General features: G+C 42.7%; 1 long non-coding RNA gene and 1 pseudogene across 1 annotated transcript; both read left to right on the top strand.

Annotated features, from left to right (window-relative positions):
- The first annotated feature begins 25,666 nt into the window (after positions 1–25,666).
- On the top strand, positions 25,667–46,938 carry LOC130681098 (uncharacterized). The gene is made up of 3 exons (XR_008994158.1): positions 25,667–25,761; positions 40,597–40,670; positions 46,325–46,938. It is a non-coding gene; the product is annotated as an uncharacterized LOC130681098 (long non-coding RNA).
- Positions 46,939–64,489: 17,551 nt separating this feature from the next.
- Positions 64,490–65,157, top strand: LOC118934417 (60S ribosomal protein L13a-like; annotated as a pseudogene).
- Positions 65,158–72,089: the final 6,932 nt, after the last annotated feature.

The raw sequence follows: 72,089 nt of genomic DNA on the forward strand, positions 1-72,089 counted from the left end.
TTCTCAACCCCCAACAAAGAATTATCCAGCTCAAAATAGCAATAGTGCCAAGTCTGAGAAATCCTGGTTTACATGAAAAAGATTATCTGAAAAATGACAGCTTGTACCATACTCAAAATGGAAAATTTTCTTATTATAATAACAAAACAAAGTCTAAAGCAATTACACAATGACCATTATAGTCAAAATAATAAAAGGAATTGGGGAATAAACATTGGAATTAGACATCAAAATTATTGTTATCTTAGGATAATTTGAAAAAAACCCAAGCACATCATTTGAAGGGCTCCTATATCACATAAAGGAGTTCAAGTAATATGTCCAGGTATAAAACATACATAGAAATCAATAAAATGTCCTATATAACAAACTAATAAGAACAGAGATGAGAGGGAAAGAAAAATACTCTATTTATAGAGAGGATACAAAATATTAATCAAAAAAACTTAAGAAGTGGGTCAGATACATGTGAAAGAAATAAGATTTTCATGAGGCTCATGTGAAAGACTTAAGTACATAAAGATATTCCCAAATTGCTTTATAAATACTTCTATTTTAGAAAATATTTAAATTGGATTTTCTTGGGAATTTGACAAATCTAAAGTTAATATGGATGAATGAACATGCTAGAGCAACCTGTAGCTATTTTATATTAATATAAAATTAATATAAAAACCTTTGAAAAAGTAGATGAAGTGTATGATTTTATTTTAAAAAATTACCAAAATTAGCTCTAGAAGTCATAGAAAATTTCTATCTAGCAACAAATTAACTTATAAAGCCACAATGGACAAAAGTATGATACTGGCTCCAAAATAATAACTTAAATCAATGGAGAGAAACAGAGTCAAGAAATAAGACTAAATGCATTAAAATTTGTAATGTGATTTTGGCACCTTTTTAAGTCAGAGGGGACACATTAAAGAGTATTCAAAGAATTCATATTGTTAACAAAATCCACCAAGATGGTGTAGTAATTGTCACCTAGTGACGTAAAAAATGTAGCTTTAGTAAACATTAAACAAAAACAAATAGAAATACAAAGATGAACTGAAAAACCTGTAATCATAGCAAGAAAAATTTCACACCTTTTAAAGAAGTAACTCAGATAGACAAATGTAATGACATGTGGAATTTAAATGACATCATGAGAAACCCGGTACTAGCAAACTTATAATACAGAGTATTTTCAAACATATGTAAACTATTCACACACATCGATAATGTATTAGGACAAAGCAAGTCTGAGCAAATTCTGTGAAATTGAGATCATATAGGCTTCATTCACTGACCATGAGAAAATAACAACTAAAGGAGAGAGAAAATAAATCTCTCTACTCATAAATATAAAAGCACTTATAGAAAGCTTGTGTTAATAAGGAAATCAAAAGTGGAAATTACAATCTATTTAGAAATAATCAATGGGGCATTAAATATTAAAACCTGTGAGATGTGGCTAAAGCAGAAATCAGAGGAAAATTTATGGACTTAAATGCATACATTAGAAAATGAGGGAAATTGAAATCAAATGGACCAAGCATAATACTCGGGATACTAGAAAAAGAACAACAACAACAACAACAAAAAAACAAATCTCCAGAAAGTAGAAGAAAGTAATAAAGACAAAAACTGACATTAATACAACAAGAACAACAAAGCCATTAGAATTGATCAATAAAAACCTTCAAGTTTTATTAAGAAAAGAGTATAAACAGCATCATGAATGAGATACAGAGGGAATGAAATTTTATAAGATATTTTATATTAATATAAAATTAATATAAAAACCTTTGAAAAAGTAGATGAAATGTATGATTTTATTTAAAAAATTACCAAAATTAGCTCTAGAAGTCATAGAAAATTTCTATGTATATATATATATATATTGTCATATACCAATTTCTATTAAAGAGATTAGAAAGTTTGTCAAATATAATACTTTTGTAAAGAACATCAAGCCAGAGGGGTTTACTGTTTAGTTCTATCATATACTTGAGAAATAAGACAATTCTTATGTTATAAATTGAGAAGATACTCAACTTCAATTGTGGTATATCTTCGATATTAAAATCATAACAAGTCAATGTAGTTTTTAAAAAATTAGTCTTTTATGACAGTCACTCCCCCAATTATTCTTGTGCATGAGAAATAGAAGAAAACTTCTACTATCAAGGTAAGATATCTACCACAAATCTATAGCAATGGTAAAATTATCAGAAATACTTCCATTCAAAACATAAGGAACACAAGGATTCTTAACACTTCCGTTTTCAATATTGTATAGAATTCATTATTGTATCCTAGCTAATGCTGTACAAGAAAAAATTCAGAAGGCATGTGAATCTTGAAAAGGAAGAGATGATAGTGTTATTTTGGATTTTTGCATTCAAGCTCCCTAGAAAGTGCAAGGTAATTGTTGAGAAATCATTAGAGCTCATAATAAAGTACTACATGTGGTCTAATACAAAATAAACATAAAAAAACCAATCACTTTGACAATATCAGTATTAACTCATTAGAAAATATAGTAGAAAACAATTTACCCAATTCACACAATAATGAAAACTATAAAACTATAAAATATCTAGGAATAAAATCAGATTATTGAGGGTATAATAGACCTGAATAAATAGATATGTACACTTGACCCTTGAACAACATGGGTGCATAGGTCCACTTATATGTGGATATTTTCAATAAACATATTGGAAAAAATTTTAGAGATTTGTGACAATTTGAAGAAACTTGCAGATGAACCACATAGTCTGGAAATAGTGAAAAAAAATAAGATAAAGGTATGTCATGAATGCATAAAATATATGGAGATACTAGTTTCTTTTTTATCATGTACTATGATAAATTCAACAGTAGGCTAATAGTAGTTAAGTTTTTGAGGAGTCAAAAATTATACATTATGCACAGATTTTCAACTGTGTTGGGGCTCGCATGCCTAACCCCTGCATTGTTTAAAGGTTAACTGTGTGTCTTATTTTTGGATAAGAAAGCTTAACATTGTAAAGTTATATGTTCTCCATAAATTAATCTATAAATTCAATATCCAACAACATTTTTATGGAACTTGTCAAGGTGATTATAAAATTTGTGTGGAAGAGGAAAAGGGTGAGAAGAACCAAGACAATGTAGGAAAAAAACCCCAAGTGCACTTGCCTTACTAAATATCAAAACACATTGTAAATCCGTATTAACCAAAATTGAATGGCACTGGTGCTAAAGGTTTAACTAGAACAATGGAACAAGAGTACAGAAACAGATCCCTTTGTGTCTGTGAAAAAATTGGCATCTCATATTAGTGGGAGAAAGAATAGACTGTTTGATAAATCAGGTGAAAAAATTAGTCATTATTTGGAAAAAAGTAATATCATACCTTGCATTATTCAAGTAGATTCCAGAGGGACTAAAGGGCTAGATGTTAAACAAAAACAAAACCTAGAAATGTAGTGAAAGAAAAAATAGTACATAATCTGCCAAGGAAAATATTATAAGCTTGTGCAGATAAAACAAGGCTTCTATATGATAAAGGACACTGTAAACAAATGAAAAGAGCACATAAGAGCACCTGATGGTAGAAAATATTTGCAACATTTATAATAGACAAAGGATTAATATCCAAAATAAATGTTAGCAATTTACAAATCAGTAAGAAAAGACTATTAAATCAAAAGGAAAATAATAAAAAATAAAAAAAGGCAATTCATAGATGAGGAACTGTAAAAGAAAGTAAAAAGTTGCTCAATTTCACTAGCAGTGAAGGACATCCAAAATAATTACTCAAGGACAAATAATCTTTCACCCACATTGAAAAAGAAAACCTGATAGTATCAGCTATGGAGATGATACAAAGAACCAAGCACTCTCATACTTTGCTTCAGTATAAATTAGCCCAGATATTTTGAAGGATAATTTAGAATTGGAAGTACCTGTTGAAATTAAAAATGCACTGGCCATATGATCAAGAAAAAACAGGAGAAACTCACAAAAATGTGTAGGGAATTGTGTTAAAGATGTTCTTTGTATCCTTATAGATAGTGAAAGGCTGGAAGCAACCAAAATATACACATAAATAAAAAGTTAAATTACAATAAATTATATTATATAACAGTTAAAAAATTGAAGTTGATTTATATGAGTTGATATGGAAGGACCTGTGGAATTAAACCAAGATATATTGACATTTGAAAAATAAGTAGGTTGCAACATAAGATATCTGTGTATTTTTCACTGATGTGCATATAGGTGTGTTGTGAGACAGCAGGTTATTGATTCATGTTCTGGATGATTTTGAAGTGGATTCCCTGGGTTCAGACCTGTATTCTGCCACCTGGGTATCCCTGAGCAGGTTTCTCAGCAGCTCCCTGCTCTCTCTATTCCACTCTTTCCCATCATCCCACCTCCCCAGGCTCAGTCTCTTCTTTTTTTTAATGGCAAAAAGGAGATAGAAGTTGTATCTACTTTACAGGCTATTGAGAAGATTATACAAATTAGTACATGTGAAGCACTTAGAGCACTGCCTGGCATGTGCTAAGCAGTCTTAAGTGTTAGTTATTTTTATTATGGAGAAAACTCTGGGTCTCCACACGTCAAACTGATTAAGTTACTTTTGATGAGAGAATGCAGTTGGAGACTGACTGAGCATTGGTCAGGTAGAATTTTTGCTTTGTCTGGATTGTTTGATTTTTACAATAAGAGTATATTCTAATATTTCCTGTGGAATTAAAATAAATGGAATTTAGTAAAAAATTGGTTGGGAAATTAGAAATGGTATTGGGACAATCATTTACTCATTTGGAAAAAATAAAGGTAGAGCCTTCCCATAAAACAAGATGATCCCAAATGTATTAAATATTTAATTACAAAAATGAAACCACAAAAGAATAGGAACAAAGTTGAATGTGATACAATAGTGAGGGCAGTCTTAACATGATATTAAAGGCAGAGAACACTAGGGAAAAAACTGATGTATTAGATGGCATAAAAATATAAACTTTTCCAAATAACATCACAGATGAAATTAAAGGATAAATAACATTTGAAAATTATTAAAAATATACATATTAAATGGATAATGCCAGTCTTTATTAAGAGCTGTTATAGAGTAATAAGAAATAGAAAAGGGATCAAAGAGAATAGACAGGCAATTATGAAAATTAGAAATTTAAATAGATAATAAATACATGCAAAAATTGCTTAACCTTAGTAGTAATCAAAGATTAGCAAATCTGAACAATATTTATTGATTGGCAAAAATTTAGAAAAAACATCAGTGCTGAAGGATATTTGGTGAAAATGATTTTACTCAGTATAAAATGAGATATATTATTGTAAGACAGCTTTGCAATAAGTATTAAATGTCTTAAAAATGAGTATATTCTTTGGACCAGTGATTCATTTTCTAGAAATTAGTGAAGTGAAATAATCATAGATATGCACACATAGATATATTTACAATGTGTGGTGTAATTAAATTAGTAAAAAATTGAAAACTACTTAAATATCCAATAATACATAATTAAATAAGTCATGATGTGTGCAAAGTATGGAATATTATCCAGCCATTAAAAATAATGATATTGAAGACTATATACTGTTATGGAACTATGTTATGAGTGTGTAGGAGAACTACAAAACATCAATAATTCTAATTTCAGTTTCATAAAAAAACAGCAACCTCTCTGTATGTGAAAAAATATAAAGGTAGCCCTATGTCTATGTCTACCTTTACCTTTATTTCTATACACATAAATTTAAAAAACTAGATAGAAATACACTACAGTGTTAAAATTATCTCTGGGCAATGATGACATTTATCATTCCTTCTGTGTTTTATATTTATTTACTTTAGTTAGTTAAATATCACACCACTATATGAATACACTCTTGTGAAAATGAACATGTTACAGATAAAGTGGGAACCTCTTAGATTGCCCCCTTCCTTCTCCCATACACTCCTCCCAGAGGGATTCATTGTTTTCAGCGTGGTGTGTGTCCCTCTAGATCTTCTCTACACAATTTATGTACATATTTTTCCTCCAATGGTTTGGCAGTTAAAACATCTATTTGAAGTCTATTTGTATTTACTCTGAAAATATTAATTATATTTTCTTTTGGTGCTTAGAATTAATTGAGATTTTCTCTACTATTTACTTCCCTACTCCTCCCCCTGTTCTTTGACACCTCTCGTATTGTTATCAATTGAGACTTTATTCCCAGTTTGTTGCTTGATTTTCTTTCACACAGTTATCTAGACTCAACTATAAATTTTACTGATTTCTTTGTGTACTATTGTTGTCTCCTAATAGTCTTGGATCCTTATTTTATTTTTTTCTGCGATTCTTCCAGGAAGGATTTATGGATGGGAAACTTTAAGTCCTTGAATGATATAAACAATTTTTATTTTGCCCTAATGCTTGATTGATATTTTGGCTGGATATAGAAATGTAAATTCAATATAATTTTCTCTTAGAAACTTGATGATACTACCCTTTGCTGAAAAGAAGTCATGTGCCAGTGTGGTCCTTGTTTTTTTGCACGTAACATTTTTTATTTCCTGAAAGTTTTTAGTTCTGTATTTTCCTTAGTTCTCTGAATTTCACAGATGTAAAATTTGATTCCATTTTTCCCTTTTTGTCCTGCTTAGTATTTATGGATCTTTTCAATCTAAAGACTTGATTTTTCTCTTCAGGTTTTGGAAATTTTCATGTAGTATTTCTGACTTTTTCCCCCCACATTCAAATCTCTTTGCTTCTTCTCTGGTATTAGATTTTAGGACTTCTAGATCTACCTTCCAAGTCTATTTCTTTCATCCCTTGCTCTTCCCTTCCCTCCCTCCTTCATTTTTTCCTGTCCTTTTACTATCATTTTCTCTTGTGTTTTATTCTTGGGGAATCAGTATTCTAGTACATTAATTTTGCTCCTCTTTACTTAATGTAGTGTTATGTTTTTTTTCTATTAAATTCTCACTGTCATGTTTTTCTCTGTAAGATACCAAATTTGTTTGAAATGGCCAATTCCATAGTTATTCTGAATATATTGTACTTTGTTAATACTTCTTTTGAAGTTGACCTCTAACTTGTTGTATTGATCCAATTCATACCCTTGTTATTTTTCTGTTTATTTCATTTGTTGCCCCTCATTGATTGGGATGGTTTTCCTCAAATGTTTGATTGTTTTGGCATCCTTAGTATCTTTCCAGTTAGGATCCTCAGTTAATTTTTTCATGCTTTTTAGATGTACAGCTAGATGAATTGTGACAAATGTAATTAGCTGTGTGAACACCACCACAATCAACTTCACCTGTGCTCCTTTGGGGTCATTCTGCTACCGTGGATTGATTCTCTTTCCCTATAGTTTTGCCTTTCCAGAATGTGATACAGTGGGCATCATACAATATGTATCCTTTTGAATCTGGCTTCATTCACTTAGCACAAGGTTTTTGTTGAATATGTCAACAATTTCTACCTTTGTATTGCTAAGTAAAATTCCACTGTATGGATATGCCACAATTTGTTGATCAGTTCACCAGTTGATGAACATTTGGGTTGTTTCTAAGTGTTGATGATGGTGCATAATTGCATGTAGGTTTTTATGTGGACATATATCTTCATTTCTCTCAGGTAAATACCTAGGAGTAGGATTGCTAGGTCACATGGTAAGTATATATTTAATTTTAGAAGAAACTGTCAAAATGTTTTATAAGTGGCAATGACTTTCAAAAAACTTTTTACTTTGAGATACATTGTAGATTCACATGCAGTTATACGAAATGACACAGAGAGACTGCATGTACTCCACTTAGTTTTCCCATTTGTAACAGCTGGTAAAACTATAGCATAATATAACAACTGAGATATTGATACTGAACAGGTAAAAGATAGGTAACAGTTCTACACTGCAAGGATCCTTCATGCTGTTCTTACCCTCAGGGCCCTAGTCTTGATGATCACTAATCTGTTCTCCATTTATATAATTTTGCCATTTAAAGAATTATATAAATTTTACCAAACAGTATGTAACCTTTCAGGATTGACATTTTTCACTCAGTTTAATTCCTTGGAGACTTATCAAAGATATTGTATGTAATCAATAGTTCATTCCTTTTTATTGATGAGTAGTATTCTAGGGTATGCCACAGTTTGCCTAACCATTTATTGGTTTAAGCACACCTGGGCTATTTCCAGTTTTGGCTATTACAAACCTGCTATATCGCCTTTATTATGTTTAAGTATGTTTCCTCTATATCCATTTTGTGGAGTTTTTATCATGAATGGATGTTGAATTTTGTCCATGACAAGCCCACAGCTAACATCAATCCATCGCAACAAGCTGGAAGCTTTTCCTCTAAGATCAGGAATAAGACAAGGATACCACTCTCATCATTTTTATTCAACATAGTACTGGAAGTCCTAGCCATGGCAATTAGACAAGAAAAAGAGATAAAAGGCATCCAAACTGGTAAGAAAGAAGTAAAAATGTCTCTGTTTGCAGATGACATGATACTCTATATAGAAAAGCCTAAAGAGTCCATTAAAAAACGATTAGAGCTAATAAATGGATTTAGGAAAATTGTGGGATACAAAATTAATACACAGAAATCTGTCCCATATACTAATAACAAAGTAGCAGAAAGAAATCAGGAAAACAATTCCATTTAAAATTGCATCAAAAAGAATAAAATACCAGGAATAAACCTAACCAAGGAGATGAAAGACTTTTGTACCCTGAAAACTATAAGACATTGATGAGAGAAGTTAAAGAAGACACCACCAAATGGAAATCTATCCCATGCTTATGAATAGGAAGAATTAATATCGTCAAATTGGCCATTCTGCCCAAAGCAATTTATAGATTCAATGCAATCCCTATCAAAAGACCAATAGCATTTTTCAACAAACTAGAGCAAATAATCCTGAAGTTCATAGGGAACCACAAAAGACCCTGAATTGCCAAAACAATCTTGAGAAAGAAGAACAAAGCTGGGGTATTATGCTCCCTGACTTCAAACTATGCTATGAAGCTCTAATAATCAAAAAAGTATGATACTGTCACAAGAACAGACCTATAGATTAATGGAACAGAATAGAGTCCAGAAATACATCCATGTACATATATGGTCAATAAATATATGATAAAGAAGCCATGAATATACAATAGGGAACAGGCAGTCTTTTCAATAAATGTTGTTGGGAAAACTGGACAGCTACATGCAAGAGAATGAAACTGGATTACTGTCTAACTCTATACACAAAAGTAAACTTGAAATGGAATAAAGACCTAAATATAAGACATAAGAAACTCTTAGAAGAAAACAGGCAAAAATCTGTTGAACATAGGCATGAGCAATTTTTTTTCTGGACACATTTCCCTGGACAAGGGAAACAATAAAAAACGAACAAGTGGGACTACGTGAAACTAAAAAGCTTCTGTACAGCAAAGGACACCATCAACAGAACCTAAAAAGGCCAACCTTTAGGATGGCCACTATCCAAAAGACAAGAAATAACAAGTGTTGGTGAGGATGTGAAGAAAAGGGAACCCTCCTACACTGTTGGTGGGAATGTAATTGGTGTAGCCACTATGGAAAGCAGTATGAAGTTTCCTCAAAAAACTAAAAGTATAAATGCCATATGAGCCAGTAACTGCACTGCGAGGAATTTACCTGAAGGAAACTAAATCTTTAATTCAAAAAGATATACTCACTCCTCTGTTTATTGCCACATTATTTACAATATTCAAGATATGGAGGCAACCAAAGTGTCCATTAACAGATGAATGGATAAAGAAGACATGGTACATATACACAATGGAATATTATTTAGCCATAAAAAGACTGAAATCCTGCCATTTGTGACAACATGGCTGGATCTAGAGGGTATTATGCTAAGTGAAATAAGCTAGGTGGGGAAAGACAAATACTATGTGATTTCACTTCTATGTATAATATAGAAACAAAACAAAACAAAATGAAAAAACAGCAGTAGACTCAGGGACACTGAGAAGGGATTGGTTGTTACCTTGGGGAGGGGTTGGAGTGGGTGGGTGAGGTAGATGGGGGAGATAAAGAGGCACAAAAGCCTCAATCATAATGTAAGTTGGTCATGGGGATGAAAGTGTAGCATGCAGAGTATAGTCAATGGTTTTGCAACATCTTTGTATGTTGACAGAGAGAGTAACTGCACTAGTTGGGGTGAGGATTTAATAATGTAACTGTTGAATCACTGTGTTGTGTACTTGAAACCAATATAATATTGCGTATCAGCTATACTTCAAAAGAAAAATAGCTATAAACATTTGTGTAAAGGTTTTTATGTGAACATAAGTCTTCTTTCTGAGATAAATTCCTAATAGCACAATTGTGTTGTATTGTAGTTGGTGTCTTCAGTTTTTTAACTAAACTACCAAATTGTTTTCCAGAGTGGCTTACCATTTTGTCTTTCCACCACCAATGTATGAGTGATCCAGTTTCTCTCCATCCTCACCTGCATTTGAAATAGTCACTAATAATAATAATAATAATAAAATAAAAAATCTTGTCATCATGATTGGTGTGTAGTGACATCTCATTGTGATTTTAGTTTTAACTTACATGTCCCTAGTAGCTAATGATGTTGACTGCATTTTCATGTGCTATGTGACATCTGTATATACTTCTCGGTGAAATGTCTGCTTTTGCCCATTTTCTAATTGAATTATTTATATTTTTATTGTTGAGTTTTGAGAGCTTTTTCTATATGCCAAATACTAGTACTCTGTAGGATATGTGGATTGAAAATATTTTCTCCCAGTCTGTAGCTTATCTATTCATCTTCTTCACATGGACTTTTGCAGAACAGAAGTTTAAAATTTTTCTGAAGTCTAATATATCAATTTTTCCTTTTATGATCATGCTTTTGGTGTGATGTCTAAGAATGCTTTGTCTAGCTCTAGATCCTCAAAATTTGCTACTGGTTTTTTCTCTAGAAGTTTTATATTTTACCTTTTAAATTTAAATCTATGATTCATGTTGAAGTTTTTCTTTTCAAGTATGAGGCTTAGACCAGGGCTCAGTTTGTTGCTTATGTTTATCTATTTGCTCCAGCACCAGACAGGCAATTATGGTGTCAAAAATCATTTGTGTATATTTGTGTGGGTCTATTTTTTGATTCTCTATTATGTTCTGATCTGTGTGTCTATCCCTCCACCACAACCACACTATCTTGATTGCTGTAGCTATACAGTAAATTTTGCTATCAGGCAAAGTAGTACCTTATTTATTCTTCTTTTTCTTATTTTTTCTTCATTCTTTTTTCATGGTTGTTTTAGCCATTCTAAAGTTTGTGACTTTCCATATACATTTAGAATAACTGTATCTATGTCTACAGAATTCCTTGCTGATAGCTTGGTAGAAATTGCTTTAAACCTATAAATCAGTTTAGAGAGAATTCAGGAATTATTATCTCAAATCTTATAGTCCATGAATGTAGTTGTGTCTTTCCATGCATTTAAGGTGTTCTTTGATTTCACTCATTGACATTTTGTAATTTTTCAGTATACACAGGATGGACATGTTTGAAGTATATAGTTTTCCTTGGAGGGATTGTATGTGATATTGTGTTTTAAATTTTGGTTTCTACAAGTTCATTGTTGTTGCATGGAAGTGCAATTGATTTTTATGTTGATCTTTTATCCTGTGATCTTGCTAAACTTATTTATTTGTTACAGGAATGTTTTTGTAAAGCCCTTGGCATTTTCTATGTAGATAATCATGTTTTCAAAGAGATGTGATTCTATTTCTTCCTTTCTCATCTGTATATCTTTTGTTTCTTTTCATTTTCTCTTGCAGTGGCTAGAACTTCCAGTAATATGTTGAATAAAGGTGGTGAGAATGACATCATCCTTGCCTTGTTCCTGTCTTAGAGAGAAAGCCTTCAGTCTTTTGCCATTAAATTTGAAGCTAGGTGTAGTGTTTTTGTAGGTGCTCTTTATCAAGTTGAGATAGTTCTCCTCTTTCTAACTTGCTGACAGTTTTTATCCTGATTGGGTATTATATTTTGTCAAATGTTTTTTCCTTATCAATTGATGCAATCATATACTTTTTTTCCCTTTATCTTGTTGATTGATGTTTGAATGGTGTACCAGCTTTGCACATCTGGAACAAATCTCATTTTGTCATGGTGTATAATTATTTTAATGTATTATTAGATTTGATTTGCTAATATATTGTTAAGGGTGTTGTGTCTAAGCTCATGAGATATTAGTCTGTAATTTTCTTTTTCTTCTTTCTTTTTCCCTTTCTCTCTTTCTTTCTTTCTCTCTCTTTCTATCCTTTTATTTTCAACCTACTTAATGTCATTGAATTTGAAGTGAGTTACTTTTAAACAGCATATAGGTGGGTCATTATTTTGTTATCTACTTTTCAGATCTTTGACTTTTTTGTATAATAGGTACATTTAAACCATTTACATTTAAGGTACTTAATGACATTGTTAGGACTTAAGTCTGCAATTTTATTTTATATTCTATGTTTCCTTTGCTTTTCCATTCTTGCCTGTCTATTGCTTACTTGAACATTTTTAAAGGTTTAATCTTGATTTATTTATAGGCTTTTGAACAGATTATTTTGAAGAGTTTTCTTAGTTGTTACTGTGGAAATCACAATATTAATATTTGACTTATCATGGTCTACCAATTTCAACATTTTAGAAAAGTATGGAAAATTTTCTTTTTAAAGATGATTCCTTTAAAATACACCCCCATTTAAAAATATTATCTTGGATAATAGATGATATAATATTTGTTTAAATCACCACATGTGATTTCAAAAACTTACAAGGAGGATAATCTATTGTATTTATCCACATTTCTATTCTTTCCATTGCTCTTTTTTCCTTCTCAATATTTCAAGGTTTATTCTTTTATTGTTTCCCTTCTACTTGAAGAACTCCATTTAGTCATTCATAAGTGTAGGTCTGCTGGTGATGAACTCTTTCAGTTTTCCTTTGTATGAGAATCTCTTAATTTCCCCTTCATTCCCACAGGATAGTTTTGCTGGATATAGAATTTTCAGTTGCTATTACTTTTCTTTCACTCACTTCCTTTTTACCTCCATGGGTTTAGGTGAGAAATGTAATGTCATTTGATTTGGCATTCTCCTCAGGTAAGGTGTTTTCTTTTTTAAGGTTTTCCTTTACCTTTTGTTTTCATAAATTTAGTTATGATGTATCTTAGTATGGATTTTTTTGAGGCAGGCATTTATCCTATTTGTTCACTTTTTGAAATCTGTGGACTTATATCTTTTGCCAAATCTGGGAAGTTTTCAGCCATATTTCTTTGTATACTCTTACAGCCCCATTCTTTTTCTCCTATTCTGAGATTAAAATGATACAAATATTGCATAGGTCCCTGAATCTCTGTTAATTTGTTTTGATCTATTTTCTGCCTGTTGTTCAGATAGGGTAAGTTCTATTTGTCTGTCCTCAAGTTCATTGATTTTATTCTCTATCATCTCCATTAAATATTGAGCCTATCCAGCAAGTTTTTTATTTCTATTATTGACTTTTTCAGTTCTATAATTTCCATTTGGTTCTTTTTAATAAGTTATGTTTCTGTACTGAGATTTTTCTAATTTTTCATTTGTTTCAAGAGAATGTATAATAGCTTATTGAACCACTTTTATGATAGTTCCTTTAAAATCCTTGTCAGTTAATTCCAATATCTTGATTCATTGCAGTGTTGGCATCTATGGATTGTCTTTTTTCATTCAAGTTATAATTTTTCTTGTTGTTGGTATGATGGGTACTTTTGATTATATCTAAGCATTTTGGCTATTTTGTTTGGAGACTCTGGGTCTTATTTAAAATTTTCATGTTAGCAGGTAGTCACCTTGTTCAGGTTTGGCATGCAGGATCTGGCCTACCTTTCTATGCTATGGTTCCAATGACAGTCTAATTTTCAGAGCCTGTGTAGTGTCACTTTGGTCTGCTTGACTTATCTCCTCCTACTGGTCCCTGCTGGTGCTGTTTGAATGAGAAGAGGCTTCCCTAGGCTGAACCATCTGGTAAATGTTGCTGGGAAAGGATTCTCCCTGGAGACAAAGAGCACTTCTCAGGATGGGTGCTTGTGTGGTGGTTTGCCCCTGACTGTGGGGGATGGCGAATGTTTCATAGACCATATGATTGCTGTGACAGGATCCCCTTTGCCTGTGGCCATCTGATTTAATGATGTCTCTGAGTGAGGGAGGGGAATCTCAGGCCCTGTGGGGAAGGACACTGCTTGTTGGCCTGAGGCTGTGTATTATACTGTGATGCCCCTTGCTAGTGCTCCTGGTTGTAAGATGTCACTGGGTGGGGAGCAGAAATCTCAGGCCTTGTGCCTCAGTTAATTTTTAATCCTTTTCTGCAGGTTGCATCCATGTATTGTGTAATGGGGTAGGGGCTGGACCATGCTATTGAGTGAGGGCTCTGGTTGTCCAGGCACTGTCTTGCCTTTCTGGAGAATGTACTCATGAACATTACCTCTACTGCAGGCCAATGGCTGTCCAGAATGCTGCTTGACACGTCAGTCATGATTAGGAAATGATTAGGGATGACCCATTTGGCTTCTCTCAGTGTAGTTCTCAACTAGTGCTTTGCAAATACTCCAGGGCACTCCCTTAACCCCGATCCTGGCCCCAAGCATGTAATATCCTTTGTGCCCTTGCATTATTTGCTGTGGTTCTTTTCTGAGTGTTTATTTTCCTCTATCAGATCCCATTTTCCTTTTATATTTCAGAGATTTCTCATGCCTTCTGATCTACCAGAGAATATCACCTCTTGTATCCAGTGAGTTTAGAAGGATATATTATATATACATAATTTTTTCCAAGTATTTTAAGAGTAGTTTAACTCATCTTCATCTAATCTCTCTGTGATCTGTATTTTCTTAAATTTTCTAAAATAAATGTGTATTACTTTTATAATCAGTAAAGCCATTAATATGATTAAAACTTTTCCCCCTTTGACTGTGTGTTGAACATTGTGCTAGGGATAAGTCCTCAGAGGTCTTTTCTTGGGGAGATTACAGGGAAGTGAAAATGTGTGCTTTTTGGAGAAGGTCTTCTGGATAGCAGAAGGCATATCCACCCTTCGGGGGTGAGGGTGGGGTTGCTAAGCTGGGGCCCTCAGCTGCAGAGCTGGGTTTAGCTGCCACCAGGGTGCATTCAACTGTGGCAGGTTGCTCCAAGTTCTTGGAGGAGGATAAACCGTTCCCCTTCTTCAAATTGCCAGTGTGTGCAAAATGCTAACACTACACATTTAAGTGACGTATAGATCAGAATAGAATCATAGCTTGATGACACAAATTAAAGTAATTATATTCATTAGCATGATAAAAAATATGCAAACAAATGTTTATTAAATACAACCATATATCAACTCCAAAGGCTTTGGCATTGTTTATGTCTTTTTTGCTCCAGCATTTCCTCAAAGGTGGCTTGTCAGGCTGAACTTAATTGACACTAACAGAAGTGGAGGGAGGAGGAGCCAGTCCAGAATGTCACTTGGCTCTGCAAGCCCTGGAAGTTTGGGGATTTGCTCCCAGGCCTCACTGAGCCTTGCCAACGCTGGCCCCAGGAACGGTCCTGGGAAGGGAAGTACAGGTCTTCTTGCATTTTGGGGGAGGGCTGCCCACCTCATCGAGAAATTTGTCACCCAGTGAGAGAAAGTTAAGATGCTCCCAGAAGGCTCTAGAAGCACTTTCTCTTAGTATCTGAGACAATACCTGCACTAAAAGGGAACTCTTTTCTGCAAGTTTGGGTGTGTCTTTCCATCTGGTGGTAACTCTCTGGCAAGTGAAAGCACTTTCCTGTTCTGGAGCCCCTGGAGATGGTAACTATGCTCCTAAGAGGGAGACTGTTGCACATTTATGTTGGGCTTTTGCTGGGGAACCTGGCAGGCTTCTCTGGACAGGCATCTCATTCTTGCCAGAAAGCGTGTGAATCATACCCACAATCACAGCCTCAGAATAGAGCCAAGTTCCTTAGCTGTGATGCTCAGGCATGTTGGGACACTAGTGCTGACCCTGAGGGCTGATGTGTCACAGGTGTGCTTATGTGCAAGGACCCTGTCTTTGTGTATCACAGCTAGCAATTATTGGTACTATTTATTATGCCCAGAGGGGTTGTTTAGAAAGAGCCGGGCTGGGTACAATTGACTAGTGTGATTGTCCGTCCATCCATCCAACGTATGTTGAATGTAATGTAAGGCAGAGAGTGAGAAATGTAAGGAATGGTGGAGAAGGGGATGTGGAGGTGAGGGAGCAAGAGAGGTGGCCTTGGCCTTAGATCAGAGTCAGCTGCTGCCTTCTATCACACTGTGTTTTACCTCTGACTTATGATTCGAGTTCTAGGAAAACCACAGCCCTAGTCAGAGGATTTGGTGTAGCTCTAATGCTTGACAGGTCGGGCTATCATTCCATCTCATCCACTCTTTGTAATCCCAGTTTATCTCCTGGACAAAAGTGAGCTTTTCTTGTCCCTAAGCGCCTGTTGGGTTTCACAGACCGGCTTTGTAGTAATGTGGACTTCACAGGTGTCACCAATGCATGTCCATCTGCCTTTTAAAGGAAACAAGATGCTGCAGAGCGTGAAACTCCTCTCAGGATCCACACCGATTCTTCCCTCTCGTGCGGGAAGGGGAAAGAGGAGATGCTCGAGTTTCCGTGGCCAGGCATCAGTGCAGAGCAAGGGGAGACGGTCTGGCACGCCCAAGGCTGTTGTGCAGGGGGCGCCCTGGGCATTTGGTGGCCACCCAGGGTCCCTCGGGTCTAGCCACTGCAGGAACTCTCATTTCTCCTTCCCTAAAAAAGGGAGCCAGCATAATTCATTTTTGTGGGGTGGTTTATGCTGGGAGGGAAAGAACAGATGTTAAGAAAACAAAGGAAGGCATACCACTTTTGTTTCTGAGCCAATGGTGATCAATTCTGTATACTTTACTGCCTCGTCCATGTTTTGGGGATGGATATTTCAAGCCATTTCAATCAAAAGTGGTGCCACTCTAGGCTCTAAACAAAGGCCTAGATTTATTTTTTTTCTGGCAGCACAATCCTCAAAGATTACACTTGCTGCAACATTTTTAGCCACGTCAACATTCCTTAGGAAATACAAATATGGGCATTATTTCATGGAGATGGCACTGGGTAATATAATAAAATGGATTTATTTCATCTTAATTTATTTAAAATGTGCATAGACAGAACTGGGATAAAATCCATGAGATGAAATATCTCGTTTGCATGAATATATTGAAAAATTCAGCCACCTTCTAAGCCAAAAAAAGAGGCAACTTTTTTTCATCTTCAGAATAATAAGAAGAATAGGTGCTCTTTTTAAAACAAGAAAATATAACCTTGACAGAGAGAAGTGATTCATGTTCTGCGGTCCCTGTGAAGGTGTGAGGGATGAGTGTAGACGGCAGCAGCGAGAGCTCTGGGTTGAGGAATTGGGAGAGAGACGAGATTGTGGTTTTGCATGAAGGTGCTGGATGGGCAGAGTGGGTGTTCAGGATTTCCTGGGTGATCAGAATTTCCTGGTGTGCCGTGGCAGTCCTGGCACAGCCTCAGTTCTACCTGCTCCTTTCTCTGGACTCTAAGGCTCCGAGGTGCCTGGCGGTAGAGAACGCCGCAGGGTAGAGACTGCTTGACCTCCATCCCACCTTTGAGCTGTAGCACAGCACACTCATCACCACGCACCATCTCAGGGTTTCTGTATCCAGGATGCACTGTGGATGCTTTGCTGGTCCATGAGGTTAAGTCAGGTCCAAGGTCCTGGGGCTCAGTCTGGTCTCCAGTGTAGCAGCTATATGACACAGAAACTGTTCATACTCTCTGACCTTTATGTGGGGCAGCAGAAGGTAGAGGCTGAGTCAGACAGCTTGTGGTCAAGTCTGACCCTATCACCTATGGACTGTGTGATCTTGAGCAAATTGTCTTAACCTCTCTGGGCTCTAGTCTCCTCATTTGCTAAATGAACTTGGTAGTGGAACCTACCACAAACAAAGCTCTGAGGTTTGCTTGAGATGATCATGACAAGTACTTAGAACATGCCTGACTTAAAACTAACATTCAGTGAATGTCAGTTATAAAATTTTCTTATCAAAAGAATGGAAATCTTTTAATCTCAAATGGTAGATTACTAATTACTATTATTGTTTGGCATTGATCATATTATTGTTTGGTGTTAGTAACTGCTTTCAATTTATTTCTTCTGTGTCTAAAAACTTCTTGAGGAAAGAAATGACAAATGCTTGCCTAAAGCATTGCTAAAGCCTGTAGGACTGAGATTTTAGTTTTCCGTCTGGGGAAGGTTTGTGTCTGGGCATGCTCCAGGAGAGGCCGAGTGTACCCCGAGGACCAGCTCTTCTGCCGGCCAGGACTGGCCAGGAGCTGGTTGCTCCTGCCTCTATCCTCCACCCTGAAGTGGCCACTAGTCCTTGGACTGAACTGCTGGGTGGTGGGGAGGGCTATCTTCTGATATATTCATAGTGAATCACAAGTCTCATCTTCTCTTCCAAGACCCCTGCCCATGCTTTCCATTCCTTTTATTTTCTTCCCCAGGCTGGGAGGAAATCCAGAAACAACATTTTCAGCTTTTGAAAATTAAGTAAAGAACATGGATATTGGGGCCCCTTTGGAATCACATGTTAGCCAAAGCATTTGGGAAAAAAAGTCAGTGGAGGGAACCCCCACAGCTTTGTGCTGGGATTGGGAGGCTGGGAGATGGGCTCAGGGTGGGTTGATTCAGGCCTCCAAGGAACCCACTGTCCAGGGGGTCAGAGAGCCTGTGTCCTGAGCTCTCTGTGGGTGGGCAGAACCCACCATGCCTGTGAGCTGCTCCACATCTTGCCTCCTAGGGCAGGTTCAGCACAGGTACCCAAGCTCTGTCTTTCAGATGCCTGGGCTGGACACTGCTGGCACAGGGTCCCTTCGTCTCCAGTCCCTTGTTTGGGGCTAGGGTGAAGCCAGTGGGTTTCCTGGGGAGTGTACCTTACCCACCACACTCTGTTCACTTAATGCTGCTCAGTGGGATGCAGCAGCTGTCCTCGTAGACCCTCACTGGTGAGCAGGAGGCCAGGACCCAGCAGATAAACTGGGCATCTAAGCCCCGCCTGACATTCTCCTCTAATACCGTCTAGCCCAGTTCTATCATGTCTTGATCCTTGAATCCGTGGGGACTTCCCAGCAGTGAGTTTCTGAACAGAGGAACAGTTCCAGGGCATGGTCTACACCTCTAAGGAGCCATAGAGAAGCAGCTATCATGCTTGCTCTCCCCAGAGCCCCAAAACAGATCCAGGTGGAATCTGATGGGCTGTCCCCTGATGGGAATCTGGGGTCACTCTTCCCTGGGCAGGCCCTGTTAGGCTCACAGAGTCACCCGTGCCAGTAGTCTGAGTGTGCACGGGGAGAAACCGAGGATGCAGCCTTGCCCACAGCCTTCTGGCTGACGCGTGGTGGAAACTTCCAGTTGGCTGGGAGTAGAAACCAGCGAAACAAAGAACAAAGACTGGGGTTTTGTTTGTTTGTTTTTAACAATATAAATGTTTTCTTAGATTTTAAGAATGATTATGCCATACAATATTTGACCTTAGATCATTCTGTTTTCCCTGGGTCAGGACTTGGGCTTTGAGGAGGAGAGTAGCTCCTACTAGGGTACAGTTGCGCCTCTCTGCACCTTCTCCCACAAGGTCAAACCCAGAAAGGGACAGGAAGCCCTTTATTTGCCCTCCTGTTCTACCAAACTTGCTCTGCCTCCACGGCCTCAGGAAGGAAACCACAGCCAAGAGGCAGAGAAACTAAGAAAGCTTGAATCTTGACCTGGGCACTTCTCAGGCCCCAGTAATGTGCGGAAACTTTAGGGGATGTTGCTGACAGTGAGTGATGTTCAGTTTTGGCTGGTTGAAGCCCAGCCTCCAGGGAGGTGTGCCTCAGCTGCGGAGCGTGTGCTGGCTGACCTGCTTGGGTAGGGTTCTGAGCCCCTCTCCTCCCCCAGGGGCGTGAGGCTCAAACCCTCTTCCCAGGGGCATCTCTTGAAGGCTGGGCTCTGTGGCAAAGGCATGGTGACAGGGAGGGGCAGACAACAGGAGCTGACCTGAGCCCCCTGACAATGTCAGGGCAGCTCCCCATGCCTGGAGGTGCTTGTTGCAGGGGCCCCAGCTGAGCCGTCTCCCTCTTCGCCTTTCCCAGGTGTTCTTTCGATGACGGGGCTCCAAAGCTGGTGTCTGGCTGCCTGCTTCTGTTTGCCAAGTGCATCTGACTAGTGTGGAGAGGCCCTGGTCGCCTGTGCTGGTGCCTCCAGCAAACCTCCTGTCAGTGTTCGTGATGATGTCTTCCTATTTAGGTGACACCTGAGTGGAGCTGAGGGCCAGGCTGGGCCGCTGGTGTGGCTGGATGAATGGAATGGGAGGTCCAGCCGGCCCAGAGTGTCTGTCTGTGGTTCCAGATGTGAATTCCATGCAGGTGCGCCTCAGTTGCCCAGGATGAGCCTGTGCTAACGAGAAGCCTGCTGCTTTGACCTTGGGGGACAAGGAGAGGTTGGTACTCCCCAGATAGGAGAGATCACAGCATTTTTATGTTCTGATCAGCACAGCTCTCAGTCTCAGTCTCATGTGTGCTGAGCTGGGGTGTAGACTTGGTGACCATTTGATTTATTGTCGAAACCAGAGCACTTTTGAGAGAGACAGTGGAGGTGGTGAAATTCTGAGAGTGGAAGGGGGTGTGCTGATAATTACACTATTAAACTGGGAGGCAGTGTCGCCTTAGCAATCGATGCTTGGCGCCCAGCTCAATCATTAACTTAATCACTTCTGGAGCTCATGTCTTGGGAGTTTTGGGATTCTGGGGTCAGCATGGGCGCAGAGGACCAGCACACCTGGGTTGGCAGGGTATTTTATGGTGTCTGACCGGCCCTGCCAATGGCTTGTTCTGGGATGTGGAGCTGGGCTTCCATGTGCACAGTTGGGACTGTGTGCTGGGTTACTCTTGATTTGCTTCCCTTTAACTAACTGCCTCAAGGGTGGGATCTCTTTGTGTGGGTTGTGGGGTCAGGCACCCCTAGGTTTTGATCCTAGCTCTGCCATTACTGTGATGCAGATCAAGTTACTTAACTGAGCCTCCGTTTTCTCAGCCAGTAAATGGGGATACTAACAGATTTAACAGGGATGTGGGGTGGGGGTAGGGGGTTATTGCAATGACTGTAACATGTGCATGTGCTTGGCATGCAATACATACTCAATTGTTATTTAGGGTAGTGTCTTATGTCTAGAAGATGCTGCTGCATTTTGGTACTTGAAGAAAATATACTTGTTTTGCTTCATATTTAATTTTAACAAAATTTTAGGTAGTGGAAATATGCATGGTGTATTACGCTTATAGTAATGCATATATAATTAACTAAATATGAACAAATTATTCCTGTACTGAAGTACATGGTCATATTTTTCACTGATAAGTTCTGTATGATTTGAAAAAGTTTGGGGACCCCCTTCGTGATTAGGACAGGACCAGCCATCTTCATAAAAGTCCCCAAAGTAACAGAAGCAGAGATACTCATGGAATATGAGGAAGCTATTTTACTTCACTCATTCATTCACTCAACAGACATTTACGAGTACCCACCATGTTCCAAGCACTGGGGTACACCAGTGAACAAAATAATAAATTATACAGTACATTGGAAGGTTTAAGTGCTATTTAAAAGAAGCAAGGTCGGGGGGCTGGGAGCTGGGGTGTGGTGAGGTGGTGTGCAATTTCAAATTGGCTGGTCAACATAAGTCTCATTGAAAAAATGACATTTGAGCAAAGACTGAAGGAGGTGAACGGCTTGCATCCCTCCCACCCCAGAGCTGTTTCTTTTTTCGAGTCTTCTTTTAGTTCCCAGATTCAAATCTACATTTCCCTCTGAAATCTCTTGAACTTTCGTAAGTCAGAGCAGACTTTCATCAGCATGTCAGTATTACTAGACTACCAACATGTGCTAGTAGCACAAAAACAACTTTAATTAGCATGGAATCTTTTTTTAGTTAAAAAAAAAAATAACACAAACCAACAAAACCCGAGGTCTGGATTTTTGAGCATTGGATTTGGACAGGGAGCAGAATGGTGAGTGTTGCTGACAGATGCCGGGTCCTGAGTTGGGAACCTGGCAGCAAGCAGAGTGACATCCAGTCTCCTGAAGAGGTGGTTTGGTGGCAGAAGGTGGGGAGGTTGACCTGGGTTGGCAGAAGCATTTTTGAGGAGTTCTTTTCCCACACATTGTCCTGGAGGTGATGAGCTGTCTGGCCAAGCCTATTGTCTGGAGGGAATGGTGTTTTTGTTCCTGTTCTCGCCCCTTCTGAGTTCCTTAGGCTGTGAAATGGGCTTTCAGTACCTGCTCTATCTGCCTTCTGAGGTTGTTGTGAGATCCAATATGGTGGAGGCTTTTTCACATGGAAGTCGTCATGTGAAAAATTTAGTTGTGGCCATGTTTGCCTGGGCTTCTTGCTTACCATCTTCTGTCTTGTCCATCCTCCTCAAACCACCTTTGCTAAAAGGGGCTGCACAAGCCTAGCTTTGTCCTTCACTGAGAAGATCGAAGCCACAGGTGACCAATGTCCTCTTCTTTCCAATCCTCTACAGAACCACCTGTTAAGTAACCCCTTCCCCCAACCCCTCTGTCTCTTTTCTCTCTTCTCTAAACTTCCCAAGGATTCTGCTTGTCCCCATTCAAGGAGCTCCTCTCCTGCATTCCCCACCTCTTCCTCTTGACTGGATTTTCCAGGTTAGTTTTTTAATTGGCTATAATATCGCCCATGTTTTTAAAAGGGTCATACCCTCACGGTTTATGCCCTTAACAGAGGGAGAAGCTTATGAAAGGTTACAAGGAGTTGTCTACATATGCTATCTGCAGATCTTTACTTCCCGCTCTCATTTTTTTTTAACTCCTCAGGGCTGGCTTCTGTTCCTGCCCCTCCCAGTGACTACCAGGCTGCCACACTGAACCGGCCGGTTGTTCTAGGCTCATCTCTATCTCATCTCTTTCTCTGGCTGCATGGCAGCTCTGCCTCCCTCTCTGCGAAGCTTCCTCTCCATCGCTCTCTTTGCCCCCCTCCCTTGCTGCTGCATCTGATTTTGCCCCACCTGCTAAATGGCGGACTTTCTCAGGGGCTGGATATTGTATCCTCTTCTCATCTGCACTGTTGTCCTAGCTGATCTCATTTGTAGGCTTGGTTTTAAAACCTGTTTATATCTAAACAGCTGTGAATTTTTAATCTTCATCTGAGCTCTGGACTCTCATCTCCAACTGATTCTACTTAAACTCTTAATGTTTCTTCCAAAATACTTCCCTCCCACCCCCGTTAACCCCATCTCAGAAGGTGGTGCCTGTATTTACCCCATGGCTCAGTCCCCAAACCTGGCTGTTAATCTTTATTGTTTTCTAATTGATTTATTAAGGTGTAAGTAAAATTAACCCTTTAAAGTGAACAATTCAGTGGCACTCAGAGCATTGCCGATGTTGTGCAACTACCACCCTGTCTAGCTCCAAAATGCTTCCATTCTCCAAAACGAAACCCCTACCCATTAAGCAGTCACTCACATTCTTCCGTTCCCAGTCCTTAGCAACTACCAATCTGTGTTCTGTCTCTAGCTATTCTGGATACTTCATAAAAAAAAAGAATCATAATATGTGAACTTTTGTGTCTAGCTTCTTTCACTGAGCATGATTTTTAAAGGTTTTTCCACATTGTGGTGTGTATCAGCACTTCATACTTTTTTTATGTCTCAGTAATATTCCATTTGGTGTATGTATCACAATTTGTTTATCCATTATTGATGGATATTTGGGGTTGTTTTCAACTTTTGACTATTGTGAATAGTGCTTCCTCTTATGACCATGCATGTACATGAATTTACTTGAGCATTATTTTCAGTTCCTTTGAGTATATACCTAGGAGTGAAATTGTTTTTCCTTAATTTATGATAACTCTGTGTTTCACATTTTATACAGAGGGTGCATCATTTTACATTCCCACCAGCAATGTACAGGATGCACACCCTCCCCAACACTTATTCTTTTTAATTAATTTTTTTTGTTATAGCCATCCTAGTGGGTACTAAGTGGTACCTCATTATGATTTTGATTTGCATTTTCTTAATGACTAACAATGTTGCACATATTTTCATGTGTTTGTTGGCTATTCGAATACCTTCTTTGGAGAAATATCTACTCGGCTTTTTTGTCCATTTTAAAATTGGGTTGCTTGTCTTTTTGTTGTTGAGTTGTAAGTGTTCTTTATATATTCTGGATACTAGCCCTTACCAGATATATTATTTGCAAATCATACCACTGAAACTATCACTGATTATTTTTCTTAACCCCTGACTTCCTCAGAAGTCACACTTGCTCAGCCTACAGGACCTCCCTTGAGCTGTATTCTAATCCATCCAATTCTCTCCATCTTTACCCTGCATCTCATCATCCTGCCCCCACCCTTTAGTTCTCACCTGGATAATGCTAATTTGTCTCTTCACCTCTACTATTGCCCCCTTATAATCTATTCTTTGCCTTGTAGTTATAATGATTTTTTTAGACTCTACTTTTTAGAGCTATGTTAGTTTACGACAAAATTGAGAGGGAGGTACAGAGATTTCCTGTATCCTTTTTACCCCAACACATGCATACCCTCTGATCTTGACATTACTCACCAGAATGGATGAACCTATGCTGATATACCATAATCACCTAAAGTCTATATTTTCTCTTAAGGTTCACTCTTTATGTTGTGTATCCTATGGATTTGGACAAATGTATAATGAATGACATATACCCATCATTACAGGATCATACAAAGTATTGACACTGCCCTTGAAGTCCTCTGTGCCTCCCCCAGCCCTGGCAAACACTGATCTTCTTATTGTCTCTATAGTTCTGTTTTCTCCAGAATGTCATATAGTTGAAATCACACAGTATGTAGTCTTTTCAGATTGGCTTGTTTTCACTTAGTAGCATGTATTTAAGGTTCCTTCATATCATGGCTTGATAGCTCATTTCTTTTTAGTGGTGAATTATAGTCCAATGTCTGAATGTTAGCAGTTTATTTATCCATTCACCTACTGTAGAACATCCTTTTGCTTCCAAGTTTTAGCAATTATGAATAAAGCTGCTATAAACATCAGTGTGCAGGTTTCTGTGTGGACATAATTTTTCCAAACCTTTGGATGTATACCAAACAGCACAATTGCTGGATGGTATAGTAAGAGCATTTTAATTTTGGTAAGAAATCACCAAACTGTCTTCCAAGGTGGCTGCACGATTTTGTATCCCCACCAGCAATGAATGAGAGTTCCTGTAGCTCCACATCCTCACCAGCATTTGGTGGTGTTAGTATTCTGGATTTGGGCCATTCTGATAGGTGTGGAGAGGTATCTCACTGTTGTTTTAATTTACAAATCCCCGATAATGTGGAACATCTTTTCATATGCTTATTTGCCATCTGTATATCTTCTTTGGTGAAGGGTCTGTTAAGGTCTTTAGCAACCCCCTCCTTTTTTTTTTTGGCACAGTCATTTAATTAGTGGCATTCCTTTCTTCCAGACACAATGGACCAGAAATAGACCGCTATGAAAAGGGAATAAAATTTTATTTTTTCTCAGGTTATATGTTTGCCTACGAAGAAATCCTTTGCTGCTAATTTTGCTGAAATGGAGAGAAGCATAGGAGAAGAGACACCATTTCTTCACGCTGACTTTGGAATGACTCAGGTACTGCTCTAGCATACTCAGCTGGGGCATGCTTACTCTTTGCAGATTAAATCCTGAAGAACTGTCATCATCCCTTGAACATTGAATGACATTTTCTGGGTGGTGGATAGAATGAGGTAAACTGTGAGCAAATGGGGCTTTATATCCCTGAACCAGGCTGGGTAAATTCCTATGATGTCAGAACACTAGGAAGAGTTTCCAGTAGTGAAAACTTCTGGCTTCACCCACCAGAAGTACAAAAAATGTAGCCCCTTTTTAAATCAGGTTGTTTGTTTACTTATTGTTGAGTTTTAAGCATTTTTTGTATGTTTTTGGTAACAGTCTTTTGTCAGATGATTGTTTTGCAAATAATTTCTTCCAGCTTATGGCTTGTTTCCTCATTCTCTTGACAGTGTCTTTCACAGAGCAGAGGATTTTAATTTTATGGAAGCCCAGTTCATTCATTATTTTTTTCATGGATCATGGTATCTAAAAAGTCATTGTCACACCCAAGGTTTTTCTCCTAATAATGATCTTTTAAAAATATAAATATGACTATGTCCGTATCTTCTTCAAACCTTCCAAGCTTTCCTTCTGCATCTAGAATAAAGTCAGGCCTCCTTAACATGTCCCTGCCTTCCTTTCTGTCCATTGTCTCTGTGCTAGCCCTTCCTTCTATTCCTTTCCCTGCTTGGAGACTTTATGCTTTCTCCAGTGCCCCAGAGCTTTTTCTTCACATGTACCTGGTGAGCCCCACCATCCTTCTGGTCTTGGCTTACACATCACCCTCAGAGTGTTCCCACCCACTGTTTAGGTTAGGTTCCCCTACCTCATAGGTCTCTCAGAAACCGTTTCTTTCATAGTTAAAGAAAATCTTCATGTCTACCATGTGCCAGGCACTCTGTGCTCACTGGGTTTTTAATGATGTATGAGACAGATAAGTTTCCTGTCCCCATCTTGCTGGCAGTCTAGCTCAAGAGACAGTAGAAATAAGTGTGCAACCCCTTAATATATTATTCGAAGAAAATAAACAAGATAATGTCAACTCATGGAAGAAGGCGGAGCTCCCACAGTGGGGGGCGGGCCCCTGCGGAGGTGATATTTGAGCAAAGAATGGAAGTGCGAACAGCCTGCTGAATAGGGGCGGGGAGAAAGTCCTTCCAGAGAGAGGGAGGGGTAGTAAGGAGAAAGGCCCTGGGCTGTGTTCCAAAGGCAACTGAACCTGGACTATCGCCTAACAAGGGTGGTAGAGAGTGAGGCAGGAGAGGCAGGCAGGAGCCAGCCTCCAGTCTGGAGTCAGTCCTGGGATTTCTTGAGTGTCATGTCTGGTTTTTGCAGTGTACACAGCATGGGAAACTCACCCACTTTATCCATGACTGTGCACCCAGCAATCCCTAGGGAGTGCCTTCCCAGAGAGGGTGCTGTATAAATATTTATAAATGCTGAGAGAATATTACTGCCATTAATGAGGTTAACTAGGTCTCCATCCCCCTTCCTTGTTCACATTATCCATGTCCTTACTGAGCCCTTTGTTTTTGGGTCATGCCAAAGGGCAACTCCAATTCAGCACAGCGCTGGCTGAGCTCCTGCAAAGTGTGACTTGGAGCAGTCTGCATTTCATCAGACACATTGAGGTGCCTCCGCTGCTTGCAGGGGATTGCTGGCTCTACAATGAAACCTTCCCCTTTAAGTTTTCAATAAGAGTCCCTAGAATCTCTAGAAGCTCAATAACCAATTTCTGCAAAAAGCCTGAATTCTACTTCTGAGTCACAACAGCAAAGGCCCTTTTTTGTCCAGGAAGTGGACCCCTCCCCAGATTTGCTGGCTGCTGGTGGTTGGGGTTGGAGGGAACTTTATACAGGGCCTATGTCTGTGTGCCTGAGGAGAAAGCTGCATGTTTTTTTACATGCAGCAGTAAGTCTAGACAGGTCCATCTTTTCTGCATTTGATGTGGAATCTTTGTTAGGCACGAGGGACCCAGGAGGAGCTCGAATCCAAAACAGTTTCAGCAGGGGAGACCCTTGCCAGGGAAGTCTATTTTGTAATGAGATCTTTATGTCGGCAGGATCTTTATTAACCCGGGGCCAACCCAGTTCTTTCCACATGAAATTAATTTATTGGCTGTACTGCTCAGACGTCATTTGGCAACCACCACTGCTTACACATGCTGGCCTCTTTTGGAAAAGACTTATTATTTTTAAGAAGTAGTGTCTCGTGATTCTTCCATGGTATCTGACTCTATTGATTTTCCTGGCTTCCTTGAGGGCTGTGTCCACCTTGAACTCTGTGTGTGTGTGTGTGTGTATGTCTGCATGTATCTATGTGCTGGGCAATGCCACACAGGTGTAACCCAGAACTTAAGGAAGCCTGGGTATGGTGTGCAGGTGGCACTCGGGGGAAGACAAAGATGCTTGGAAAAATACACTGAAGTTGTCTATGCCGTTAAAATCATGCAGATAGAACAGCAGCTCAGCAAATAGTTAACAGTGTGTACTCAGTGCCAACTGCCTGGATTTGAACCCCAGCTCTGCCACTTAACCTGTGTGTGACCCTGTGCATATTATTTCATTTCTCTGTGCCTCGATTTTCTCACTTGCAAAATGGGGGTAATAAAAGTGTCTCATAAAGGTTTGGGCAGATAAAATGAGTCAATACATATCCAGCACTTGAAACAGTGCCTGGCATATGGTAGGCACCCCATAAATGTCAGCTCATGTGGTCATTATGACCTCTCCTTGATATTTTTCCTTCTGATGGGCTATTTGCAGTATTTTGTAAGAATGCCTCTTCTACTCGCATTCACTACTTTTTCTCTGTAGGCTAGATGTTGATATCATTTATGTTCCAAATGGCTCCCAAACGAGTCACCCCAGAGTCCTAGGGCCTGTGCCCCACAGACCGTTGCCAAGTTCTTGCTGGCAGGTGTAGTGTCTGAAATTTAATCCAACAGTGCCCCACCCCACCCGCCTCTCCCTATTTGGGAGCAGCCTTGTCTGTGTGCCTGCATCCACAGCGGCCTCCCACGGCCACGCCCCTGGGGCCTACCACTCCTGGGGCCTCTCCGCAGAAGCCTTCTGGGCGCCAGCTGGGTTTTGTCTCTGCTCCCAATCGACTTAGATGTTATCCCTGGAAGGGGAAGTGGCAGATCTAATCCTCCCAGACCCCTGGGGACATACTGGGGCTTCTCCCAGGTGCCTGGTCTCTCTGTCAAACCCAATGGGTAGAGCCTCCTTGTAACATGCACTGAACTGGAGGCAAGTCCATTTTGAGAAGTGTCTTCCCACCGGTTTATTTGTTAATATCCTTCTAATAAAGGTATTCACTTTTTAAAATTCACAGGTGGACAGGTGGTAAAAATCACTTTTTTTGATGTTTAGTTCTATGAGTTCAGATGGAAGCAAACAGTCATCTAATCAGCATCATCATGAAGATACTGAGCAGGTCTATCAATCCCCAAATTCTCAGGTACTGCCCGTTTATAATTAACCTCTCCCCCCAGTAACTACTGATGTTTCTGATCCACAGTTTTGGCCTCTCCCAGAATGTCATATCAGTGGAGTCATACAGTATGTAGTCTTTGTGTTTCACTTCTGTCACGGCATGACCATTTCAGACTTACCCGTGTTCTTGCACGTATCCTTTTCAATACTGAGTGCATTCCTTTGTATGGAATTTGTTCCTTTCAATACTGAGTGTACTCCATTGTATGAGTATTTCACGTGTTCTTTATCCATTCACTAGTGGAAGGACGTTTGTGTTGTTTCCGGCTTTTTGGAGGTTGTCAAATTAATGCACTGTCATCATTTGGATTCAGGTTTATGGGAACATAAATTTTCACTTCTTTAGGGTTATAATTTATAAGAAACTGCCAAACAGTTTCCCAAAGTGACAGTACCATTTTGAATCAACAATGTGTAAGAACTCCAGTTGTTTTGCATCCTCACCAAAACTTAGTGTTGTTACGTTAGCTAATCTGATAGATGTACAGTGGTAGCTCGTTGTGGTTTTAACTGGCATTTTCCTAATGGCTAGTGCTGAAGAACACTTTCTTTATGTGCTTATTTGCTATTTGTCTATCTTCTTTGGTTAAGTGTCTGCTAAAAGTTCCACCCAACTTTCATTGGGTTGTTTGTTTTTCTAATATTAAGAGTTTTTAATATAAGCTGGATTTGAGTCCTTTGTTGGCTATGTGATTTGCAAATATTTTTTCCTTTTCACAGCAGGCTTGCCTTTCATTCTCTATGGAGTCTTTTGAGGAGCAGAAGTTTTTAATTTTGCTGAAGTCTAATTTATCATTATTTTCTTTCATGGATTGTGCTTTTGTGTCATTCCACCAGTTTCTAAGTTTATTTTAATTCTCAGACCATGGGTAGCACTTTGGGTGTGGCTCGGGGCAGCTGCTGTGCGGGGCGCCGGCTCCGGCTCTGCCTCAGTCTCGGCTCCTTCCCTCCACCGCACCCTCGTGGCCACTTTGGTCACCAGCCAGGACTTCTTTCTGGAGGAACACTGGCCCACAGAAGTCATCTCTCGGGAGGCCTGGTGAAAGGTGTCAGCAGAGAGAACAGTCATGAAGGATGCCGTCCACAAACACTGTGCTGCTGGGGGGCCAGAGCACCCGCCTACACTCTCCCTTTCTCAAGGTGTCTTCATTCCGGAAGCTTCATTGCTTTTCATGGCCCAGTGTCAGCTGGGGCCATGACAGTCCATCTTGTTGGTTTCTCTGACTTAGAATCTCTGGAAACAAGGCTGAGCCCCTTACCCTCCAACAGTTTGGGACTTTAATGCCAGGGGTCCAGGGAGTGGCAGCCTAGATAAACCTGCAGAAGTCCCTTTCCCCTCCACCACAGTCATCTCTGCATTGCCTGGGCAAGGAGCTGGGCTCCGCGGGCCTTGCACTCTACTTCCAGGAACGGGGCTCTCCGTGTCCAGCTCACTGGGCCTCTCACTTGACCTCCCCCCTGACTGTGCTCTCTTGTGCTGCCCCCAAGGAAAGGAAGAGTATGTGGGCACGAGTCGGGTCTTTCCACTTTGTTGGAGTGGAATGGCGTCCCATCCAAAGGCCAAGCCTGGTGTCCATGTCCCAGTGCCCAGAGAACCTGGCACGCACCAGGCGGCCCTGGAGCCAGGAGGCTGGGCTGTGAAGCATGTCTCTCACACCCACATGAAGTGGTCAGCACCATGGGTTTTGCTGCTACTGAACAGTACCGTTTAAATGTCAGCTGGCTCCTCCAAGATGGGGCGCGAGTCAGAACTCTGCGCTAAAGTTGATGACTTGCCTGACGCGGCATGAGCCGAAATGTGGAATTTTGCTGCAGTCCTCCATACACGAAGAAACAGCTTTCTTTGTGTGGTCTTGCCCCATTGGGACTCACATGATTCTTCGGGAGAAGGGCTTGTTTCAGACCTAGGACCATTCTTACCTCACTTTGAGGTATTTTTTCCCCGTCCAAGGCTCCAAAACAATACGGTGACTTGTAGTGGTCGGTGACCTTCTGCTGCAGTAATTTCCTCCTTTGGGCATTGAAATTGATTTTCTTCCTTGTGGCATGTGAAGATTCAAAGTGCCCCTTGCTCCTGGTCTCAGGAGGGCTGCTGCACCAGCAGCTGAGTCAGGGACAAGGTGAGGGCTGGCCACCAGTGTGGCGGGCGGTGGGGTGGGGTGGGGTGCTCCCTGGAGCATCTGCCTGCTCCTGCACTCTGTCTGAGTGTCCTGTGTGTGGGGGCGAGGCACAGGTTCTGTGGGGTTGGAGTGGGCCGGCCTCTGCAACAGCTTCCTTGCCAAACTGGACTTTAATATGGGAGAACCAGTGCCCATCATCCAACAGTGGTTCCCTGTTGGAAATTCTGTGTTTGTGTCAGCCCGCAGAGAATTCCCTGTGGCCTCCGCAGCCTGGTCTCCCCAGTGGGTGAGTAGTGTGACTGGGAAGGGTGTTGTTTTCTGCCTCTGCGGAATCTTGTGCTGCCCCAGTCTCTGATCCCCACCAGCATCTTGTTTAGGATGCCATCTTCAGCCCCTCTGTACAAACCCTCTGGCCTGCCCCTGCCCACTGCCTCCTGCTGAGGATTGTCTCTCTTTTGCTGGCTCACCTGTCCCCACCCTTCTCTTACAGGACTTGCTCCACCACCTGTGGAAACCCCGTATGTTGGGGGACAAGGTGAAGGTAATTTAGAGGTGGCAGGCTAGTGCTGCACCTCAGCACCTATGCTTTTCCGGAAGATCCAAGCAGTATTGGCCCTAACCATCCTCCTGTTCCCATTCTTGCCCTCCCACAACTTTTCTCTCTCTGCTGTCCCAGGGATATTTCCAGAGGACACATAGGATCCCGTCACTCCCTTGCTTCAAACAGCTTCTTTTTTCTTTTGAGCATAAAGCCCAGACACCTTAAAGCCCCTTGTCAGTTGGCCCTGGGTTAGGGCGACCCCTCAGGCTGCTTCTGTGCCTTGACCATGCTCTCCAGACACAATGTCCCTTGCAATTCCCTGATTGCCCTTCCTCCCTCCTGCCTGCTCTTGTTTACTTGCCCATCTGCCCAGTTTCAGCCACAGGGGCCTGAACTTGATGGATCTGATCTCACTCACCTGCCGCTCCAAATCAGGCACTTCTCAGAGTTCAGGGGTCAACCCCACAATATTCCCTGCAGGGAAACTGGGCAGCACAATCCCCCAACTCTGGGGGTTTCTGTGCTGGTGACAGGACACAGACGATGAACAAATGATCAATAAGCAGGATGGTGCACAACTGTGAGACCTGCAGGGGAAGGAAGCATCCACATTGTAACAATGGCCAGGCAATGCCCTCTGAGTGGTGCCATTTGAGCTGGGAAGAGTCCAGCCCCTTCAAGATCTGGCAGGGGAAATAGCAGGTGCAAAGGCCCAGAGCTGGGCAAAGGCTTGATGTGTCTGAAGGAGCCCTGGAGCGCACTGCACACACAGAGAGCACTGTTTGCATCGCCTTCTGGCCTCCAAGCAACAACATGATTTTCAGTAATAATTCAGCAACAAAAAAATTCATGACCAGGAAAGCAATGTAGACAGTGAAAATATTTTCTTTTGTTGGACCTCACATATATAATCATGTCAGAAAAAATTACCATACAAAAAAGAAAAATACACAGTAGATTAATACTATTAAATTACATTAATGTGGAAAAACTTACCCCTATGTATTGGTTTGTTGCACTCATGGGTGATAACATTATCTCTCCTCATTTCGAGCCTTGACTCCTGCCATTTTTCCGACGGCTTTGCCAAGTGTGACATGTATTCATGTTCAGTATTCAACCACAGCCAGATTTGTCTGTCTGCTCCCAGTTGGTTGAAAAGCGCTTCTTTATTAACTTTCATTTCAGTGTTTTCCACATGTAGCAACGGGTATACAAATAGTTGTGAAAAGTCTTAAATATGAGGATAATTTTGGTATGGATTTATATAGATTCCATTTCAAATGTCTCCCCTAGTTGAAAATCACCAAAATATCGCCACCAGAAAATTCATCACAGATTTCTGTTTTATTCAGTAAAAACTTTCAAATTTTTCTTTTACAAAAATCAGAAAGATGGTTGAATGATGAGTGTGCGTGATATTATTGGATCCATTGCATTAGCCTCAGTGAGTGTCCAGGTCTTGGTGCAGGATGATCAAGGCTTTCAAGCATGGCTTTTTCAATTCCCTCTGGCAGTTTCACAGCAGTGTGTTTTGTCACTTCTCCTGGCATTGTCCTTTAAAATTTGATTCTTTTTCTATTTAATTGTCCATTTCCTTGTATTTGTTTGCTGCAGAGTTAATGGCCTTCTGCACAATCTCTGGGCATAGATCTTCAAGAAACAGGTGTATAGCTTGATTTTTCACTACATTGTTCAAGGCAGGTTTTGGCTGGTTGGCAAATATTTCTGGGACTGATTAACCTCACCTATAAATTCACACTAGGGTAGAAAGACTAAAATGTACCGTTGCCGTAAGATTTTATTTTCTTGATTCTTTTTTAGTTTTCAAACAAATAATCAACAATGGAAAATAATGAATTCCAATCTTAAAGACAATATTCAAATTCCTTAAATCATGCATGAAGTTAAATTGGCACTTATGAAACAAAAGGGTAATACCATGTGGGTCACACTCGGTTTTAAATTTTAAGCACATATGACCTTTCAAATAACCACTTAGGGTGACAGAATTGGAGACATAGAAGTTCTGTTTCTTCATCGTTGGCAGTCATGGGGCTACCATTGTTTATTTTGAATCCACTGTTTAAGTGCAGTGATGTGTAGTTCCCACAGGGCTGGAGACAGGATCTGCACCCAAAGTGAACAATTCTGGAACGCTACAGACTTACCCTTAACACACATGCATGTAGCCGAGTCCCTGTGCCTCAGGGATCTTTACATAACTGGGAGTTATTTGAATTAATTCCATGTAGAAATCAGTGTGTATTAAAATGTTAAAGTGATAAATATGTGTTAATTTGAAGCTTGCATATATGTTACTGAAACACTGAGTTTTGGTTCTTTGAAATTGTAGTTGAATTTGAATTACTCTGAATTGAATTGAATTACAAAGTAACTACCATTACTTTGAAATGGTAGTTGTTTAGAACCTAGACCAAGAAACAATATTTTTCGGTGGAGTATTTTATTACTGACATTGTTCAGAATTGCTGGTGCAGGTGATAAAAATGCTCACAGACAATGCACTCCCTTTCTGTCTGCTTCTGGGGCAGTTGGCTCCCCACGGGTGGGGGATGGCCAGCGCCCCTGCAGAGCAGTGAGTGTGTGGGGAGTGGGAAATGAGGTTGCAGGGGCTACCAAAGCCAAGTGCAGAGGGGTCTTGCAGGCCATGGAAATGAGGTGTGGCTTTTATCTCCAGTACCACGTGCTCTCATAGTGCCAGATAGCCATCCCTACCATAGTACACGAACAAGTAACCAGGAAATTGCAAAATGGGAGGATGTCTTGTCTGTCAGACCATAATCTCCCTAAGGACATGCAATGTATTTCATGTATCTTTGTAAACCCAGTATTTTTCTCAGTGCTTATGAGAAACAGAATGTACAGACAATAGCCAGGCCACATATAAAAACTGAACTCTGACTCACAATGTATGGCATCCAGGCCAGATCCACACCAATCAGTCCAGGAAGCTGAACAATGATATTTGGTCCCACATGGTCAAGACTTGATTAATAACTGACAGTTGTATTTCATTTTTGCCCTTGTTTCCAATTTAGGACCAATTGGAAGAAGCCAAATATGCACCCCTAACCAATCACCTAGGATGGCTTACATGGAGTCAGCCCACCTGCAGCTCCCCATGCCAACAGGGCACACTGGAAGCCTTCTCTTTCCACTCGAGAGCTTTCCCACTTCTCTGCCTGCCTCTGAGTCTTCGACTCCCTCACTATAGCAAACTCTGTATAAAGAGCCTTTGCTTGATCTCCTTTAGGTGGTCTTTGTTTATTTCTATATGTCACTGGAACAACAAATAAGTGAATGAATGAATTACAGCCCTGTCATCCAGAAATGAACCAAAGTAATCAAAGTAATGGGAGAGAGAACAGCGGCAAAAATGACTGACAGTCGAGACACCACAGCTGCAGGTCAGTGGACAGGCACATCCTCTTGTCTCTGCATCTGGTCATCAGCCATTGTCTCTGGATGCCTGCTCCTCATACACATGGGATCCTACCATTCAAAGTCAGTCCTAACTTGCCTTTCTCACTTACTGTATGGTGAGCATCTTTCCACTTCATAGTCCATTCTTCTAGGATGTATTTTAAATGCTGCACAGTATTCCACGAGGTCAGTGGTATGATTACTTCTAATTTTAAGCGCAAAATTCCTGAGTCAAAGCTTGCACTAAATTTTGAAGTTTTTCTAACATGTTTCCAAATTGCTCTCCTAAAACTAGTAGAAATTTGTTCTCACAGTCAAAGTGTATGTGGAGACACAGTTTCTACTTTGTCAGCACTGTATTTTATAGTCCTTTCCTATCTTTGTCCATTTGAAAACCAAAAAGTGTTATTTTGTATTTATTTATATTTCTTTGGCAACTAATGGGCTAAACTTCTTTTTTTTCATATAGTTACTGATCATTTTATTTTATTTTTAGATAAGCATCTTTTCCATGTCTGTCTTTTTCTGTGCCAATTCTATACTGTCTTAATGCCATAGTACTGTAATTTATTTAGCATCTGACAGGATAAATCACTTATAATTCCCAATTTTTTCAAAAATTTTATGAGCGTCTTACTTTTATGAGGACTTTGATTGAAATTACATTTAATAATCAATTGAAAAAGTGCAATCTTTATAATATTATCAGAAAACAGTATAGTTCTCCATTTACCCAGAATTTTGTTTTACTAATAGGCATCCTTTATATTTATTTAGCTTATTCTTGTGTGTGCAGATTTTTAGTTGTTATCATGGATATTATTTTGTATTATTAATTATGGTTAGTTTTACTGGTCATATGGCTAAATGGAAACAAGCATTTAAAAAAATATATATTTACTCTGTTAACTGGCCACCAGATTGAACTTAGTCATTCTAATTTTTATTTTCAGTTACTTCATTTGGGTTTTCAAAGCAAACAGACATATTGAGAAATACCAACAAATTTGCCTATACTTTCCCAATAGTCATAAATTTTTTCTTTGTGTTTGCCTTGTTGAATTGTCCAGGACCATTGCTACTGGTGCTAATGAACACCCTATCGATCACTTGAATGCGAATGACACTAGTTTTCCACTGTGATGTGAGATACTGTTTGTGGTTCTAGGTAGATACTTTGTATTGTTTTAAGATTGGATGCTTCTAACCCAAATTTATTGAGTTCTCTTTCACCAGGAAGATATTGAATTCATACCATTCATACCATGCCTCTTCAGCTTCCATCAAGAGAAATCGTTTTAGTATGTGCTGATGGTTTTCTAGCTCCATCATTCATTCTCTATTATCAAGTAGCATTCTACTTTCAGGAAGTTTTGCTCTCTATCTTCTAAATTAAAGCAAAAAATTATTCATTTATTTAAATTAGTATGTATACCAGCATGGACTCATGGACTATTATAATCCATGAATGGGTTATAATCCATTACTATTATTACATAAAAATATATTTTGCTGTTCAAAATGTCCCAGATTTGGCATCTGGGAGTCCCTTCAATCTAGTTCTTGTCTTCATGACTCTTTGAGTCCTTCCTTCCTTTCCGGCACAGAAAGGTGTTTCAGGTTCATCTTGCTCTTCCTCTGCCCCAGCTCTAGATTCAGTTTTTTCTCCAAGGAACTTGACCTCACACCAACAAAAAATACCAAGCAAACTGTAAACAAATATTGATCCCTAGCTGGTGCTTCTAGTTGGTTCCTTTTTGCAGTGGTAATGAGCTAGAAGTTTGAGCCTGCTTTCTGTGAATTCTAGGCTTGAGCAAATGAATACACATATTGAACATTAATGGGGTTTGTGTTTCTCACTGTTGAGGAGATACAGAAAGGAGGAGATTAGAAATGTATCCTCTTGTACTGGATTGGGATGGAAGGTAGCAGATGAGTTCATGGTTTTTATTATCTATCTATGTGTATCTTTACCTATCTATCTCTCATTATCTCTCTCTCTCTTTCTACCTATCATTATCTCTCTCTCTCTCATTCTCTTTCTATCTATCTATCACCTATTTATCTACATCTATCTACCTACCAATCTAGCATCTATAGATAAAGAAGTAACACTGATGTCTAGGTGACATGTGTGTCTGTGTGTATGCACACACACACATTTCCCAGCTCTGTCTGCTAAGATGACCTAGAAGCAATGACACAACAGTAGCCATGGGCACATCTAATGCTAAGATCTTGATTTTTAATTAGTAATCTCATTTAATTTTAAAAAAGTTTATCCTTCTTTTGTGCATGTTGTAGGGAAATTTTGTAAATCCTATGTAGCATTTTACAAACTACATTCTATATACTAGCACTGTCCAAAATAACTTTTGCAATGACAGAAATGTTGTATATATTTGTACTATTTAATGTGATACCCACTTGACACATGAGACATGGCTAGTGAGACTGAAGAGATGAGTTTCCATTTTATTTAATTTTAAATAGTTAAAATTTTAATTTAAGTAGCTGCCTGTGGTTAGTAGCTACCATATTTGAATTTTGGGTATAAGGTTTAAAAGATACACACACACACACACACACACACACACACATATATATATGTATTCAAATTTATTAATAATATTGTTCAAATATTATTATACTGGATCTTTGGGTATATGATTTTATATGTTATATATACATATACATATATATATATATATATATATATATATATATATATAAATAGGATTGGCCAAATCCTCTCTATTTTTTTTATCTATGTAGCTGGCAAAGATGGAAAAAAAATGTTCATGTTGGCCATTTTCCTTCAATTGCTATCTTGTTAAATATTAATATTATCATCCCTGATTTATTTTTGTTTGTATTTGCATGGTAAGTCTGCCTGTCACCTTATTTGGCATGTAGAAAGAACTCAATATTTATTTGTTGAAATGAATAAATGCATGAGTGAATTTTGTAAACTTTCTGGAAAGTTTTATTATAGGTGTATTCCTTTATAATAGCACAAATCTGGATTTTATTTTCAACCCAAACAATGTCTTTTGAAAGGGAAACTTAACTCATTTACATTTTATGCTTAGCTCCTTACAGGGCTCTTTGTATGTGAAATTAAAACACGTCTGAGGTAGTTCTTCCTGCTTAAGGATCTCAGAGGTCATTCACCTTGCGGACATCCATATTACTGCAGCCTAAGGAAGATGTTTTCTTTTTAATTATTGCTTTTCCAGTCTTCATATCCTTCTTTCTGAATGACTTTTATATCCAGTGTAAGTGCTTATTTCTTTCTCATTTTTTGTTTATTTACCTGTTTTGAGTTCTGGTAATATCTCTTGAACTGGTCTCTTAATTCTCCACTTAAAAATTTGTCAAATTTCCTACCCCAAAAGCAATTTTTTTTCAGACTTTTTCATTCTTAATACTGCCTCCTATAGTTTCATGGTTGAAATGCTCCCTTGGAAGAACACCTAAAGCCTCTTTACATTTTTCTCCTGTTTCTTGCATTAACTCTACCATATAATGTGACATTGGCTCTGATAGCCCAGATGTGTGTCTGTATCTTGAATGGCTAAATATTTTTGTATATCACACGATTTCTCTCTATTTTCTCTTATAAACAGGGGAGGTCAGGGGATTATCTGGTAGCGATTCTAAGAGAGCGCGTAGGGGTTCCTATTTAAATCTTTCAGGCTCGAAGGGAGGAGGGAAAAGTTTAGATTCACCGTGCTTTTCCTTTGCCAAATTAGCTTCAGTGAGCCACAGCTGGAGTCGGCTCTCTCTACCCCAGGCAGGGGGTTTTGCCTCTCTGCTGAAGAGTCTCTGTTTCCTGCACAGTGGCAGCCCTCAATAAATGGGAATAGTACCCTTCTTCTCTATTTACCATGATGGAAAAAGTTGCAAGGTGTTTAATGGTCTCAACTGTCCAGAATGTGTGTGTGCTTGTAGTGTTTGATGATATGTAAGTGAGAAGCTACGTTTCCAGACTGTAGTAGAGAATTCCCTGGCATAGAGGATAGCTCTACACAGAATTAGATGCCACCGTCTCCCCTACTTGGCCACCGATTTGTCATGCTCAGACGACCTCCCCTGTGCTGATCAGGTTCAAACTGACTCAAACCAAAGGTGTTCCCTATTGTTCCCTTCACTCCTGTTTGTGTCTGAAATTCAAATTTGGGGAAGCACAGGATTGCAGGGTACCAAGGTAAAAGCATGAAGTTTGGTTTGTTTTGGAACATAGAAAGCTCACCTACCCAAAGTGAATTCTCAAAGGCTATAACCTGTTTTGATCTTTGGTGGTGAGAAGTGGCAGGGATGAAATTACACCTCCCTTCCCTCCCGAAAAGGTGAGGGCATCCTGGGAACTGGAGGCCTTTTGCCTTGACAAGAGGTACACAGGAGGTGTAGAGAGATGCTGGGTGTGCATGAGGGAGACAATGACTACAGGCCAGACTCAGAGGGAGAGACAGTCCAGGGTCTCTGTTCCTCTTGTCTCAGTGTCCGGCTGAACAGATTTGCTTTCTGAGTCCATGGTTGGCCTTGGCAACCATGCCCAGATGCACATCTGCATTCTTAGGAGAACAGAGGGGTTCAGGGGGTAGTTTCTAACTGCTGCTAATTAATAGTGAGATCGGTCAAGTTTCTGAGCTCCAGTCTCCTCTTGATACGTGGGATAAACATTTCAACTTCATTGGATTGTTAGGATGATTCAATATAAAACATCATCAAGCTTCTTGTTATACAACGAAGTACACATGTTGGGATCTCAATTCGTAAATGCCACCTGGTTCATATGTACACATGGGCAGCAGAACAGCATAGGAGTTAGGATCACAAGTTCTGGGGTCAAACTGCCTGGTGTGAAAATCCTGGTTTTCTCCTCACTGGCTGTGTGTCCTGAGCAACTTACTTAGCCTCTCTGCATCTTAGGTTTCTTGCTTGTAAAATATGGATGAAATAGTCCCCACTTCATAGTCCTGGTAAGAGCATTACACGAGATGTGTATGTGACATACCTACCACACTGCCCGACACATAGTAACAAGTCAATGAAAGGTAGAAATTGGTAGTTTCAAAAAAACCAAGCACTTCCACCTCTTGGTATCTACCCCAGAGAAGAAATAACAAAAGTGCACAAGGATATTGACTGCCGGAATTGCTTGTAATACAATATGAAAAACTGGAAACAACCTAAATGTACATCAACAGGATGATGGGTAAACAGACAATGTATCCTCTTACAGAGCACGGAGCAGGAGCCTGAAAGATGGAGGCAGCTCGACGTGTACTGATGTGGAAACAGCTCCAACCCCCGTTGGTGAGTGATACAGGAATAGCGGAGGAACTCTTTTAGTATAATGGTAGTCTGTAAAAAACCTCCACAATAAAAATCTCGGTGCCAGGCTGGCTTCATGGGTGTGTGACCCAGTGCTGGGTATTGAGTGCTCTGCTGAAGCATTCTTAATTGTTCTGAAATGTTTGAAAGTCTTTGAAATTCTTAGTAATTTAATCTTTGAGCTGTGTTTTGTAAGTGAAGTCTGATGGGACGATGGGGCACGAACGTGAGCAGAGGACATACGCTGGGGTCAGGGTCGAGACTCAGCTGTGGTGATGGCAGCATCTGTGGCAGAAACAGCAGCCGCAGGAGGGGCTCTACCTGGGAAGAGTGCTGGGGCTTGCGTAGGAGCCCGGGGCCAGCCCCCATGGTGTCTGCACAAACCTCAACGCTTCAGCCTGAGTTCCAGAACAAGAGCTGCCAATGACCAGGCACTAAACCTTGTTAGTAAAATACTACAGAATAAAAGCATCCACATGGATACTGTGGACACTGCAAGAAAGTATATTACAGAGTTATTCGAATCTTCAAAGACTTTAGAATCTCTGTTTTTATAAAGTGCTACCACATTGCAAAGCAAACATCCACGAGCTTCAATTTAAAGATTGTTCCAGTCGAAGGAAAAGAGCACTGTTTTCATCTGAAGCGTCAGAAAAACCTATTATTAATGAGGGGGACCATTTTAAAATCAGTTCTTCCTAATATTGATTAATCGGAAGATTTTCTGACTCTTTTCTACAGATTTCTGAAAATTCATTTATGAGGTCATCAAAATTTGTTCTTTTAGTAACTTCGTCTTCATTTGATGCAACTAGAAGTGACATCAATCAACCTTGGCATTTGAAGATACAGCAATAGAATTCATGAACAGGCATTTTGAATTATATATAAGTGATGAAGCCACTTTGTTTCTTGTGTGACCTCCACAAGTTATAGGGAATATCAGAGAGAGCATTCAAATGCTGTTGTATAAATTTACATTGAAAATTAAATTCAGATTTATACAGAACTGATTCTTATGAAGAGTTAAATCTTTTTAGAAAATTCTTCCATGGGAATCATCAGCTCTAGATGTACTAAAATTTGTATTTTGTAATTATTTATCAGAAATTTATCCCAATGCTATCACAGCCTATAAAATGCTCTTCAGAACCTGAGTAATAGTTGCATCAGCAGAGATCATTCTCAAATTAAAAATGATCAAATATTATTTGCAATCTTGCATTTGCCGAGGTTGATTGATGTCACTTTCAGTTGTATCAAATGAAGATGAAGTTGTTAAAAGAACAAATTTTGATGACCTAATGAATGAATTTTCCAAAATTTGTAGGAAATAGCCAGAAAATCTTCTGATCAAAATATCAAATTAATAAAATATTATTTATTGGATTAGGTAAAAGATGACACCAGAATATTTTTTTGCAATTTGTAAGTTATGTTGTTACTCATGTAATCATGTTAGCCCTATTATATCACATAAATAACTTAATTTTTAAGGAAAAAGAATTGTATTTTAATATCTCAGTGTACCGTATCAGATGGTAAATGATACCTATATGTCACAAGTGATGATAGGTTTGATAGCTTGGTTAAGGTGCAGTCTACCAGGTTCTCTACTGTGAAGTTACTACTTTTCCCTTTGTAATTGTCATGTGGAGAGACTTTGAGGCTATGCAGATATCCTGTTTCTCATCACACTTTTGCCCACTAATGTTAGCATTCATTGCCAATTATTGTCTGCCACAACTATTACAGTGGATCAAAATCCCAAAGGCATTCATCACAGAAATAAAAGTAACAAAACTCCAATTGGCATAGAACCACAAAAGACTCTGAATAACTAAAGCAGTCCTGAGAAAAAAGAACAAAGCTGGAGATATCAGATTTTCTGATTTCAAACTATACTATAAAGCCATAGTAACAAACACAGTATGGTCCTGGCACAAAAAGTAGACACATGGGCCAGTGGAATAAAACAGAGAGCCCAGAATTAAATCCTAGCATATATGATCAACTAATGTTGGACGAAGGAGCCAACAACACACGATGGGTGAAGGACAGTCTCTTAAAAAAATGTGCTGGGGAGTCTGGAGAAACTGGCAAAACAATGAATTGGATTTCCATCACTTCACACTTCTCACAAAAATTAATTTGAAGTGGATCAAAGACTTATACATAAGAACTGATACCATAAAACTCCTAGAAGTAAATGTAGGTAAGAAGCTTATTGATATTCATTTTTGTACATATTGATTTTTGGGCATGATGCCAAAAGCACAAACACAAAGGCAAAAATAAACAAATGATACTATATCAAACTTGAAAGCTTCTGCACAGCTAGAAACAACAGTAAGAACAACAAATGAAAAGACAAGCTATAGAATAGGAGAACATTTCTGTGACCCATATATCAGATAAGGGGTTAATATCCAAAATACATAAAGAACTCATACAACTTAATGACAAAAAGAAAAGCTGATGAAAAAGTGGGCAGAAGAACTAAATAGACATTTTTCTAAGGAGGGCATAAAAATGGTCAACAGGCACATGGAAAGTTGCTTTATATCTCTGATCATAAGGGAAATGTCAATCAAAGCCACAATGAGATATCACCTCACACTTGTTAGAATGGTAGCATCAAGAAGACAAGAGCCAACAGGTGCTGATCAAGATGCAGTAAAAGGGAGCCTTAATACATTGCTGGTGGGAATGTGAATTGGCCCCACCACTATGGGAAACAATATGGAGGTTCCTCAAAAAATTAAAAATAAAAACTAGTATATGATCCAGCAATTCTATTTCTGGGTATATACCCGAAGGAAATGAAAACAGGATTTCAATGAGATAAATGCACCTTCATGTTTTTTGCAACATTATTCACATTAGACAAAATATGGAAACAATCCAAATGCCCCTCAACAGACTCATGGATAAAGAAGATGTGGTATATATAACAGTGGTATATATATATATATATATATATAAAGTGGAATATTATCCAGCCATGAGAAAGAAGATATTCTGCCATTTGTAACAACATGGATATATTTTGATCACTTAATTCTAAGTGAGATAAGTTGGACAGAGAAAGACAAGAACATATGATACCACTTATATGTGGAATCTAAAAAAAATCAAACCTGCAAAAACAGTGAAAGGGAATTTGGGATGGGATAGAGGAAGAAGATTGATGACAGTGTTTAAGGGTACAAACTTACAAGTGGTAATAAGCCATAGAGTATACACAGTATACCAATGCACAGTATAATGAATGTAGACAATAATATTGTACTATAATTATGCAATGTGATGAATATCTCTACAATGGAAGTCAAACCACAATATGTAAATGTATCTTAGTAATACACTGTAAACCTTCAATTTAAACAGTGTTACATGTCAAATGTATTCAAGAAAAAATAACAAAAAAGTAAAAGTACCTGTATAAAGGATGTTTATGAAATTGGTACTAGCAGGATACACTGAGTAGAGAGCTTTTTCAGGGAATGGAAGTAAAATGCTTTAAAAGAAGAGTATGTGAACATTTAATAACAAAGTTCATAAATGCAGTACCTGCTTAGTAAGAATTAAAGTGTGTTTTAGTGGAAAAAATTATTGCCATGGTGTTTGCCTAATGATGACTTTCTATTTCCATTATTCCTTCTGTACTTGTTAATTGAAATTCTGTAGCAAGGAAAAGCTCTCCCTTGTCCCCTACTTATTTATTTATTCAATTATTTATGGTTATCAGCATGGACTTGTGGATATGGATTTTATTCTAAGAGTTACAGTATACTACTATTTTATTTTCTTGCTTAAATCGCCCCAGATTTTGGCATTGGGAACTCCTTCAAGCTGACTCTGGGGCCTTTCAATGTGCCCTCATTACTTGAACCCTTTGTAACTTTTCAGCACCATAAGATTTTTCCTTCCTCAGCCATGAGAGCTCTTCTTTTGCATTTTCAGTGTGAATGCAGGGCTACTCTTTAAAACTGTGGAACTGGAGGTTTATATAAGCACGTGTCTCATGATGTGCCTGCATCATGCACAGTATGTTCTTTGGGTGGCTGTGACGATCTGGGAAGTGTTTCATGACCACCAGAATCTCAGGGTGTGTGCGTGTGGACACACACTATTTATCATTATGGAAACGGGTGCTCTTATTAACCCCACCACCATGATTGGTGAACCACTTTCTGGAGCATCTCCTCTCTAACCTCTGTGGAACGGAAGCAATTTCCAGGGGACTGGCGGGGGTCAGGAGGCCTGGCTTGGAGCTGGGACTGGGCATTACTTCTCCTTTCATTGACTCCACCTTGAACGCCAAATGTGTCCAATTTGAATCTTTTTATTCAATCACTCTGACTCTTGGCCCAGCCAGCCTACCTCTTAACCATGAATGATGTGGTGCAAGCACCATTTTCTGGAGAAATAAACCTGTTTTTCAAGGAAAGAAATCTAGTTCTTTAAGCAGAGACTGATTGAGGAGAAAATATGTATATTCCCAGATGTTTTTAAATGAAAAGAAAAACATACAACAAACCCCTGAAATTATCTTGGGTAGTGGTGGAGGTAGATGGAATTTTGAGAATGAAGTATGTATAATATTTTAAAGGCACTGACTATAAATTTAAAGTCTCATTGTTTAGAGTAATGTAATGCCTCCTAATTTTATGGTGTCTTTTAGATGGATGATGTTAGTTTAAGGCAAAATTCAGCTAAATATAAAGGTATAGTCTATTCAGGCAATACTTAAAATTTTACCAATTAAGTTTGTGTGTATCTTTAAAATTCTGTTATTGAAAGAGCTAAACTTTGCTGCCCAATAGGAATTCCAAACTCTTCTAGAATCCTGGCAGTTAGGAGAAGCACACTTGAGAAGCTTGATATCAGAGGAAAGCCAAGGATACAATTATGTTTTTAATACTCAGAGCCATGCATGAGATGGAGAAGGAGCAGAGGGAAAGCGAAGAGGACCTGTCTCCCTATGTCTGCTCACAAAATGGGGTGAATTAATGTTTGCTGAGTAGCATTGGGTTTAAGGAGGACTGTGGCATGAATTCTCAGCAGCAGGAGTATCTACTTCCTGTAACATTCACTAATTACCTTTATTTGGGGAAAACCTTCTTACCACTTTCACATTTGCTATTTTTTGAGATTTCCCCCAAATTTTGGCCATTTTTATTTAATCACTCAACAAATGTGCAGTGCTTCCTTACCATAGGATTGGAGAGGTCGATGTGGTGGAGAGCAGAAGGAGGTCCCATGATCTGGGGGCCTGACTCCACCTTTTAGGAGAGATTTGTGTGTACCCAAAAGACGAAGGACCAGCAGGGCCGATCCTTGGCATGTCAGAGGACACCCCTGTGCTGTATCTGCACCCCCAATTGTAGCTCTGCCTGGAAGTCAAAGAGACGGGGGCTGAGGAATCAGATGCTTTTGTTCTAAAATCTGTCTTTTACCTGTTTAAATTATAATACTGAATAATTATGTATGTGTAAAAACTGTCAAAAGTATACTTAAATCATGCCTCTTCTGTGTGCTAAAATTACTTTTCATTATGACCTACTTGTTCATCATTTGAACCAAATATCTCAGCCTGGAAATGTAAATGTGTTTTTGTTTTTGCTCTGCAGGTTAGGTCAGCGACGTCTGCAACAAATATGATCACAAGGGTGAAGGTGACATGATTTACTTAAATCAGGCAATTTCTTCATTAAAGCATTGAAGCCTCAACTCATAAAGACACTCTTTAGCAGATGAACTATAATGTCGCCCAGCATTTGTCATATTAGGTGATTTGAAAAGAAAGAACAATTATAAAAATGAATGTAATTCTCTGTTGAAGAAAAAAAATTCAGTTTTTGCAGCAGGGGGTGGTTAATTTTCCACAGATAAAAACAGGTTTCACAGTCATTCCGCAGCTATAAGATTCCACAATTAAAACATAAGAAGAAAGGGCTGCACCGCCAAAGCAGACAGTTGTAGGAATTAGTTGTTTGGGGCTGGGGAAGCAGGTTTCCCCTCCAGCATCAAAGGTTATTTTGTCCCCAGAGGAACAGTTCTGTTGCCATAAACTGTGCTGGTGTGCCCCCAACCCCCCACCTTAGCCCAGCGTCTGAGCTGCTTTCAATTAGCAGGGATTATTAAACTGGAAACATTTTAAACTGCTGCTGAAGCTGCTTTCCTGCCTTATGAGCTGAGCTAGAGGCGTCACAATAAAAGCTGATTGATTAGCAAAGAATGTACTTACAGCAACTGATGCCCAGTGTCATTTTCTATGCGTTTCACAACCTTCCCTTTCCCTGCCCCCTGAATTTTGCGTTTTCATTTGGAGATTAACCTTAGTTTCTCTCTCTGCACTCTGCCACAGCCTGGAGGCTCTCAACTTCCATCTCAACTGCCCTGGACATCCTCTATGTTCAAGCCCCATCTCCCACCTGGGCCCTGGAGAGGGTGACCCCCAAAAGGTGGGGGTTGGGGGAGGGGCAGGCTCAGATACTAGAGGGAAGGCTGTTAGTTCCCTGCGTTATTAGCCTTTTTCCTTGGTGCTTAATTATCAGAACATTAGAATTATAGCAACCATAACACATCTCAGAAGAATACAGGCCACAGAATATTGACTGGGTGGAGGCAGGTTCTCTTGGAGGGTTTCAAACGCTGGAGGTATTTACAATGAAGCACTACCTAGTCCTCAGTGATCTTCTATCTTTTATTGATCTTTCTTAAATTTCCTTGTGTGGATCTTTTGCTTCTCCAACTGAAGTAATTAATTTATTTGATAACACATACTATTTGGTTAGCAGGGTGCTCTGCTGACCTAACCTGCATATGCGTATATATGTGTGTGTGTGTATATATACATATACATATTTAAATATAACATTTACCGTATAAATGTATTTATACACACACATATATATATAGCATTAATATATTTATATTTATCATTTAATTCTAGCCACAATACTCTGAGTTAGGTGTAGTTAATACCCTGCTATGGATGAGTAAACTGAGGCTTGTAAGTGGTTGAGGCTGACTTCAAAATAAGGCAGACCAGTTAGCCACTATGTTGCTTCTTGGTCCAAATCTGTGCCTGCTCTGAGCTTCAGATTCTTTATCTGTCACAAGAGGTCTTTGGAACAGACCACCTCTATTCTTTCCTAGGTTGTTCAGTTTTTTTGATCTGTTGGTTTATCCAACACATGCTGGTTGGGGTTTCCTTTGTGCCTGGCTCGTTCTGGATGCTGGGGGTGGTGGGGGACTAGCTTCTTCCTTTCCTGGGGATGGGGCTCAAGTCCCTAGTTCTGACTGTTTCTGACAAGCTTGCAAGGTAAGGGCCAACTCTCCTTTGATTTTTCCACCAGGCTCACAGACTCCATTCAGGAGCAAATTTGGCTACTGTATGTCTGCTAAGAAAGTGTGGGCCCTGAGTCAGGGCTTGTTTATTGCTAGGAGGAAATGTGTGACCAACAGGGGCTGGCTGAGTGTCATCTGCCAGGCTGGAATGAATGCATGTGCTCAGACTTTTCGGCTGAGCATAATTGCTTGAGTTGCAAGGGCTCAGCAAATGAGCCGCACAGCCCACCTGTGACCTGGAAGTAGAAGGGGCTGGGTCTTTGGTTCCATGTGGGGCGGGCTTTGCCCCCCACTGGCCTCTTGTCCGGCTGGCTGGAGTTAAGGCCTGGGCAGAGGGCGCAGATCCCTGGGAGGCGGGGCTGGGGTGAGAGGCCAACCACAGTTATTTCTGGATTATGACTCAAAGCACACAGCAAGAAGCATTTATTACCTCCAAAGTAGTGCTGGCTCTGTAGTGCTGAGTGGAGAGGTGAGGTATTGCAGCTGTTATCTTTTGAACTAACTGCTATTGCGTGTCCCATGACCAGCTGTGGCAGGGTTTTTGTTCCCATGAATGAATGGGCAATAAATCTGTCGGAGTTGACACTAGCAGCAGTACTAGAGGGTGTAAAGAGAAAATGTGCAGAAGAATCTTGTGGTCTTTGCTTGCCTGGAAAATGAGTTCAATAAAATGGAGGTGATCAGTGCTTATTTATAGGGCAAACGGATACATCCAGCATTGGCCGTCAAGCCCTAACTTAGTGTTTTCTCATTTACACTCACTCTGGGAAGCACATCCCCGCCCTGGAGCCAGCTCATGGAGCCACATGCCAACGCAGCAGTGGCAGAAGAAAAGGAGGCGTCTGCAGATAAGGAGCATTCCCCTCTCTATGTCTAAGGCTCAGGAGCGTCAGTGGTGACTGGCTGGAGGGGCTCTGTTTTGAGGTTTGCCATGAACAGAAAAACCCAATCCATGAACAGCTCTTTATTTACATTTCAGTTTTGAGGGTGAATGACAGGAAATGGGATAAAATTAATTGCCATTTTTCAGGCCTCTGAAACAATAAATTCCAGCAACCATAAATTTGGAGCTGGGTTAAGTACTGAAAACAATTTATTGCTAATTTTTCCCTTAATTGCATTCCTAAGAAGAAGGTTTGGTGCTTAGGGGGGGAATTATTATATAAAATTATTCGTTAGAAAGCACAATGAACCATAAATTAGAAGCTTACCTGAAACGGGGTCAGGGTTCCTCACAACTCACCCCCACCTCCAGGCCTTCTCCAGGGAGGACCTCAGCAAACAGAGGGGTCAGGGATAACTGGGCCCACTCTCCCCTTGTCCCTCCACATGGCACTGCGTGGAGATTAAGTGATGATTCAATAGATGCCTCACCTCCTGAAAGTGATGGTGGGAGTCACATGTGGAAAGAGAGCAGAGGGGACATAATGGAATGATCAACCACTTGGCCTCCCTGCCTCACTTAATTTGTTTTGCCTTAGTGTCAGGCTAACTGCAGTGGAGGCCGCTGGACAGCCTGACCCTGTTGGTGGAAAAAATTGAAAGATGATAGTAGCGTGTCAGAAACTGCTGGGATGAGGCAAAAAGCTGTTCCCATCTCACCTGGGATGCTCATAGCTGCATCCCAGGCTGAGCCCCCTCTGGCTGGAGGGGTTTGTAGGGATGAGTCTCTGAGAGCTGATATTGGCCTGGGTAATGTGGAATTGCATTGTTACCGTAAGATATTGGAAGTGACCTGCTGCCTCCTAGCTCTTTGGTGGGAAGGCTTCGCTCCATGGGGAGGATGGAAGCCTGTCCTCCTGTACCTGCTGTCTGTGTGCCTCTAGGGCTGGGGGAGGCCATCGAGTGGAACTCACCTCCCTACCTCCTCCCCTGGCCACCAATGGAAGGCCAGTGGTGCTAAATGGCAACACAGCCCTGCTCCAAACAGCAGGAAGGGCTTGCCACCATGGCCAGCATTGGCCTGAGATGGAAGACTGTAGAAGGGAAAGAAGCAATAGCCTTACCACCCACTTATGCGAGACCATATGTGCATGTTACATCATAAACCCTCTGGGCACCCAATTGCTCTCCCCCAAAGGACTATTAAAATCATGGTTTTAGTCACCAGGAGCTCCCAGATAGGTAAGGAGACTGGCCAGGTCAATCACTCACCCTCTCTTTGCCTGCAAAATGCTAAGGAGAGTGATCCCAGCAGGTGAGGGGCATAGCGTGCAGAGCTCTGAGAGTCTTTCCAGGCACCTGGCAGGATGAAGTACACATTTTAAGACAGAATGAGATGGCACATTCTCATGGTGCTCAGGAGTAGGGCCAAAGTCAATGTGCTCTGCAAGGTAAAAATAGCAAAAAGCCACAATTCCCTTCCATGTCTGATGGGAAGGTGCAGCATTAAAGATGACCCAAAGTCCAAAGTAGGCCGTTTTGCTCTAGTGTTGGAACAAATCACTGTATCTCTGTCCCTCCCTAGAATCACACTTGCTTTGGTGACATGATCAGGATGCGAACAAGGGCCTCAGAAGAGTTCACAATCCAACTGAAGGACATCAACTTCCTTCTCCAGGTCACCCAAGGTAGATGCTCACAGATGGGACAACAGCCAGCAGCATCATCCCATTTGGTCTTATGATAAGTGCCTATCAAGAGTCCTGTAAATTACACATGTGCGCAAATTGAGTTGTATGTAGCCAATTTTCTAGCAGACCAAGAAGAACTTCGTGCACCTCTTACTTCTGTCTGTCCCCCTTCTCTGCCTCTTCCTTCCAGTTCTCATTCCTGCCAGGAGCAGATCACTGAGAAGGTGCTTCTAGTAGGAGTGCCAGTCCTGAAGCCCATAGTTAAATGTGGTTAAAAGGGTGCCAGACAAGGCCACTGTGCTCCATGGGACACCCCAGGAGGGCGAGGACAGCTCAGCTGAAGCTAACCCTTTTCTCATGGACTCTGTGAGTGTTGGGTGCCCGCCCCAGGGAAACAGAGTGTCTTATCTAGGATTTGTTGATATGAACTAAGTGGTCAGATTGGGGGTAACTGAGGGCAAACAACAAAACTAAGGAACTGAACTCATAGACCTTGGTTGAAGAGCAAGGGAGGAGGAAGCCCAGTTCCTGGCCTGAGGGCGGCTCAGCCTGGAGAAGCAGCCGAATGAGTTCACTGGGAGGTGGGGTAACAAGCAGTTTGCTGTAAGTCATTCTGACAGCGAGTGCTGTGGGGGTTCGGTGCATGTAAAGAACAAAAGCAAACATTGCTTTCTGAATACAGGAGTGATACAAAAGTGTTTCTGAGCATTTGAAGACACAGGGAAGTTTCAAGAAGAAAATAAAAACTGCCTGTAATCCCACTACCCAGAGATAAACATTGTTAAATTTTTTATGCATTTCTTTACAGGCCCATGGGCATTTAGATGTATTATTATTTTTTTCAAAATTGGAATTCTACTATACATATACTTTTTATGTCCTGCTTTCCCCCCTTAACATATTGTAAACATTTCCCATGTCCTTAATAGTTTTCACAAACTTTTAAAAAAATTTTAAGAATTCATAAAATTGCATTTTGTGGATATACCATATCACTTAACCATTTCCTTCCTGGAAAGCACTGAGCTGTTCCTAAGTTTTTGGAATTCCAGTGAAATTGTGACAAATACCCTTTAACAATAATCATTAATAATAACAATAATTATTACTATTCCAAACCGCTAGTTTTATTTTATAGTGAATTCCTAGAAGTCTTCTATAGTGAGACCCCTTTATTTTGAAAAATTTGTCCTCAGGGATGGTTGGCCATGGGAGCCTAGTGGGAGAGAAGCAGCCTCGATTTCCGAACGGGAGATGGTCTTTACAAAGCTGTCTGTTTGATAGATAAAAATATTTAAAATAGGAATTTCTTTTATGATTGAGGTTGAATAAATTTTCATATATCTATTGCATATGTATAGTCCGTCTCCTGTGAATTATTTGATCATTTGTCCATTTCTTTTTTCCTCGAGGAATGAGTCTTTGGAAAAGCTCTTTACAGCATAAAGGGATCAACTATTGAACAGTTAATTTCTCTTCTGATAGGGCTGGGAAAGGAGATCTAGAGAACTGGGGTTTGAGCCACACTTTGAAGAGTTGGGTATTTTGATAGTAGAGTCTTACATGCACCCAAAGGAATCTTGTAGGGTGAGTCATGTGAAGAACACTGTTTGGAAAACCACAATACCACTTGTGCATTTAAGAAAATAGGTTGAGTAAGCAAGGGCGAAGGATTTTTGGTCTTGGTCTCTGCTAAAAATAACTTGTGAATGACCACAGCACCTGTTTATCTAAGAAAGGAGGTGCGCCGACAGCCTTTACGGAGTGGTCCTTCATCAAACAAGACAACGCGGCTGCGCTTGGATTTTCTCCCTTGGACTGTCAGCTTGGTCGGGAGGCAGAGGGCTGGGAGAAAAACCTATGGCAAGGCTTGGGGGAACTTCTAGTCTGTCCCTGGGTTGCCTGTGTGCGTGCAGGTGTGGGAGAATGTTGGATCCCAGAGCCCAACCACAGGGATATTTTATAGGAATGTTGCCTCCCCACCCCCGCCATTTTGGGGGGCAGGTCTGGTTTTAAGCACCTCAGGGCCCCCTTTCCCATGGTGGCTGCCCTGTATCTTTAGCATTTGCACAAAAGTGGAATTGGGAAGTACTTCACTGGCTGGTTCCGAATTTGGGCCGTCTTTGGCTCTGCGGTAGGCTGCTAATGATCACTACAGCATTTCAGAGGGTGTTGACAAGGCGATAATGCAATTAACATCTCCCTCTTTGATAGAGAGTGAGGTGAAGACAAGCTGACTCTTTGGAACTTGATGATCACTGATAATTGGGGAAACCCTTGAGGGGAATATATTGGCTTGTTTTAACAATGGCACCCAAATGTGCATGTAGTGAGCCCATCTCTGAAACAATGAACGAGGCAAAAAAGTGCTCATGGGTCCCATCCCTTTGGGGTTGGGGTGGGGCATGGCCACTCTGCATTTTATTTTTAGCAAATGTGTGTAGCTAATGTGGCTAGAACTACTGGTGATGTTTCAGGAAATTTATTTAAAATTCAATTTGTACATCATGACTTTAAGCACTACTTTTGGGGAAGTGTGTTTTGCATTATGCCATATCAGTTTGGGATTATGGACTCCAAGGGAATATGTATAATTTTTATGCACTATGTTTATTGGCACATTTGTGTTAATAGCCAATAAGATGATATTGCCATCTTAATACCTCGTGAGTCTCTGTGACTCTGTGGCTAATGAGTGGGGGCCTCTGAGTACCTGACTGAGGGGGAGAAGGAGGCGAGACGGGCTGGAGGGTGTGGGGAATGGTGTTGGAAATCCAAATACTGGCTTGGAAGGTGTGTTCTTGTAATACAGAAGAGGCACCTCTAATGCAGAGGGGGAATCTGGGCTTAATCAGTGGACAGACCACCAGGAGGCATTGACATGCTTATACAGCAAAATGGCCTTCCTTTGGGGAGAGAAAACAATCTCAAAGATACTTAGTTCTCAATTAAATGAAGCCACATCCTCCTGACTTGCCTCTGGCCACCCTTCTGCTCCTGGGAACCAGGATCTTGCTTTTTGCAATGAATTTACGGCTGCTTCTGGACAGATAACATGAAGTCAGACAGCTGACCCTCCAACTTTGCTCGGCTCCTCACAGTGGATCATGTGTGATTCTTTTCCAAGGTGTACCTCTCATGTTGAATTATTCATGGAAATGGCACCAAGAAACAGTGTAATGTTAGTTGTATATAAATAGTTTGTGCAAACATCACATTAGTGCAAACCATGTTTATTGGAAAACTAAAAAAAAAAAAAAGGAAAACGAAAACAGGGCATGGGTGTTTTTTGCTCCAGGAACGTGTACTGGTGGTGAGGTGACTGTGTCTTCTTAGAGGTGGCCGATAGAGATTTGGACTGAAACCTGGCTGCACAAGTCATGGACGTTGTTTAAGCAACAAAGCTGAACTACAGCAGTTAAGTGGATTATGGATATTTTTACCTACATTGTCCAGGTCCTGTCATGATTCCCTCTTGCACCCAGCTAGGTGACCTGATTACATTTGTATGTGGAGATTAATTCGGATAGTCAAATTCTATGAAGACCAGTAAGAGGGAAGTTAGCAGGTAGAGTGGCTTCAGAGGCACCCTGACCCTGGAGTGCCAGGACCCTTTCTCGGCTAGGACTTGGTTGACTCCGTGACTAACTGTCTCCATGACTAACTAGCTTGTCTGTGTCTTGCCTTCACCCCTAGGCACTAAAACCTGTGCAGGTAACACATCTATATTCTGGTCTTTGTGTCACCTGTAGGCACTCAGTAGGATCTCAGCGAAGATCTGTAGAATCTAGGTAGGCAGCTGTGGGGAAATGCCCCCCTGCAACCTGGCAGTCACATGGGCTCCTCTCCCTCCTCAAGAATCCAAGGATAACTTCTCCACCCCAATACCCTCCACAACCCAAATCAAGATGTATTTGCCCAAGACCCCTCCCTTCTCCTCCTTCTGCTGTACGGGAAAGAAAGCTGATAAGCTACTTCTGCAGAAGGCAGTTCCCCCCTCAGGGAGAATCTGCATCTTGACAAAGAGGCTTGAAGACAGAGCTTTTTCAGCCAATGGGAGGGGCAGGTAATAGCGATAATCTGGGCAGCAGGTTTGGCCATACCTGGTGATATTTTGCACATCCATTCCCAACCCATTTAAAAAACATTCATGTAATTTTCACTTGCCATTTTCTGGTTTTATGTTGCCACATTTAAATCTTGAATCTGACTGGGATTTTGTCTCCTAAATGCTGGTGTTAGGTGACATTTTGGGGAAGAGATGCATTTTATTTTTTCTAAATGGCCCGTCCATGGGGATGTCACTCCCACTGTGACCTTCACAGCTCCCGCCGCACTGTGACGTTCACAGCTCCTGCCCTGGCTGTCACCTCTTTCCTTGTTGCGCATAGAGAAGCTGAGATGAAAAGAAATGGTCCCAGTTAAGAGAATGATCTTTGGAGCCAGTGAGGTCCGGGTCTGAATTCAAGCTCCACTACTAAACGGCTAGTAGGATGACTTATCCGCCCTCTCTGAACCTTGGCTTCCTAGGGAAGCCACCTTCCCCACCTGGGGCGTGGGCTGAGTGGGATCATGGCTGCACCATGGGCACCCTGATACCTACCTGGCCCTAAGCTGGATGCCATGCTGCCACTGTTACAGATCCCATGGTATTTTCCTCATTCAGTCGAGAGACCAACAGTGGGACCAGTGCTACCATCATCCTCAGTCTCATTACCTGTCTTCATGACGTCATTACCTCTTGCAAACTGGCTCCTCTTCCCCATGCAAAGGCCAACCACTCAGGCCTTCAAGGAAGAAGACAAATCCACCTGTCCCTTCCTTCTGGTCCCACCCACCATTCCCAGTGCATCATGGAGGCAGCCTGGAGTGACCAGAAGCATGGCCTTGGAACCGGGTTCTCGCTACTACACAGCCTTCTTCTCTCTGGCTCGGGACCTGCTGCTTTCTGTACACGTGAGGTGCTCCAGCTGCCCCAGGCAATCCCACTCCCTGCCTGCATCTGAATCTGTCCTCCTGTTCATGCTGCCACAATGCCTTCACCACCCTTTGTGTCTGTTAGTCCTGGGTCTTGTAGTGCTGCCTCCTGGAGAGGATTCCCTCATTTTCCTCCTTTACCTTGGACACTAAGTTTCTGCTCCTGCTTCAGCCCCCATCCCCGATTGCTGGCACCTGCTGCAGGTGAGCTCCTTCCAGGTGGGACTGGCACTTCTCACACCTGAGCGCAGTGTCTGGAACAGGCGTACTGGTTGTAATAGCGACAATGATAACTTTCATTTTCGAGGGCCCGAGGGTATAGTAGAGTCAAGGTTCCCATCTGGGACTAGCTCGTTCAGACCATGACCACCACGGGCTCAGTGGGTGTGGGCTCTCAGCCTGCTGGTACTAGTGGGAAAGACAAATAACAGTCGTGCTTCTAATAACCATCCATTAAATCCCCAGGACACACCCAGGCTCCGTGCTGGTCATGTCCCACGAAATAGGCACTTTTGTTCCCTTTGTACAGATGGGGCAAATGTGCCAGCAGGGAAGGCTGACAGGTGGGACAGGAGGGGCTGGAGCTAAAGAGGGAAGAAGCGACTGTCATATTTCTCTGTAAATCTCACTTTTCCCAGAGTAACTGGAGATGAATGACTTTGCGTCTTCCATGCGCCTCTCCCACGTCTTTCCCAGGCCTGTTGGGCTGTGACAGGTGGTGCTTAGGATCCAGAGCTCAGATGCCAGAGGGAGCAGCCGGAGGGGAGACATCACTGGCCACTTTCCCCACCCCCACAGGCAGCTATAATCTTGTAGACACTCCAAATTCCCCCTTTTAAAAAATTTCCAGCTTAATAACTCTACTTAGGTGTTTTTTAGACCCCATAGTGTTTGCAACAACCGTTATGGCTCTATTATGATAATACAAGAAAGTTACATTATGAAATAAATGCATTTTAAGGTTTTTCCCTGGCAACATAATGTAAGGATCATTCTGCATGTTGGTACTAAAGAATCAAAAACAGTTTAGTCAGTGGATGTGAACACTGTTTCTTGTCATCCAGTTAATGGATCTACTGTAGTATTTGTGTTCCTTCCAGCCCTGCTGCCGTATATCAATGAAAAATTATGTTTTTTTCCTCAGTGCTACAACACCCATCATCTTTATAGGCAACGCATTCCCCTTCAAGTAGTGCGGTGTAAAATGCCTACCATTTCTCGGCCCCTTTCCCTCCCCGTCATTTACCTGGTTCTTGGCAATCGAGGGTCAGCGCCTCCTCTTATTAATGTTCTGTGTAATAGAAATCAGCACACCCCTGTTATTCACACGGAAGCCCCAGCAAACAGCGGCTGTTAGCGTGCAAAGGGCAGACAGGAAGCCTAGCTTTATTTTTTTAACCCTCTTTGTTTACTGGATCTTGGCAGTCAATCACAACCCCTCCTTGCATTTAAAGCAAGCCGGCCTGCTTCCTGGGAACAGCCACCAGCTGAGGACCGACTTGCTGGTAAGACTGGGTGAGCCAGGAAGCTAGACTCATCCCTAAAAGACTCATAAACACCTTGCCTCTCCGAAAATTTTACTACCCTGATCAGCAAAGTTACACTGGTTCCAGAGTGACCTGGTGAGGCCCAGGAGGACTTCATTTTTAAGGGAATTGGCTCTCCAAGGTCATGTTCTCTTAGGGTGGGGATTGCTATGGCCGAGTATCACCCCAGTGATGCTCCATCCTCCTTCTCATGCTGAGATCTGCAGCCGACATTATCCCAGGGTCGCAAATCAGATGCCTACAGGGGGGAGCTAGGTAGCTGATGCCAGAGAAATGGGCTGGAGAGAGCCACCCCTGCCCTGTTCCAGCCCACTGCCAGTTGGGATTATGATCCCATATTGTCAGTCCTCTGTTGTGTACCTAGAAGTGATAGCAGTCTTTTAAAAAAGTACAACCTCCTGGATTTTAAACACTGGCTAATTAAAGTGGAAAATAATTTGTGTGTGCCAAACCAAGCTGGACCATGGACTGGCTGATGCCTTTCACTCCCTGACTCCCACATCCTGGGGTTGCTGTGTGACCTCATTCTTGGCTTCAGGGGGTAAAATTGTCTGGTTGCCATCTCCTGCAACGTGCCTTGAATGTGTTCACATAGACTTGGAACCGTCTTGGATCAAGCATATGAAACATCCCAGGTGAGGAAGGGGCATTTCCATGGCAGCAGTGCCACCTGGAAGGAGGAGCCAGTCCGCCTGGGTGCCTTCCTGCTCCTCCATCTGTAGAATCCAGCTCTGTGCAAACACTCTGCTAAACAGCAGCTTCCCAGACCCCAGCTTTGCAGAGGGCTCCAGGGGGCTAGCAGAGCCTGGGTGAGCACAGAGCTGGAGATACTTAGAAGTTCAGAAGGAGGCATTGGGGGGATCTCGCCTGCCATGCTGTGTACCCCTGACATTTCTGATGAGGTGATGCTGGGAGTGGGGGTCTGTGGTTCAGCTTCCTGTCCTTGTTTGACTATATGCTAGCATGGCTCTCCTCAGTCACTGTATTCTGAGGTCCTTAAGGGCAGGAACCAGGGCTTGCTTTATATTTTCTTCTTGCTCAGTGGCTCCCACCATGCTCTGCACCAGCAGATATCCGATTTGAGCTGCAACTTTTCTAGAGAGGTGTACATGGATGAGCTGCTGGTATTAGAAAGAAAGAGGGTGAAAGAGATCAGCCCTTTCTGGGGAAGCAAGCTGAGCAAGCTGGCAGCTCATTTCCAAGGCGAGAGGTGACTTGTGCCCACAGAGAGGAGGGCAGGATGGAGACCTTGGCATTCAAGGACCTGAGAGGAACCCATCGAGCAACATCCCATGTGATTCATGGGGCTGCTGGCAGCAAACATGACCTATTTTAAAAGCAATATCCTTCTACAGAGAGATGACTGCAGTCTGCTGGCACAGCGGCTCCTGGGCTCACCGAGCCGATCTCAAGGCTGCCCGGCGCCACCTCTTGGGTGCCGCAAAGTCCGATTCTGCTGCTCTGTCAGCTTTCTCGGAGTTGACTTACAGCGAAAGAGCCTGTGTACTGGCTGGGAGTGTCAGGGTGTCAGGCTCCAAGGGACAGCGGCTGCTGTCCTGGAGGTACATGTGGATGCCGGAAGGGCTGGGCAAGGCATGGGTGGGCAATGGGGGCAGCAGAGCGGCCATCTGGGTCACGGGCCTGATGCTGAACGCACGGTGTGCTCAGTCCCGACCAAGTCCCGCTGGAGTCCTGGATTGTGGTGACCTGACCCATTTCCATGGCTTCTACTTCCAAAGGTGACATAAGTCGCTGTGTAGACAGGGTGTGCTGACTGCTCTCTGGGTTCTGCGTGGGTGTCAACCCTCAGCAGCTGACGCCAGCATGGGGACCTGGCCTAAGGTCTCTCTGCAGCGCTGAGCAGCACCGCTGTGCCCTGGCTTTCCCATCCAGCTCCCAGTGCAGCCAGAGGTGGCCTTACAGTGTGGCTTCCCAGTGAGAGCCACCACGCTCGGAGCACTAACTGACATGGGGCGATACTGCTGCAAGGCCTGCTCAAGCCCGGGCCTTGTCCACTCACGCCTTCTTGGACTGTGGTGGGAACCCTTGGACATGGTCGTCCTTTTCCTTCCCACTCAGCCTTCTTGCTCCGGCCTGTGAATGGCACCCCTTCTCACGAGGCCCCCTCTCTGCCTTCTGAACCTCCTTCTCTCTGGCACGACTCTGCCATAACAGGACAGGGTCAGTGAGGCAGGGCCTGTCCTTCGTGTCTGTGTCTTAGGGTCCCAGCAGGGCCTGAACCCCAGAGTGCAGGGTGCAGGGAAGGACCAACCTTTGCAAAACAACTCTTTCCTTGGACTGTGGGTGGGCACCACCTTAGGTTATGGCAACATTTGCCTACAGGAACTCAAGAGGAAGATATTTTGCCCGCTGCAGGAGCCCTGGGCAGGAGATTTAGAAATTCAGGAAGGAGGGACCTGGGGACCCTCACCCCAAATTGTGCACATTTCTGGCATTCCTGAAGAGGACATGCTCCTCCCCACTGTATTCCGAGATGCTTGAGGAACCAGCGCTTTCTTTGTTCTCACGCGGCTCTCTGATTTTCTCTGCCTTCCTGTCTTCCCCCCCAGCTAGGGCCTTGCATTATTTCCCCCATGGCTTGGGGTTCAGCTGGGTCCTGGCTTGGATCTGGGCTCTGATAGGGGAGAGTGTGAAGGATTTTATTTTGGTTTCTTCCCATCCAAGTGCCCAGAGTCTCTTGTGATCCACACTCCTGTCTCTTTGCTTAGAAACAGAAGCTGCCTTGCTGCTCTTGCTTCACTGCAGGGCAGGCGGTGATGTGGCCCTTGAGGAGGACCCCATGCCCAGGTGAGCCCCAGGGAGCCTCAGGTGGGGGTGAAGGGCGTGTGGCCTCCACATCTAGGGCCCTGCATGGGTGGAGACCTGCTGTCTGCTCCTGGAGAATCTCACCTTGTGTGCCCGGCTGCCCGGCCCAACCCCTCGGTGCATGCTTTCCCACACTGGGGCTCTCTCTTGCCCCCAGAAGCCCTGTGCAGGGGAGGAAGGCCCTAGTGAGTGCCACTTATTGTTTCTGCTTCGTCTCCTGGGCGGAGGGTGAGCTGCCTTTCTTGAAAAGCCTTGAGCTGAGCGGAAAGCTCTGTTCTTGGTGACTTTTCTGCTGAAGCAGCCTCTGTGCTGAGAAGAAGTCCTGTGGAGAGAGACCTCACTGTCCACAGTATAGGGGACGCACAGGGCCTCTACACAGACAGTTGGAGTGGTCCTGCAGGGGCCCGTCCGAGGGGAGCAGTACTGTGTGCACTCAGGTGTGGTAGGAGCTCAGCGACTCTCACTGGCTTGGCTGGTCTGGGGTTGGGCCTGGGTCGCACCCTGGCCCTGACAGCTCCAGAGGGTCTTCTGACTGGAGTAGTGGGTAGGGGTCTGGTTTAGACCAGACAGTGAGCAAGTTTCTTTCCTTTCAGGAGGTCTTCTGTCTAAGGGCTGGCTCTGTGTGACTTAGGGGAAGTCCTCCAGCTTCTCTGAGCCTCGGTGTCTCCCCTTGTTCTGTCAGGGTGAGACAGCTCCTTTGCACTATGCATAGAGTATGAGACAGTACCTTGCACTTTGGGAAGGAAAAAGTGAAACCCACGTGCCATCCACCACAGGAGGCCATCACTGTGCATCACATTGCAATAGACCGGTATACTCATGAGTCCTTGCCCCACTGGGTTCAGATTCATGTGTTCATCCATTCACCCACTACCCACCCATCCATCCATCCATCCACTCATCTGTCCACCCACTCCCGCATCCATGCACCTCCACCCATCTCTCCATCCCTCCATCCCTCCATCCATCCATCCATCCATTGTTGTATTTATTTATTTATTAAGGTATCATTGATATATAATCTTATGCTCAAGTTTCACATGAACAACATTGTGGTTACTACATTCCCCCTATCATCCATCCATTGTTAATAGCATGAGGCCATACACAGAGCTGCAAATTTGACTGCATCTATGTTCTTGCCCTCAGAGGGCAGGACTCAAAATTATGTGCTTGTTTTTTTTCTGGCTCCTTACTCCTTCTGAGTCTTACAGGAGGAGACACAAAATTTATTATTTGATATAGCCCATAAAGTACGGTAAATGCTCAGAAGAGGAAGAGATCAGTTCCAGCTGGAGGGATTTGGGAAGGCTTCAGAGGTACCATTTAAGCAGAGCCTTGATTCCTGCTTGGTGTGGACACAGTGACAGTGAGACAGGACTCTCTGTGTCAGGGATTTACTGTTTAGTGGGAGGCCGAGAAATGGGGGCTGGAGGGTGTCTCTGCAGGTCTTGGCTTCCTCTCCCCCAGGGTGCTCAGCTTCCCCTTGCTGGCCTACTAATGTTGTCTGCAGTCACGTCCCTTCCCAGCACATGTCTGTGGTAGTGGAAGGCAAACAGATTCCGTGCAGGGGAAGGTCACCAACAAGGGCAGCTTAAACACAAGCATGAAGGCTGTTCCTGCTCAGACCTTGGGAGAGCCACTCCTGCCCCCATGTGGGATGCCTGCCACCATCATGACTGCTACCATCAGCATGTCCACTTACGTATCAAAGGTGCAGGAACATCAACACTCAAGGGCCTCAGGGAGACAGCAGCCAGAGGGTCCACTGGAGGGTGGGCAGGTTGACCTACGGGGCCCACCTCTCCCAAGTGAGCTTTTGGTGAACTGGGGAAACTTGGCCCAACTTAACGAGAGCAGCACACTAGGTTGTGGGGCTGAATGATTGGTATGCATTGTTTTGTTTCTTTCATTAATTCCTGCTGCCATTCGGGATGCAGGGATGAACAATAGCAGGGGCCTGTACAGATCAATACCAGATTGCTGATAGTGCCTATCTGTTCTTGGAGCAGATTATTTGATAAATGGTGTGGTCCATACGTTTTGACAGGTATTCGCCATACAGCCCCGACCAAGCTGGTTTAGTGGAGCCCCATCACAGGAAGCCAGGAGAGCAGAGAGAGTATTTCCTTTTTGGTACAAACCCATATAGGAATTGTTGCTTTTAAGCTATAGATAATGAATTTCTAGCCAGAGAAGGGGGGAGGGAGGATGGGAGGGATCTGGGCTTCAGCTCCCCCATGCATTATTTCCCCCATGGCTTGGGGTTCAGCTGGGTCCTGGCTTGGATCTGGGCTCTGATAGGGGAGAGTGTGAAGGGTTTTATTTTGAAGGCAGAGCAGCCACTGGGGGGGTGACTGGTTTACAAGAGGAAGAAGGTACTGGTCCCCTGAGCTGTTGATGGGCCCTTCGGGGAACTCCAGTGGGTGGAGCTGGGGGATGCAGAGCATTGCCAGTCTTACACGGGATTTCAAAGAGGAGAAAGAGACAGACAGGGCAGTGATGCGAGGTTAGAGCCATTGGGACCTAAGCGAGCTGTGCTGATGGACAGTTGTCATGTCCAGTGGTCCTGTAATGGCGGTGTGGCACCTTCTTTCTATTCCCACTGTATCTGACTGACCTGGTCTCCTTTTGTCCTTTGCACCATGCGCATGACTTTGTTTCAACATCACTAGGTGTTGTTTCGGCCTGCCTGTGTGCACCCTTCTTGTTCCCCCTAGCTAGGGCTGACCACACAGAGGGGTGTTCCCCAGCGTCTGGGAGTGAACAGAGGGGGTACCAAAGGGGCCACCTGGATCAGCTACTGATCTGTGGACAGGATCAAGATAGGCAGGTGACCACTTGAAGGGCCGGATGTGTTCTGTACCTCCAGCCCCCATGCCTGGGTCCTGCGGAAGCAGCCGGAACTCAGAGCTGCTGCAGAGAAAGCAGTGCATTGTGTGTTTGAGAGAAGCAAGTACTTCCATGGTGATACTATGTATGAATCCTGTGAAGTGGGCTGAGCATTCTCCTTGCCCCATTTAACAGATGGGGAATTGAGGCCCTGAAAGTGGAGCTGCTGCTCTGCAGCCACCTGGGCTGAGGCCAGGGGAGCACATCACTGCCCACGCTGCCTCCAGGATGAATGGTGGCCCCTTGACGGCAGCTGGGGTGCCAGGTATGGACTTTGCCTTCTTAGCTGCCCTAAAGCCCTGTCACCCCCTGCAAAAGGAGAACCTGGAGGCCCCTGTGGAGCCGTCCTTCTTGTGATGCAGAGACCTTTTCCAAGGACTTATTGCTGACTGAGAAGCGATTACATGGGGGATGGCGACCCTTGTCTCACCGAGAATGTTGGGGAGGCTGGGACCATGATATATGGAACGTCAGGCGTTATATTTTAGACTTTGCTTTTAAAAATCTCTAACAACCTCCTAAGGAATGATTTGACATCCTTAAGTTCAACACTGGGCACAAATAAAGCTTATGGCAAAATTAACATAAATCATTAGCATTAATCATGCAGGGTTATTGATAGCCGCATGCAGGCATGTATCACGATCCTGGCCAGGGATTCGGGCCGGGCGATATTTCTTCCAGCTGTCCCGGCCGGCTTCGCTGTGCACGTGGTGGAGTAGGCTCTCTTTGTTCATTCTCCTCCTGAGCTTGAGCTGTCAGAGGCAACCCTTGTTCCCGTGCCCTTCTCCTCATGCTGGGCTGCCAACTTCATTGCCTCATTCGCCCTCTCCTCTCTTTCTTTTTTAGAAACCAGATTTGTAGTCAGGGTCAAAATCCATCAACGTCTGCGGCTGTCACCTACCACGTGACTAGTGGAGCAAAGTAGCTGGGTGACAATTAGCAATGGGCAGCCTACACAGATCAGCTTCCATTTGGTGACCTTCACTTTTACTTACACATTCATCTCCGGCGCTGAGAACTGCTCCCTCCAGCTCCACCACACAGATGCTGGTGTGTTCTCTTACCTTAGCCCGAGGAGGAAAGGTGCTCTCTCACCAGCCCAAGAGGCTGAGGGTGAGGGACGTTATTAAAGTAGAATAAAGCAAAGAACAGGGCTTGATTGTCATTGATGGCATTTTGAAACATATCAGCAGGGTATGCTACCTTTGTTGAAAATGAGGAGAGCAGTTTCATTGGGCTGACCCTTTATAGGTCTTTCCAACCACAATGTGATAATGGTTACATTAATGGGAATATAGAATAAAGAACAATGGTGATGATGGGAAGGAGCTCTATCCTACCATGCTGACCAGAACATACTAGATAGTATTGTAGTTAAATATTGGGACAGATTTAGATACATTGGACCAGGGATGTGAGAAATGAATAGGAAACATTCAACCCAGACATATGAGCACCTAGGGAGACCAGCATTTCTGGATTCCCATATTTGAAGAGTTTCCACTGGAAGAGGGGGAAGGGAATTCTGAGCAGGTGGGAACTTCAGAGATATAGATCTATGTCCAGAACAAGGGAAAACTTAAGACTTACAGCACTCACCAAAAGTAGAATTATTGCTTTTCCCAGACGGCTGCCGAAGATGGCGGAGGGGCAGGTCCTGGTACTCGATGGCCAAGGCCAGCTCCTCGGCCACCTGGTAGCCATCGTGACCAAGCAGGGACCGCTGGGCTGAAAGGTGGTTGTCGTGCGTTGTGAGGGCATCAATATTTCTGGCAACTTCTACAGGAATAAGTTGAAGTACCTGGCCTTTCTTTGCAAGTGGATAAACACCAACCCATCCCGAGGCCGCTACCACATCCGAGCCCCCAGCTGCATCTTTTGGCAGACTGTGCAAGGCATGCTGCCCCCAAGACCAAGCGAGGTCAGGCTGCCCTGGACCGCCTCAAGGTGTTTGATGGGATCCCACCACACTATGACAAGGAAAAGTGAATGGTGGTTCCCGCTGCCCTCAAGGTTGTGTGGTTGAAGCCCACACAAAAGTTTGCTTACCTAGGGCACCTGGCTCATGAGGTTGGCCGGAAGTACCAGGCAGTCACAGCCACCTTGGAGGAGAAGAGAAAGGAGAAGGCCAAGATCCATTATTGGAAGAAAAAACAGCTCATGAGGCTACGGAAACAGGCCGAAAAGAACGTAGAGAAGAAAATTGACAGATACACAGTGGTCCTCAAGACCCATGGACTCCTGGTCTGAGCCCAATAAAATTGACTGTTCGTTCATAAAAAAAAAAAAGAATAGTATTATCTCCAAGGGAAGGACAGAGTGAGGTCTCCATCACCAGAGGTGTTCAACACAGGTTATGTGGCCACTTGTAGGAAAGTTTGGGGAGGAAATAAACATTAAATTAGGGGTCAGAGTAGATGACATTTAAGATTCTTTCCACCCACGCAGAGCTTGGAATTCCACGTTAATACCCTGATCTGAGTGCTGGAAAGACGGAATGAACAGCACAGCCTGCTTTGATCTCTCTTTCCTGCCACCCAGCTGCAGTCTCAGAAGAGGATATGGTGATCAAATTCAGAGAGAGTTATGCAATCTCTTTATGGAGAACTTGGCTGGGGGCATTTTAAACATGTTTCTGCCTCACACACCCCAGCAGGATTGCAGAGAAGCTAGTGAGCCTGACTGGCAGGGGACAGTTAAACATCGACAGGCTTGGACAATTCAAGGTAGGGGTAATTTCCAAATATTAAAGACTTTGATGGCCTGGGATTTAATGAGTAAGAACAGAGGTCAGCCACCAACGGCGTGGAGGAGGGGGCCGCTGACTGGCCTGGATGGCTGTCAGCCATCATCCCAGGGACTCAGGAAGCTGTGCGCTCCCTGCCCTTGGTACTGACACAAGCTGCCTTCCTTTGCTGTTGTTATCAGCTTTTGTGAAGACTTCATTGGAGTCTAATCATCTTTGTGTTGAAGGGAGGCTTCTCTACTCTAGGACACAGGATTCTAGAAAGGACTTTCCATGTTCTGGAAACCCTGCATGTCATAAACCAACTCCCGCTGGATTGAACAAGAAGGAAAATGTTTTGACCTTTGTAAACAAAAAGTTCCAAGTCATCTCTGCTTCAGGTGGGGTCTGATCCAGGAGATTCTAGGATATCACCAAGGGCCAGCTTGCTATTGGCTTTATCATCATCATCCACAAAATATTAGTTCCCCTTTGCAATAGCTCTAAGCCTTCTTTTCATGAAGGCAAATGTTTTTGGCATTACAGGCTTTGTATCTACACACGATCTTCGACTACTTAACCAGAATTGGGTCATCAATTCCTGTGCTCAGGGTAAAGGCATATACTGACTGACTTAGGACAATTAGCATCCACCCTTGGGGCTGCCTGAGGAGGTCAACCCCACCCAAAATTCATGACTGAGAATGGAGAGGAGTCCTTCACCAAAGGAAATTCAGAATATCATTTTACCAAAAAATTGAAGGTGGATGCAGCATGTTAAAATTAGAATATGCCTACTTCAACCGGCAAGTGTCAAATCCTTGGAAGATGGTTCCCCATCACAATTTCTCATCTCAGATTCCTGATGGTTCTTGGCATTTTCTCTCATCCAACTATTACCCAAACTTCTGCAGAGTTCAGGCTTTGAGGCATCTAAATTTTCTTGGAGAAACTAAAGGAGATGAATGTCATTGAGAAAGAGCTGTTCTGATGCACACTTTGGGAGTGTCACAGGGTCAACACCCAACTTTCCGTCAGTGATAAATCTGCAAGATGCTCCTTGATATGAGGAGCGCCTTCCGAGAGACCAACACTGCTTTCACTGGGTATGAACACATTCTACACAGACGTTTAGGACGTAGGCAGTGGCTAGGCAAGATTTCATCTTGATCATGCGAGCATGCATGGAAGGTTGGTCTGCCTCTTACAGAACTGTCCACCATTCCCCAGTGCTCAGGGTCAGCCTTGCAGAGGATCATAATGGCTAGGAGTGGCACCGTCGAGGCATGAATAGGTCCCTTAATTTCATGGTTTAAAAATACGTTAGTTGACCTCAGTATAATTCCTATATTTTAGTCATTTATGTGTCATGACTCAGTACTCATTCATTAAATATAGTGCTTTTCAAATGAAGAACGGAGATGAAAATGTTTCTTAATGATGACAAGTGATATAATTTAGTTTTATTTCTGTCGTATCATGGTGCCCATGAGCCTGGCTGTGGCTAAGGGTCTGTCTGTGGCGCCATAGTGAGCTCCTTTTAGCCAAGGGCTCCATTGGACATGTCATTCTAGCCAATTCTGGTCATGTGGGTCTGAGCTGCCCCCCACTTTGATCCTTGGTCCTGCTTCATCTGAGATGTTTGGCTCCACTGGAGGATCTTCTCTATGAAAGCGCGCCTGGGCTGAGGTGGGGAGGAAAGGTGATTTGGGGGAGGTGGATGGATGCTCTTCACAGTCTTGGTTTTGTGGCTATAGGGCAACTGGGTAGAGGGCTGGAACTGAGCCTTGGAATGGACAAAGGCCCCTTTTCCTCAATAGCACGTGTTCCTGGCCTTGCTGCATTGGATGCCTTAAAGATGAATATTAATGGCTCTACAGAGTCGTTCAGTTTGGGAGGCAGCTATTTGCATTGTGCTTCCAGGGGGACCTCTCTGAACCGGCAGTAGAAAGCCTCCTTGATGGAGCTGGTTTTTGCAATACTCTGAAAATAAAGATCTCATTTTGCAAATTAGCAAACAACCCTCTCCCAGTAGCCATCCAAATAGCTCTTCCCAAATCTGGGACTCAGGGACACCTTTTAGTAACCAGAGGTTCTGCCCTCAGGATTCGCTCCACCAAGCTCCAGTTGTCCCCTTTTCTTTAGGGGTGGTTCAATGCTACTTTAACGTGATTGCTTTATTCTATGTTAATCTGTAGGGATATCAAAACCATTACACTTTATTGGCACGGGGCTTGGTAGAGAGTGGGAGGAGGTGGAATCTACACATTTGGCATTAAGCTCCTGGGAGGTTTTATTTTTTAACGAACACTTTTTAAAATGAGCCATCATTTACATTTACCACCCTACCAATGCAGTTAAATGACATGCATACTGGACTGCAACTGACCCTGAGTTGTAATCCTTGAGGCAACATTGGCAGCAAGTGATTATTAACAGAAGTCCCGGTGCTGCTGTGTGTCAAGTGCTAGAGAAGCCTTCCTGGAACTCTCAGGGGCCAGGTGGCACTGACCCTCCTTGGGGTCCAAACAGGGCTATTCCTGAGTGGCCCAAACTGGGGCAGTTTAGACATGGCAGTGGATGCAAACAGGCTAGTGGTTCCTCAGCCACGTGGGGAGCCCTGGGCTGAGAGTCAGACCTCCTGGCTTTGCATCCAGGCTTGTTGTCGAAGTCCTTCCTCTGGGTGTGTCAGTTTTCCCATCTGTAAAATGGCCCAGTTGGTCTCTGATGTCCCTTCTAGCTGCAATAACCTGCAATTTTCTTTGTTTGGACTGCTGTTTGGAACAGCCAGCAAGTATGTTTGCAGTGGGCTTTTTTCAGGCCTGCAAGTGTTGGGAGGTGGGATGGCATATGTGAGAACGTGAAGCTTTAGTCTCTTCCTTCAGAGAGCTTCTGTTGGGGGGACAACACGGCAGGAGGCATCTTAGCAAGTCCAGATGTGCTCAGCTAGGGCTCCCGTAGCCCAGCTCTATGGAGGAAAAGAGATTTGACCTGGGCCCTTAATGGTGCTAGAAACTAAAGGACAAGCAACACGGCATTTCGTGTCCACCTGAAGGAGGGTGTGGTTGGTGTTAGAAAGGGAAGCAAAGATCCAAGGAGATTAGTTGGAGACACTCCCCTTCAACTTCCTCGTCCTATGATCTCAGTGACCTTATTTGGGACACTGCCATCCTGGAGAACTCCAGGGCAGGGCCTTCACTCTAGTGCTGTGTGTTGGGATTTGCAGGGGGAGAGAAGGGGAAAAGCCTCTCTCCATCCAAGCCCAGCTCCCCCTGGCCATCCTGGATTGATGAGGGTCACACTCAGTTGAATTTGGGGCTTGGAGGCTCCTCCTCCTGGTGGGGTTCCAGGAAGGGCTTGCTGGTGAATTGTTCCTTTGATCTGGGGTTTGAGGTGTCCCCCTACCTTCTCTGCACACTGTCGACACTCTTCCTGGACTGCAAGGCTTATAGCAGAGCTGAGTGGGGGTTCTGGGTCTGTCCTCAAGTGTATTTCAGTAGCCAGGGCTCTGCCCTGTCCTTGAGCCAGCAGGATCCATGTTGGGGCTCATGACAGGCTACCCTGGCCTCCCCCCAACCCACCAGCAAGCTGAACGAAGCCCAGCCAAAGGGCTCAGGACATTAGGATATTCCAGTCTTCATTTTAGCCTCAAAAGTGAAAAATGTACAGATAATTTTGTTTTTCCCCAACAGAAGCCTTGTTTTCTGGGTCCCAGGACCCAGGCAGTGTAGTGTAGTGTTTTGAGTACAGAGTTGGGAGTTTGGGGCCTAGCAAGAAACAGATGGCACATTCAAAGGGTGCAAATTTGGAAACGTTTAATGAAGGACCATTTACAAAGCAGCAGATGGAGCTAGGAGTCCATGGGTATGGGGTGGGGTAGGGAAGCCCAGACCTGGGTGTTGGGGGACAGAGCACCTTGGGGCCTAGAGAAAGAGAAGGCTGGCTGCAGAAGGTCCCCAGCAGGCAGCATGCCTGCCAGGAAGGAGCTGGGAGAATGAACATCCCCGTCTCCCTCTCCTCCCTCCCTCTGGACTCTTACAGGAGCTCCCATTAGTTGAACACAACTCCAAGCCCATGGCATGGCACAGCATCTCTGTGTGGAGAGGGGGTCTGGAGAGAAAAAACCCCAAGCCTGCAGCTGACCTGGGCAAGTCCCTTCCCCTCTGTGTGCCTCAGTTTCCTTCCTTCAGCTTGTTGTAGGACTCAGAGTCCACTCTTCTCTCCAGAAAGAAAGTCCCACTGCTTAGGGGATATGGAGCCTTTCGCAGCTGGGCAGGCACACAACTGCCTTGGAAACTGGGGGCCAGGGATGCTCAAAGCCGGCAGGAAGAGAGCTGGCAGCTGGGTTTGTCTGGGTACCAACTAACCCCTCATTTATGTTTCCCTAAAAAACAACTAACATGTTTTGATGATTTCTGAGGAAAAAAAACCCAATATACTTAATTGTTAAGAGTAATTTCAGAGCTTATTAATGTAATAAATCTCTGGAGAGAAATATTTAGTTAACGATTAGCACAAAGTCAGAGTCTCCAGGCATAGATGGAAGCACCAGTTCATTCTTCAGTGGAGACAGAATGGTGGACATAGTGGAGAGAGGAGGCCTGTCTGACATTCATAATTGTTCAGCTGACGGTGTCAGGTTGGCACCAGGCAGGAGCTGCTGCCACACTGTCACCCAGAAGCAGGCTCTTTGGCATCACCAAGAGGTTTTGTGATCTTGTAACTATGGATCTCCAGCTTGGTGAATTTTGTTTAAAATGGGAAAAGAAGAATTACTCATCAGGCACTGGGCAGCTCCCATCAGCCCTCACTGAATGCATTAGGGAGCCTTGAGCTGTGCTACATATCCTTAAGCCAAACAGAATTCCCTGTTCCTGAAATCTCCAGTGCATTCCTCCTGCAGTCAGCCTGTGTCAGTAAAAGGTAGCTCCATCTATCCAGTTATGCCAGCCAAGTGTCAGGACCATCTATGGCAGACCAAGTGGCCTAAGTCCTACCTGTTGCCATGTATCTTTGCAGTGCTAGTGCTGTGACTCCATCTGCCCTGTGACCTGCTCTCGCCAAGGATGCTAACAAACAAGGCAGAAGCAGAGGCATGCAAACACTTTTGATTGGACTCACTGCTTACACTAGTCTGCTGGACCATGAGAGCCAGGTAGCCCATTTGCTCCAGTCCTAGCCAACTGCGAACCAACCAGAAGTGAGCGAGCCCTGTCAAGACCAGAAAAACTGCCCAGCCAAGCTCAGACTTGTGAACTAAAGAAATGCTTACTGTTTCAAGCCCCTGAGTTTGGGGTGTTTTCCTCACGAGGCATTATTGTGGCAGACCAAGTCATTATCCTTGACTCTTCCCTTCTCTGCAGAGCTCCTGCCTCCTGGCACACCCAGGTATCCTATTTTCCAAACACATCCCTATCATGCCCACTACTCTTCACTTCCCTTGGTCCCCAAGCTGCTGTCACTGCCCACCTGAGACTGGTCACCCTGCACACACTGTTTCCCACTCAGGATCCCTTTTCTCACCATAACACGAGTTGTCTTTATGGCAACAAGTGTATTGCTCATCTGCTCAAAACCTTGTGATTCATTTAAAATTAAATATCCCCTCTTGACCATGGCCTCCAAGGCTGTGTGTGGTCTGGTTGCTCCTCTTCGATCCTCCCTTCTTGCCTTATTCTACTCCAGCCACAGGATCTTCCTTCTGTGCTTTGAACACACACTCCTGGTCCTGCCTCAGAGCTCTTGCACTTGTTCGTGTCCTTGCCTGGAGGTGGCAGGCTACCTCCTTGTCACTGGTCTCTGTCCAAATGTCTCTCCCTCAGGGAGGCCTGGATGGACCCAGGAGATTGGAGGGTGGTTCTCTCCTTCTTAAGTCCCAGAGTCACGCTGTTTCTTATCTGTCTCTAGCTCAACCCTCTGACTGATCTGATTGAAATCATCTGTGAAACTGGAACACACTCCCAGAGGATGCTCTGAGCTCCGACTCTTGGCAGAGCATTCTCTGGGGGACTGGAGCAGCTGTCCTCCCTGGAGCTGGCATCTGGCCAGGCAGGGGGTGTGGAGTGGGGTTTGGGGGTTGCTCCTAAAGCCCTGGTGAGGGATTTGGGGCTGAAGTCTCTGCCTGGGTTTGGATTTTCTTTTACAGATCAACCTGAAACTGCCCTCTGCTCTAGATTTAATGGTGCATGAGACCTGCTGGGTCCCGTCTGTGCAGCACAGCGATGCTGCTTAGACTTCAGCTCTGAGGAATGCCACTACCCACTCCCCAGGGCTAATAATCCGGCCATGTGGCAGACTGCACCATCGCCACCGTGTTGGTGAAAAGCAGGAGTCCACAGTGGCAGCAGGAGGACATGGTACCCTGAAGTCTCATTACCACTGAGGCCTTGCCATCCTGGCACACTGAAATTTTGGGACCAGCTTTAAAGATACCAGCTGGACTATCAAAGCCTGTGCCTCATTCCTTCACTGCTTGTTGAGGGTGAGCTTCCTTCAGAGG

This window comes from Manis pentadactyla, chromosome 15 (assembly GCF_030020395.1).
Source record: "Manis pentadactyla isolate mManPen7 chromosome 15, mManPen7.hap1, whole genome shotgun sequence".
Classification (NCBI taxonomy): domain Eukaryota; kingdom Metazoa; phylum Chordata; class Mammalia; order Pholidota; family Manidae; genus Manis; species Manis pentadactyla.